Source organism: Pituophis catenifer, unplaced genomic scaffold (genome assembly GCF_029215685.1).
Source record: "Pituophis catenifer annectens isolate HBS135680 unplaced genomic scaffold, rPitCat1.0.hap2 SCAF_16, whole genome shotgun sequence".
NCBI lineage: Eukaryota > Metazoa > Chordata > Lepidosauria > Squamata > Colubridae > Pituophis > Pituophis catenifer.
This window is the reverse complement of record NW_027256896.1, coordinates 10,967,880-11,020,575: the sequence shown is the minus strand read 5'-3', so window position 1 is coordinate 11,020,575 and position 52,696 is coordinate 10,967,880. Positions and strand designations below refer to the sequence as shown.

The 52,696-nt window shown below is 46.5% G+C and overlaps 3 protein-coding genes and 1 non-coding gene across 7 annotated transcripts; 2 read left to right on the top strand and 2 right to left on the bottom strand.

Moving 5' to 3' along the window:
- Positions 1 to 12,509: 12,509 nt before the first annotated feature.
- MCRIP2 (MAPK regulated corepressor interacting protein 2) lies at positions 12,510 to 27,246 on the bottom strand. 3 transcript variants are annotated; one of them, XM_070954931.1, is made up of 5 exons: positions 26,939 to 27,241; positions 26,345 to 26,468; positions 15,901 to 16,028; positions 14,093 to 14,194; positions 12,510 to 12,933 (listed from the first exon to the last, which is right to left on the bottom strand). In XM_070954931.1, the coding sequence occupies exons 1-5, from the start codon at positions 26,991 to 26,993 to the stop codon at positions 12,863 to 12,865; spliced, it is 480 nt and encodes a 159-aa protein (XP_070811032.1). In that variant the 5' UTR covers positions 26,994 to 27,241; the 3' UTR covers positions 12,510 to 12,862. The 3 variants fall into 3 exon arrangements, with proteins under 3 accessions (XP_070811032.1, XP_070811033.1, XP_070811031.1); XM_070954930.1 differs by lacking the exon at positions 12,510 to 12,933 and adding an exon at positions 13,336 to 13,539 and having other exon boundaries at positions 26,939 to 27,246; XM_070954932.1 differs by lacking the exons at positions 12,510 to 12,933; positions 26,345 to 26,468; positions 26,939 to 27,241 and adding exons at positions 13,328 to 13,539; positions 24,074 to 24,203.
- A 5,951-nt stretch (positions 27,247 to 33,197) lies between these two features.
- On the top strand, positions 33,198 to 33,268 carry TRNAG-CCC (transfer RNA glycine (anticodon CCC)). Its single transcript has one exon. It is a non-coding gene; the product is annotated as a tRNA-Gly (tRNA).
- Positions 33,269 to 34,317: 1,049 nt separating this feature from the next.
- METTL26 (methyltransferase like 26) lies at positions 34,318 to 41,875 on the top strand. 2 transcript variants are annotated; one of them, XM_070955100.1, is made up of 6 exons: positions 34,318 to 34,780; positions 36,208 to 36,370; positions 37,904 to 37,963; positions 38,836 to 38,903; positions 39,543 to 39,621; positions 41,000 to 41,875. In XM_070955100.1, exons 1-6 carry the CDS (start codon positions 34,575 to 34,577, stop codon positions 41,045 to 41,047), a joined length of 624 nt encoding a protein of 207 aa, XP_070811201.1. In that variant the 5' UTR covers positions 34,318 to 34,574; the 3' UTR covers positions 41,048 to 41,875. The 2 variants fall into 2 exon arrangements, with proteins under 2 accessions (XP_070811201.1, XP_070811202.1); XM_070955101.1 differs by lacking the exon at positions 37,904 to 37,963.
- Positions 41,876 to 46,383: 4,508 nt separating this feature from the next.
- WFIKKN1 (WAP, follistatin/kazal, immunoglobulin, kunitz and netrin domain containing 1) lies at positions 46,384 to 52,565 on the bottom strand. The gene is made up of 2 exons (XM_070955446.1): positions 52,317 to 52,565; positions 46,384 to 47,877 (listed from the first exon to the last, which is right to left on the bottom strand). The coding sequence occupies exons 1-2, from the start codon at positions 52,563 to 52,565 to the stop codon at positions 46,384 to 46,386; spliced, it is 1,743 nt and encodes a 580-aa protein (XP_070811547.1).
- Between the last annotated feature and the right edge of the window lie 131 nt (positions 52,566 to 52,696).

Sequence of the window (52,696 nt, the reverse complement as noted above, 5' to 3'; positions counted from 1 at the left end):
ATTAGGCTGTGCTGAAGCTGAAAGGAGCTGTTTTTTCTTGCTCTTTGCTTGCAAGGAGGTAAATTGCTGGGAGGCAGAGGCCAAAGGGTGGGGGCCAGTGGGTGGGTGGGGCTACATTCAGTGTATAAGATGCACCTAAATTTTCACCCCCTTTTTGGGGGGGGGGAAAGGTGCATCTTATACTCCAAAAAATATGGTAAATTCTCTTCCAGAAAGAACTTCCTTATGAGGTCAATTTAATAGCTTTAGATTTTTTAAAATGGCAAATTCAAAACCCCTTGTGACGGCTACAAGAAGCAGAGTTTCAAGGCAAGTCCAAAGACCTTTTTAAAATTACGCCAGGGAGCAAATCAGACGGAATTAGTCATGAGTTTATGACACTCTTCTCTGTCACTGGACGCAGTCATGTTTTCCGACGGGATGAAAGGAAATCTGTAGGAATGGAGTTTGGAGCTTCTAATTGTCCTCCTAGGCCTGAACTCCAGTTGTAGAAAGCGATGATAGGAATAGCAACGTGTTTTTTCCTGTTCGACATACAGGACATTGTGAGGGTTTGATCGTTGCACGCTGCTGGCGCCTCAGGTGCATCTAGCAAGATTCAATTTTATGGGTTTATTTATTTAAAAGATTTGTATATCTGCCCATCTTACAACCAACTCTGAGTGGCCTCCAATCAATTGGATTTGGTTACAAGTAAGACAGCAGAGCCTGCTAAGCACCAGCCAAGGCTATTTCAGCAAGTGGTGTAGACTTCTCCTCCTCCTCCTTCTTCTTCTCCCCCTCCTCTTCCTCCTCCTCTTCCTCTTCCTTCTCCTCCTCCAATTAACCAGCGGAACAGCTTGCCTTCAGAAATCATGGGCGTTCCATCACTGGAGGCTTTTAAGAAGAGACTAGACAGTGACTTATCTGAAATAATATAGGTTCTCCTGCTTCAGCAGGGGGATGGACTAGAAGACCTCCAATGTCCCTTCCAGCTATTCTATTCTATTCTATTCTATTCTATTCTATTCTATTCTATTCTATTCTATTCTATTCTATTCTATTCTATTCTACTCTACTCTACTCTACTCTACTCTACTCCTATTCTATTCTATTCTCTATTCTATTCTATTTTATTTTTTCTCTACTCTACTCTACTCTATTCTATTTTTTCTCTTTTCTATTCTATTCTATTCTATTCTATTCTATTCTATTCTATTCTATTCTATTCTATTCTATTCTATTCTACTCTACTCTATTCTATTCTTCTAATTTTCTTCCTCTTCTTTTCCTCCTCCTCTTCCTTCTCCTCCTCTTCCTCCTCCTCCTCCCTCTTCCTCTTCTTCACCTCGCCCTCCTCTTCCTTCTTCTCATCCTTCCTCCTCCCTCCCTCCTCCTCCCTCCCCCCTTCCCCCTCCTTCCTGCATATTTCATCCCAATCAAAGATCCTAATGGCAGTCCTTTCCCATTAATTTTGTGGGTGGGTGGGGAGGAGAGAGAATCAATTCTACCACAGGGGTTGAGATGGATCACTTCTTACCGGTCTCTGTGTGGGTAGATTTGGCTGTTTCAAGGAATTGGTAAGGCACCATGAAACGGTTGGGGGGGTTTTAGGGTGAGGGGGGTTTCCCTTTTTTTTTTCCAAGAGGAAGATATTGGTGGGTAAGGTCCTTTCTCCCTTGTGAAGGAAAGGCCCTCTTTCTTTGATTCCTGACTCTCCTGCAGTCCAGTTTTTCAAGAATGATCCATTTTCAGACACACTTTCACTTTCGTCCATTTTCAGAGTTTGCGCAGCTCAAGGCACTGGTTTCCACTTTGGCTGCATACACAACAGGAGGCACTGTTGAGTTGTCCAAGAGAGGCTGAGCCAGACAATTCCTTTGATCTTCCCCATCTTTGCAAGTGGCATGGAATAATTCCTCTTCATAGAAAGAACTTTGGTTTCCTTCCCCCACCCCATTCCCTTCAGGATCTCTCCAGTTGTCTCTGCTCTTGGGAACAAAAACCCCAAATACCTCAAGGCATCAGTGGCTTTGAAAAGAGGATTAGGGGACTGGAGGCTAAAACTTATGAAGAACGGTTGCAGGATTTGGGAATGTCTAGTTTAATGAAAAGAAGGATTAAGGGAGACATGATAGCAGCGCTCCAATATCTCGGGGGCTGCCACAGAGAAGAGGGAGTCAAGCTATTCTCCAAAGCACCTGAAGGCAGGACAAGAAGCAATGGGTGGAAACTAAGCAAGGAGAGAAGCAACTTAGAACTAAGGAGGAATTTCCTGAGAGTTAGAACAATGAATCAGTGGAACAGTTTGCCTCCAGAAGTTGTGAATGCTCCAACACTGGAAGTTTTTAAGAAGATGTTGGATAACCATTTGTCTGAAGTGGTGTAGGGTTTCCTGCCTAAGCAGGGGGTTGGACTAGAAGACCTCCAAGGTCCCTTCCAACTCTGTTTCTATTCAATTCAATTCTTATTCTGTTTCTATTCTATTATTCTATTCTATTTTCTATTCAATTCTATTCTTATTCTATTATTCTATTATTCTATTATTCTATTATTCTATTATTCTATTATTCTATTATTCTATTATTCTATTCTATTCTATTCTATTCTATTCTATTCTATTCTATTCTATTCTATTCTATTCTATTCTATTCTATTCTATTCTATTCTATTCTATTGTTAGTAAGGGTTCTTCAGCTAAAAGGATAGTACCAGCCAGCAAATTTCTCTACAGGTAGTCCTCAACTTACAAAAATCCGTTTAGTGACTGTTCAAAGTTACAGCAGCATTGAAAAAACTGGTGTATGACCATTTTTCACACTTACGACCTTTGCAGCACCTCCTGGTCATGTGATCAAAATTCAGACACCTGGCAACTGGTTCATATTTATGACGGACACAGTGTCTCCCGGGGGGGGCGACCTTCTGACGAGCAAAGTCAACAGGGAAGCCAGATTCATTGAACTACCGGGTTAAACAACCGAAGTGACTCATTTAACAACTGTGGCAAGAAAGGTTGTAAAATAGGGCATGTTTAACTTAACAACGTCCTCGCTTAATTTCAACAGAAATTTTGGGCATACTTGTGGTTGTTAAGTCGAGGACTACCTGTTTCTGGAGCTTCTCTTTACCTACTTCTATCCCCCACATGTATATTTTTTAGTACCCTGTTTTCCCCTAAAATAAGACATCCCCTGATAATAAGCCCAATCAGGCTTTTGAGTGCATGGCAATAAGGCCAAGCGCTTATTTCAGGGTTCCAAAAAATATAAGACAGGGTCTTATTTTTGGGAAAACATGGTATCTATCTATCTATCTATCTATCATCTATCTATCTATCTATCTATCTATCTATCTATCTATCTATCTATCCATCCATCCTGTTTTCCCCTAAAATAAGACATCCCCTGACAATAAGCCCAATCGGGCTTTTGAGCGCATGCCAATAAGCCCGAGCACTTATTTCAGGGTTCAAAAAAATATAAGACAGGGTCTTATTTTCTGGGAAACTATCTGTCTGTCTGTCTGTCTGTCTGTCTGTCTGTCTGTCTATCTACAGTATCTATCTACCCTGTTTCCCCCAAAATAAGACATACCCTGATAATAAGCCCAATCAGGCTTTTGAGCGCATGCCAATTCCAAAAAATATAAGACAGGGTCTTATTTTCTGGGAAACACTCTATCATCTATCTATCTATCTATCTATCTATCTATCTATCTATCTATCATCTATCTATCTATCTGAGTATCTATCTATCTACAGTATCTATCTATCCTGTTTCCCCCAAAATAAGACATCCCCTGATAATAAGTCCAATCGGGCTTTTGAGCACATGGCAATAAGGCCAAGCGCTTATTTCAGGGTTCAAAAAAATATAAGACAGGATCTTATTTTCGGGGAAACTCGATACTCATCTCAATGTGCAATTTTTTTTTTTTTAAAAAAAGATGTTTTCCCAATAGAGGGAACGAGATTAAAATGCATCACCAGAATAATTTCTGCACGCGGTGTTAAAGGATGAATTATTGGGATATTGGGGGGCGGGGGGGGAAATTAAGCAGAGACATACAGGACCCCTACTTGGCTATATATACTCCAGGATCCCTGCCACGATTTAGCCACCATGGACCATTTTCGTTCCACTCTCTGTGTCTAGCCACCTTTTGTAAGGTTTCAGTTTTCCCCCCCAAAAGCTTGTTGCGAAATGTTCTTCTTAAGTTATCCATACCTGTTTTTCGGTCACGGCTGATTGGCTAGTTGGTACTTTGGCTCACACTACAGTTCCCTTCCTCTTGCACAAGTCCCTGCATTTTTTGCACAGTGTATGTGTGCGTGTGTGCGTGTTGGGCCTGTGCGTGCATGTTGGTGTGAATCCAGTTGGCCCTCTGATTTCTCAGGTCTCGTCTTCGCATCCTTCCCAAGACGCTAGGCCTCAAGTGATTTTTATCTGAGAAAAGAGTGCGGGGTGGGGGGAGAAATCCAAGGGTTGGAAGATTATTTTAGGGTTTCTTTTGTTTTTGTTTTTTCCCCTCTCCTGCTCTTGGCTGTGTGAAATATATTGTGATGAACTTGCCACGGATGAAGCCACAAAGATGTCCATAAGCTATGATGGTTTCTAATGTGTGTGTCATTTTTTTATATATATATATATGTTCGCGGTTTTTCTCTTCCGTATTTTGGCTTCAGTTTAGAATTGGGTTGGGCACTTTCTGTGTCTGCATGCCAAAAGGGAGTACTCTCTAAAAAAAAGAAAAGGAAGGTAGATCAAAAGTAGACAAGGGGTGAGCTCATTTCTCAGAGGTGTACGTCTGCTCACTCCATTGCTCTTCTGTACCGAAATAAGCCGCAGTGGTGACATTTCCCCGTCTCAAAACAAGAAAATAAACTGGATTTTCAGACAGAGGCTCCCGAGTGTTTCTTATACACAATGCACCTTTTACCCTTATATTACAGAAAGTCCTTGACTTACAGCAGTTCGTTTAGAGACCGTCCAGAGTTACAGCAGCACTGAAAAATACAGTAGTGGCCAAAATTGTGGAAACCTTTTTGGGAAAAGTATATTTTTGAGGTTTGATGGCTAATAACACCAGGTTTTTTTGGGAGTTTCAAAATAATCCTATTCCACTGCTGGAATGGCCTGGGAATAGCCCAGACCTTAACCCAATTGAAAATCTATGGAGCAGACTAAAGAAACTTGTTAGTCAGAAGCGACCCAGCAATAAAACCCAGTTAATAGAAGCAATCCTTCAATCTTGGTTTCACATTAGAACAGCTGCAGAACTAAAAAACTTGGTTCACTCCCTGGGAAGACGTGGTAAGGCCGTAATTCATGCTAAAGGTTCCCCAACTAAGGATTAACTGATATGGGGATCATTTTTGTATATCTCGTTTTTTCTACGTGTTTCACTTTTCTTCTTTCTACTGTAACTGCTATTCTAATAGCAAATCCTTCCTAAAAGTTATTGCATTACATTCTTGATTAAATGATCTTTCCATTCATATATAATTTTATGGCACTACTCCAGAAAAAAATTGGCGTTATTAGCTAGTTTTAGAAAATACACTTTTCCCAAAAGGTTTTCACACTTTGGGCCACTCCTGTATGATTTACGACCCTTTTTCACACTTGTGATCTTCGCAGCATCTGCCATGGTCACGTTTACAAAATTTGGACGCTTGGCAACTGGTTCCTATTTATGACAGTCGCAATGGCCCTATTTATGACAGTCGCAATGTTCCTATTTATGACAGTTGCAATCCCCTTTTGCAACCTTCTGATGAGCAAAGTCTATGAGGAAGCCAGGTTCACTTAACCATGTTACCAAGTTAATGGCAGATGTTCTTTTAACAACTGTACAGCTGGCTTACAGCTGTAAGGCGGGACTAGAACTCACTGTCTCCTGGTGATTGGCCCAAAGTCACCCAGCTGGCTTTCATGCTAAGGCGGGACTAGGACTCACCGTCCCCTGTTGATTGGTCCAAAGTCACCCAGCTGGCTTTCATGCTAAGGCGGGACTAGGACTCACCGTCCCCTGTTGATTGGCCCAAAGTCACCCAGCTGGTTTTCATGCTAAGGCGGGACTAGGACTCACCATCCCCTGTTGATTGGCCCAAAGTCACCCAGCTGGCTTTCATGCTAAGGCGGGACTAGGACTCACCGTCCCCTGTTGATTGGCCCAAAGTCACCCAGCTGGCTTTCATGCTAAGGCGGGACTAGAACTCACCGTCTCCTGGTGATTGGCCCAAAGTCACCCAGCTGGCTTTCATGCTAAGGCGGGACTAGAACTCACCGTCTCCTGGTGATTGGCCCAAAGTCACCCAGCTGGCTTTCATGCTAAGGCGGGACTAGGACTCACCGTCTCCTGTTGATTGGCCCAAAGTAACCCACAAGCTTTCATGCCTAAGGCGGGACTAGAACTCACCATCTCCTATTTTTTAGTCTAGTGCCTTTTCCACTAGGTCAAACTGGCTCTCTTATTGCCCAACCATGCTATTTACTTAAAAACCGGTAAAGGGCATCAAGGAAAATCAAACTTTCACCATCACGTAATTGGTTACGTGATTAGAGCAGTGATTAAAGTTGGTTACTTTACTTTACACGTAACCAATCACGTAATTGGTTACGTGATTAAAACAGGACTTGGAGCTGTCCAAGTCCTGCTTTAAGGTGACTGGAGTTTCCCTTTTAATTAAAACAGCTTAATTCCTGGCCAGACGGTCAACTAGATTGAACCTTCAACTTAAACCACAGAGAATTCAAGTCACTGAAAAATCTGTTATTTCACCCTTTTATGGATCATAGTCCAGTCCATCCCGGGGTGAAATCCAGCAGGTTCTGACAGGTTCTGGAAAACCGGTAGCGGAAATTTTGAGTAGTTCGGAGAACCGGCAAATACCACCTCTGGCTGGCCCCAGAGTAGGGTGGGAATGGGGATTTTGCAGTATCCTTTCCCTGGAGTGGGGTGGGAATGGGGATTTTGCAGTATCCTTCCCCTGCCATGCCCACCAAGCCACGCCAAGCCACGCCCACAGAACCAGTAGGTAAAAAATTTGGATTTCACCACTGAGTCCCTCAGTTAGCTATTGACTACATGCAGATGGATGAAGATGATTAGTGAAACATTTGAGCGATAATTTTCTTTCTTTAAGATGTTAGAAAGTTCTTTATATTTTTTCTGCAGATAACCAAGAGGGTTATCCATGGAATACGTTTGCACCATATGCTTCAATCTGGTGACTGAATTATTCCATTTTTCTGGGATCCTGCAACACCTTTTAATAAAATAAAGAGGCTTATTAAGCTGCCCAAAAACCTCTAATCAAGGTTAAAAATAACCAAGCTTATCAGGTCGTGGAAATGCCTCTATAAAACCTTCAATTGACCCACTTAAATAGGATGCCTGATTCCGATTCGGCCTAAGTGAGGGGAAATTCTACATCCTTTTTCGGAAGTTCCTGTATTTATATTTTGCATTTTAGGGAGTTCTGTCCAAATATTTTTTATCTTCCAGAATCTTAAAAGAAGAAAGGCCACATCACACTATTAACGGCCTTTTCTACGTCTAAGAAAGTCAGCTTCTTTTTCATTATGTTGCTCCACATGTTCCAAAATGCCCAAAGCACATCTTAACATTCTCCTTTTAATTGATTTTTTTTAGGTGAAATCCCCATACATCCTCATGAATAAACCTCTGCAAAATTATTTTCAGTCTATCAACTGAGATGCAAGCAGTCCTTGACCTACAACAATTTGTTTAGTGACTGTTCAAAGTTACGATGGCACTGAAAAAGGTGACTTAACAATCATTTTTCACACTTAATGACCGTTGTGGCATCCCTATGTTCACGTGATCAAAAATTTCAGATGTGTGACCCATATTTATGACAATTGCAGTTATCCTGGAATCCCTTTTTGTGACCTGACAAAGTCCATAGGGAGGCCAGATTCACTTAACAAGTGTGTGACTAATGTAACACTTGCTGTGATTCACTTAACAACTGGTTTTAGGCATCGCACTCATATTCCAACTTGCAAACTGTAACCAATCACTCAGCATGGGTGAACTTGGCACTCGTGGGCCATCCAAGAAACCACGTTCAAGCAAACCATCCTTTACCACCATGTGCCAAACTAGCCGAATGCAAAATACAGGTAGTCTTTTTGACTTACGACCACGACTGAATGTTCTGCCCCAGCTACGGACCCCAAAGAACGCATCACACACAAAGTCCGTACAAACCTTAGTTTACTAATTACGGACTACTAATGAGCTTTCTTAGTAGTTGTTCGAACACAAGAACAGTTTAAATCAGTCTTTTCTGAACAAGGGCTGTTCATTTAATTTCATTAACAGCCAACAAGAATCCAAAGAGTAATAACTCAATTCTGAGGCACGGTCTTTCAGATAACCGTAATCTTACTGTGGTTGGCAGAATGCCCAGAAGCAATTTGCAGGAAAACTGACAAGAGAGAAACAAGAGCCGAATCAAACGTTCCTGGAATCAAGACACGAAGGAATATGAACGAAGTTGTTTCCTGCAAATTGCATCAATGAGCCTCTCACTGTTCTGCCCCAACTACAGACCCCAAAGAACGCAGCACACACAAAGTCCGTTCAAACCTTGGTTTACTAAATAAATCAGTCTTTTACAACACCGGCTGTTAATTAACTGCATTAACAGCCGCCAAGAATTCAAAGAATAATAACTAAAAGCTTACTGTGGTTGGCAGAATGCCCAGAAGCAATTCGCAGAAAGCTGATAAGATAAGCAAGACAAGACACGAAGGTATGTGAACGAAGTTGTTCCCTGCAAATTGCTTCAGTTGGCATTCCTCCTTAAGTAGGCTAGGGGAGTGGCCAATTAGCCCCAAGCCTTACTCTCGAGGAGACCTCCTCCTGAGGAGCCACTTCTGCCTTTTGGCAGCTCTGCGCACCCGTGCATTGAGAAGAGGCTCCTCCTCTTTGTCCTCTTCACTTAAAGGAGCTTCTGGAGGTTCTGAAGGCCTGGCTGAATCCCCGCCTCTGGCACCACATCTTCTCCAGCTTCCTCATTGTCCGACTCTAGTGCCAGCTGCACAGGCTGCTGGCGCAGCACCACACCAGCCTCCTCGCTGTCTGAATCAGCTACTAGCTGCACAGGCTGCGTACGGGCCACAACACCCATGGGTTTTACTACCGGTTCTATAGAACTGGTGCGAACCGGGGGCAACCCACCACTGGCGCAGAAGCTTCTGCACATGCACAGAGGGTATTTGATGACATCTGGCCAGGTGGGCGGAGCCTCCCGCCGCCACTGCTACCGATAGCAACCTACCACTGGTGCCCTTGTAACTTCGAATGGTCACTCAATGAACTGTTGTATGTCAAGGACTTTCTGTATCCACTTATGGACAAACTGGATCTTCAATCCAGTTTTCGTGACCAAAATTTACAGGCGGAAATTCAAATCCTGTGGCCGGGGGTAGGGGAGGGGGACACAATTTCTTTGTTTTAAGGCAGGGTAGCACAACAGTTCTAAAGAGCATATATTTGAGAAGGAAGGACCCCCTCACTCTCTCTCTCTCTCTCCCTCTCCCTCACTCTCTCTCTCTCCTTCTCTCCCTCTCTCCCCCTCCCTCCCTCCCTCTTTCCCTCTCTCTCTCCCCCTCCCTCCCTCTCTCCCTCCCCCCCTCTCTCTCTCCCTCTCCCTCACTCTCTCTCCTTCTCTCCCTCTCTCCCCCTCCCTCCCTCTTTCCCTCTCTCTCTCCCCCTCCCTCCCTCTCTCCTTCTCTCCCTCTCCCCCTCCCCCTCTCTCTCCCTCTCCCTCACTCTCTCTCTCTCTCCCTCTCCCTCACTCTCTCTCTCTCCTTCTCTCCCTCTCTCCCCCTCCCTCCCTCCCTCTTTCCCTCTCTCTCTCCCCCTCCCTCCCTCCCCCCCCTCTCTCTCCCTCTCCCACTCTCTCTCTCCTTCTCTCCCTCTCTCCCCCTCCCTCTTTCCCTCTCTCTCTCTCCTTCCCTCCCTCTCTCTCTCCTCTCCCTCTCTCCCTCCCCCTCCCTCCCTCCCTCTCTCTCTCTCTCTTTCCCTCTCTCTCTCTCTCTCCCCCCCATGCATTTGCTGAAGGCATGTTTGGAACCGTGGGCTCCAAAAGGGTTCAAAACCCCCAAGGAGGCTTGCTCCCAAGCCAACAGCTGATCTACTTTTCTCATTTAAATTTTTGACACCTCATGGTTTGGATACCCACACCCCTACCTTTGCCCTACAAGTGTGCGAGCCCAGCCCTCGACGGGTTGTTTTAATTTCAGGTGAGGATTTTGCAAGACGAATGACACAATGCTTCCCAACAGTTTTTGGCTGGGCCCGCTCTGCTCTGCAAACTCTTCGCCCAACCAAGAACCCCCCCCCCAAAAAAAAACCCTCTTAAATTTTTGCATGCAAGAATTGGTGGAGTTGCTAAGAGCAACTGGAGGATTGGACAAAAGGACACCCGCTGTGTTCTCACAATCCCGCAAACTCATCAACCCCCCCCCCACTTCTGGGCTAACCCTAAGCTGAACTCAACAACATTGGTTTATATTAATATTACATTAAGCCCAGGGATGGGCTTCAATAATTTTAACAAGGGGTTCCCTGCCCGGTTGCTGGGTGGGTGAGCATGGCCACGGGTGGGTGTGGCCTAGTCGGCCTCCTGCATCATGGCGGAGGGGGGCAATTTTTGCCCTCCTCAGCTCCGGAGGTTTTCCTCGAGCCTCTGGGAGGGCGAAAACGGCCTCCCCAGGCTCCGGAGGCCCTCTGGAGGCCTTCCCGAACTTCTGGTAGGCCCGTTTTTCACCTTCCCCGAACTTCCGGTAGGCCCGGTTGCTGGGTGAGCGTGGCCATGGGTGGGTGTGGCCTAGTCGGCCTCCTGCACCATGGCGGAGGGGGGCAATTTTTGCCCTCCCCAGCTCTGGAGGTTTTCCTCGAGCCTCTGGGAGGGTGAAAACAGCCTCCCCAGGCTCCGGAGGCCCTCTGAAGGCCCTCTTGAGGTCTTCCCGAACTTCTGATAGGCCTGTTTTTCACCCTTCCCAAACTTCCGGTAAGCCCGTTTTTCACCCTCCCCAAGCCTCCGCGCATGCCCTGCACTTATCTGCATCCAAAACGGGCCGCGTGGGGACTCCTGGGAGGAGCGGGGCAGAGTGGGATTTGGGGGGTTCTCCGAACTGCACAGAATCTTAGCTAGAGGTCTTTCCGAACCCCCAGCAGCCCACCCCTGATTAAGCTATAATATAATTTGCAACGCCTGTTGCTTGTTCACCCAGGTTTAGGGGTTCTGGTGTCATCTGAGTCAAGGCATGGGAACCAAACTCGGCTACTTCCTTGCAAAAATTCAAAGCACCAGAGACCGAAGACAGTTCCCGAGCTTACATTGGCCTAAACGTTGACAAGGTGTGAACCAGAATATTACGATAAATCCCAATATGGGTTTGCCAAACCTGTTGTGGCTTGTTCATCCAGGTTTGTGGGGGGGGAGGGGCTCCTGAGCTTGGGGAGGCAAGGCACAGGGACCAAACTCAAGCTTCCTCTTTGCAACAAGAATTCAAAGTGATGGAGGACTGAAGGCACAGTGGCGCAGTGGTTAAAGTGCAGTATTGCAGGCAAACACTGCCCGCAGCCTGGAGTTCGATCGTGACCGGCTCAAGGTTGACTCAGCCTTCCATCCTTCTGAGGTTGGTGAAACGAGGACCCAGATTGTTCGGGGCGATCGGCTGACATTGTAAACAGCCCAGGGAGCACTGTAAAAGCATTACGGGACAGTATATAAAGTCTAAATGCTACGGTGGCATGCTAGAGTGCCTCACAAATCAGAAGGCTGTGAGTTCAATCCTAGGTAGAGGCAGGTATTTCTCTCTCTGGGCATGATGAGAATATATCTGCTGAATATAACTCCGCATTGGCGACAGGAAGGGCATCCGGCCAGTAAACACTCAGCTCCATTCAGCTGCCCAGACTCCACCCCGCAAAGGATTATGGGGTCATTAAAAGATGATGATGATATAAAGCAGTGATGGCTAACTTTTTCTGGACTGAGTAGCCAAAGCGTGTGCACACATGCGTGTACGGCTCCCTGCATGCACCCTGCCCCCCATGCATGCACGAGCACCATGTGCCCCACCCCCACTTATGCACGCACGCCCCCCCCGCACACGCCACGCCCTTTGGGTGGCAGACACCCAAAGACCAGCTGACTTGGTGGGAGGCGTGCACGCATGCACAGCAGAGCTGAACTGGGGCACCATCAGAGTGGGCACTGCGTGCCACCTCTGGCACGCATGCCATAGGTTCATCACCACGGATATAAAGTCTACATGCTGTTGCTATTTCCTGAGCCTATTTTCACCTAAACATTGACAAAGCTTGGTCTTTGGAGGTTTCCCCAGTGCCTCAATCTTGGCAGCTCTGAATAACCGCAGCCGGACTTCCCTCCCTGCCTCTCCTTGGCATTTCGCTTCCGAGAGAAACGTCCTTGTGGGGGGGGGGAGGAAGGCCAATCCCCCATCACAAACTCCTTTCAAGCAAGCTGCATTTGTACCACTGGCAGGATCAGCGTGTTTATTGTGAACACAGTCTAGGCGCCGGGACCCAAAGGGACTCGGTGCTGGGTGCCAGGCCCAAGGGAGGAGAAGAATGCCCCCCTCGTGCCCCCCTCCCTGGGCACCCCAGCATTCCCACAATGTATGATCTGCAGGCTTCTTCCGGGCAGTGGAACGTCTCAGCATTTCCAAGGCCAGCTGAGCAGCCAACATCTCTCCCCGCCGGCCCCCTCCCCCAGTATTTGTCCAGTTCTCGCTGTACTCCGAGGCGCCTGCGTTTTCTTAAAAGAGTGAAATTGAAAATTTCTCTTGTCAAGCAGCCCCTCCTGCCTTCCTTAAGAGCCATTCTTGATTTCAGCCAGAAACTGTTGAGCCCACCAGTCTTCGAGATCAATGGGAACAAAATCTGAAAGAGGGAAGTTAGATTAGATTAGAATTCTTTATTAGCCAAGTGTGATTGGATACACAAGGAATTTGTCTTCGGTGCATAAGCTCTCAGTGTACATGAAAAGACAAGATGCATTCATCAAGAATCATAGATTAGAATTAGAATTAGAATTAGAATTAGAATTAGAATTAGAATTAGAATTAGAATTAGAATAGAATAGAATAGAATAGAATAGAATAGAATAGAATAGAATAGAATAGAATAGAATAGAATAGAATAGAATAGAATTCTTTATGGGCCAAGTGTGATTGGACACACAAGGAATTTGTCTTCGGTGCATAAGCTCTCAATGTACATAAAAAGACAAGATGCATTCATCAAGAATCATAAGGTACAACACTTAATGATAGTCATAGGGTACATGATTTAGGGTATATAAGTCTAAGTGCTCTTGCTGATTCGCTGTGGTGGCAGAGAGGTTAGAATGCAGTACTGCAGGCTAATTGTGCCAACTGCCAGCAGTTCGAGTCTCACCGGCTCAAGGTTGACCCATCCATCCATCCTTTGGAGGTCGGTAAAATGAGGACTCAGATTGTTGGGGGCAAGAGGCTGACTCTGAAAGGGCTGTAAAGCACCGTGAAGAAGTGGTGAAATCCTACCAGTTCACACCAGTTCGGGGGAATCAGTAGTGATAAAAGCTACCGGTTGGTCCGAACCAGTATTTCCAACGATCAGCTGTGCCGCATGATTTAAAATTGCTAGAAAGCAGGAAATCTTACTTTCTAGTGAATCTAAATCATGCAGCACAGCTGTTCCCCCCGCCCCTCGCTGTTCGACTTACCTTCCCAAGCCTCCTTTTTCCGTGCAAAGTGCACGTTTAGCGAGTACTGCACATGCGTGCGTGCGCAGTGTGCATTTGGCATGCACTGTGCATGCGCGTGCAGTGTGCGTTTGGCACGCACTGAGCATGCAGCGAACCGGTGGAAGATTTCACCACTGCCAATAAGCGGTATATAAGTCTAAGGGTTATTGCTACTGCTATTTCTCCTATGTTGTCGAACACTATTTCTCAACCTTAGCAACTTTAATGCGGGTGGACTTCAGCTCCCAGAATTCCCCAGCCAGCTTGCTTGTACTTGGATTTGGGGAGAAGCAAAAGGGTCGTTTCCTTACTCACCTTTCAGCTCTGGACTGGGTGTTTTCTCTGTGTATTGGATTGGGCCAGATCCACCATCTCCCTGCTCTTGACTGTGGAGCTGCTCTTCCACTTGTTGCCATGCTAAAAGCAGGAAGAAAAGAACATACAGAATATACAACCTAAGAGCCTGTAGTACAGCGGACTAAAGCACTGTTATTAACATCTGCTGCTTGCAATTACTGCAAGTTCAAATCTCCCCAGGCTCAAGGTTGACTCAGCCTTCCATCCTTTCAAAGGTAGGTGAAATGAGGACCCAGATTGTGGGGGCAATAAGCTGACTTTGTATAAATATACAAACGTATGAAGGCTATTTGCTTAACGCATTGTAAGCCGCCCTGAGTCTCCGGAGAAGGGCGGCATATAAATTAAAGCAAAAAAAATAAAATAAAAATACAACCGTTCATTTAGTGACCATTCAAAGTTACGACGACACAGAAAAAGGTGACTTATGACTGTTTTTCATGCTTATGAATGTTGCAGCATCCCCCCGTGGTCCCGTAATCAAAATTCAGGTGGTTGGCAACTGACTCGTAGTTATGACAGTTGCAGTGTCCTGGGGAGTGGGGGTGGGGTGTGTCACTTGATTCCCCTTTAGCGACCTTCCGACAAAGTCAGCGGGGGAAGCCACATTCACTTAACCACCGGATTACTTACTTACCGACTGCAAGGATTCACTTAGCAACCGTGGCAAGAAAGCTCGCAAAATGGGGCCACTCAATTGTCATGCTTAGCAGCGGGAATTTTGGACTCAGTTGTGGTCCTAAGTCAAGGACCCTCCCCCATAAGGTTTGAAATGGCCCCCAAATTGAGGGATGGTCTCCCTCTATAAGAACGTAAGCCAAAAAAAAGTGCTAACAGCCTCCTGATTTTGTTGCCCTACAGTTGTCTAGGTTTAATTTGTGTCCTTGACAAGAACAACACAACAGCAAACAAGATGTTGGATAACCATGTGTCTGAAGTGGTGTAGGGTTTCTTGCCTAAGCAGGGGGTTGGACTAGACCTGTGATGGCGAACTTATGGCACACGTAGCCATATCAGTGGGCATGTGATCTCAGCTCCGGCGCGCGCCCACCAGAAGTAGGGAAACAGGTTGTTTCCTGCCTCTGGAGGGCCTTGGGGGGAGGGTGGGGAAGGCCTGTTTTTCTCTCTCACCTGACTCCAGAATCTTCCTAGGAGTCTGGGGAGGGCGAAAACAGCCTTCCCCACCCCCCTGGAGGCCCTCTAGAGGCCAGAAACCGCCCATTTGCCAACTTCCGGTGGGACCGGAAGGCCCGTTTTTTGCTGTCCCCAGCCTTCAGAGCCTCTTTAGGAGTCTGGGGAGGGCGAAAATGGCCTCCCACCCCCACCCCGGAGGTCCTCCGGACGCCAGAAACGGCCCATTTGCCAACTTCCCACCGGAAGCCTATCGGGCCATCGCGTGCCAGGAGCGGGAGGGGGGGGTCGCGCGTATGCACGGGGGCGGAGTGCATAGAATTATGGGTGTGGGCACATGCATGTGCAATCGCCCCCACGATTCTGCCTCCTGGCACGCGATGGCAAAAAGGTTACCCATCACCGGACTAGAAGACCTCCAAGGTCCTTTCCAACTCTGTTATTCTATATTCTAAGGCACTGGGGCTCCATTGGTGTTTTGACTTCCTCCTAGAACAGCATTTTTTGGACTTCAACTCCCAGATTTCTTCAGCCCACATGCTGGGAGTTGGGGAATTCTGGGAATTGAAGTCCACACTTCTTTGATTGGCCACGCCTGAAGCCTCCTGTCAAGAGTCAGCCAGAAGCTAACTTACCTTCGTACACAAACCGGACATTTTCTTCGTGAGCTACGGTATAGTTTTCCTCTATGGTTGTGGGGGGTGAGATCATCAACGGGGGTCTCTTTCCATTGACCCTGTTGAACACAAGCTTGGGAAGGGGGCTGCAAAGAGAAAAGAGAAGAGAAGAGGATTTTATTTGGGGTCCGTTAGGAATATGGGTACTCCTGGACTTACGACCTGTGGTTTAAGGGCTGTTCAGAGTTTGCAAAATTCACATGACCACCATATATGAATATATATATCTATATATCTATATCTATCTATCATCTATCTATCTATCTATCTATCATCTATCTATCTATCTATCTATCTATCTATCTATCTATATCTATCTATCTATCTATCTATATCTATCTATCTATCTATCTATCTATCTATCTATCTATCTGCTTTTATCATCTATCTTCTCTTATCTATATCTATCTATCTATCTATCTATCTATCTATCTATCTATCTATAACTATCTAATAAAACCACTTTTTTCAGAGTAGTACCATAAAATTATAGATCAATGGAAAGATCATTTAATCAAGAATGTTGTGCAATCACTTTTAGGAAGGATTTGCTATTAGTATAGCAGTTATAGTATAAAGAAGAAAAGTGAAACACGTAGAAAAACCAAGATCTGGAAAAATTATCACCATAGAAAAAATGAGATATGCAAAAATTATCACCGTGTCAGTTATTCCTTAGTTGGGTAACCTTTAACATGAATTATGGCCTTACAAGGTCTTCCCATGGAGTGAGCCAAGTCTTTTAGTTCTGCAGCTGTTATCATGTGAAACCAAGATTGCTTCTATTAACTGGGTTTTATTGCTGGGTGGCTTCTGACTAACCAGTTTCTTTAATCGGCTCCATAGATTTTCAATTGGGTTAAGGTCTGGGCTATTCCCAGGCCATTCCAGCAGTGGAATAGGATTATCTTGAAACTCCAAAAAAAAGTGGTGCTATTAGCCATCAAACCTCAAAAATACACTTTTCCCAAAAGGTTTCCACAATTTTGGCCACTACTGTATATACAATGCTCAAAATAATAAAGGGAACACAAGCAGAAGACATCCGAGATCTGAATGAATGAAATAGCCTTATTAAATACTTTGTTTGTTACATACAGTAGTTTTGTGTTCCCTTTAGTTGTTTGAGCAGTGTATAAACTACTGTATGTAAAGAACAAAGTATTTAATAAGGCTATTTCATTCATTCAGATCTCAGATGTCTTCTGCTTGTGTTCTCTTTATTTTTTTGAGCAGTATATATAAAGAAAGAAGGGTTCACCACCCATCATCCAAGCTAATACTTGCGCTGGCTCGTCCCAGGGATTTAACAGTCCATTTTTAATCTTTCCTAATCCTGAGTTAGATTAGTGAAAGAGCCACAATCTTTGGCACAGGATGGTTAAAAGATTGCATCAGCCTTCAAAGGAGACGGATCGGAGCCCTAATAAAAGGGAGAGTCCCTGGGTTTAAACATCAAAAGAATCACACATCAGATCAGAGGCTCCATGCTTCCTGCTCGCTCCTCTACCAGAACCATTTTTGAATTGGCACGGAATTTGTAGAAAATCAATTTGGAATTGAATTTCCAGACCCGATCTGAATTGGAATTCCTAACGAAGCTGTGTGTGTGAATCCAGACTGAAAGCACTTGTGAGAAAAAATGTAGAGAAGAGCAACCAGGATGATGAGGGGACTTGGAGGCTAAAATATACAAAGAATGATTGCAGGAACTGGCATGGTTAGTCTAGTGAAGAGAAGGACCAGGGGAGGCAGGATAGCAGTCTTCCAATATTTGAGGGGCTGCCACAGAGAGGAAGGGGTCAACCTATGCTCCAAAGCACCTGAAAGCCAGACAAGGAATAATGGATGGAAACTGATCAAGGAGAGATTCAACCTGGAAATAAGGAGAAATTTTCTCACAGTGAGAGCAATCAACCCATGGAACAGAAGTTGCCTTCGGAAGTTGTGGGAGCTTCATCAATGGAAGCTTTCAAGAAGAGACGCGACTGCTATCAGTCAGAAATGGTGTAGGGCTTCATCACTTGAGACTTTCAAGAAAAGATTGGACTGCTGTTTGTCGGAAATGGTGTAGGTTCTCCTGCTTAGGTGGGGTGGGTGGGTGGGGTTGGACTAGATGACCTACAAGGTCCCTTCCAACTCGGTTAATCTAATCTAATTCTTGCTTCCTTTTGCAAAATTTGTGAAATCCAAACGCTCAGGTTTGCAGTTCAGGTCAATCCAATAGGTTATTTTCTACTCCACGTACAGGTCCTCGACCACAATCGAGCCCAAAATTTCTGTCGCTAAGCGAGACATTTGTTCAATGAGTTTGCCCCACTTTTGCGACCTTTCTTGCTGCGGTCGTTAAGTGAATCACTGCAGCTCTTAAGTTAGTAGCATGGTTGTGATTTAAATCCGGCTTCCCAATTAACTTTGCTTGTCAGAAGATTGCAAAAGGGGATTATGCCACCCCGGGACACTGCAACCGTTATAAATATGGGTCAGTTGCCAAACATCCATGACCGTGGGGATGCTGCAATGGCCATTAAGTGTGAAAAAACACAGGAATAAGCCACTTGTCTCAGGGCCGTCATAACTTTGAACTGTCTCTGAACAAAGTGTTGTAAGTTGAGGACTCCCTTGCATTGGTGCAAACGAGAACTTCCACGAGCAAGCCTAAGATTTCAGCCTGCATTGGCAATTCCTCAAACGTGAGCGCTTCCAGTTTTGAACCGTCATTAAGCAAGCAGCTGTAAGTCGAGGACTATCTGTACTTGAATGAAGAGGCAAGGATAATTCTACTCCTCTTACTACTAATAATATTTCTCCTTTTGTTCAAGAATATGCAAGTCACTATCTCGGTTGCGATTCTGGACTTTGTCCCAGTTTCTAAGTTCTCTGGGGCAGGAGTCCAATGGCATATGACCCAGATCCTTCCACCTGATCGCACTTCCACAACATCAAGCAAATCACATGTTGTTTACTCTTCCTTCCCAAACCTCCTCCTCCTCCTGTGTCCCATCCAGGCCCTCTCCCAAATTCTCATTGCAACTGGACACGCATTTTTTTCAAGGTCAGTAGAACAAACAGTCATTGTAAAACAAAAACAAAAATAGCCAGCACCAAAGCTGAAAGAGACACACAACAGTGGGAAATTTGACAGCGCAAAATCTGATCGAAGGGGATCGATACGCACCCACAGTAGAGGCCAAAATTGTGGAAATCTTTCGGAAAAAGTGTATTTTCTAAAAGTAGCTAATAAAACCACTTTTTTGGGGGGGGGAGTAGTACCATAAAATTATATATCAATGGAAAGATAATTTAATCAAGAATGTAATGCAATACCTTTTAGGAAGGATTTGCTATTAGAATAGCAGTTACAGTAGAAAGAAGAAACAGGATGAAAAAAACAAGATGTACAAAAATGATCACCATAGAAAAAAACAAGGTATACAAAAATGATCACCATTTCAATTAATCCTCCGTTGGGTAACCTTTAGCATGAATGACGGCCTTACAACGTCTTCCCATGGAGTGAACCAAGTCTTTGAGTTCTGCAGCTGTTATCATGTGAAACCAAGATTGAAAGATTGCTTCTATTAACTGGGTTTTATTGCTGGATCTGAGTAACAAGTTTCTTGAGTCGGTTCCATAGATTTTCAATTGGGTTAAGATCTGGGCTATTCCCAGGCCATTCCAGCAGTGGAATAGGATTATCTTGAAACTCCCAAAGAAAGTGGTGTTATGAGCCATCAAACCTCAAAAATACACTTTTCCCAAAAGGTTTCCACAATTTTGGCCACTACTATTTGTTGACATTCGTCCGACCTTAGTCTGGTGCCTTCCCAGCCCAAATTATATATTTTATTAAATACACTTTGAGATAAATGCCTTTTTGGGGAGGTGAGGGGAGAAAAAGCTTCAGAGAATGAATTGCACCGTTTTCCGTCCCCTTTCCATGCCTAAACATTGCAATGACTAGATATCATTTTCCCCCCCGCTCCACTCCATGAGGTCTAGAATTTTGTGCAAAAATAGAAAGAGGAAACTTTGCAAACTACCACCTGACCTATGTATATAATACAATGGTACCATAGTCTTAACTTTGCATTAAACTGTGATTGCTTAAAGATTTTACACAAAAGCACTAAGACAGGGGTCGGCAACCTTAAACACTCAGAGAGCCATTTGGACTCATTTCCCACAGAAAAGAAAACACCGGGAGCCACAAAACCCTTCCCGTGCCTGACTATTTCCTGAGTGGCCACAAAACTAGCATATGTAGTTGAATTAAACGTTCTGTTTTCTTCTGAAACTTTTCTTTTCTTGGATTGATCCATGGTTGGCCTACCCGGGGTCGAAAAGCTCAATAAATCACATGCCGGAGGGTATGGCACATTGGCAGTTGTGACACATATTTTGAGCGACAGAAGCCGCAGTAGAGGGATGAAAGAGCCACATGCGGCTTCAGAGCCACAGGTTGCTGACTCCTGCACTAAGACATATCATGGATTAATGGCTCACAGTTGGCTAGGCATATACAACATAAATTATATCTTAGTTTTGTTGCACCTAATTTAGCCCACAGGATTTCTATATAGTCCAGCATATTCTCACCAATGTAGACACCCAAAGAAAACTATGATTCCCTTAACCATGATCAAGCCTATCCTTCAAATGCACCTAAATGAATGTATCAGAGGTGGGTTTCAGCAGGTTCTGACCAATTCTGGAGAACCGGTAGCGGACATTTTGAGTCATTCAGAGAACCGGTAGTAAAAATTCTGACTGGCGCCGCCCCCATCTGTTCTCTGCCTCCCTAGTCCCAGCTGATCGGGGGGAAATGGGGATTTTGCAGTATCCTTCCCCTGGAGTGGGGAGGGAATGGAGATTTTACAGTACCCCTGGGTTAGTTCACGCTTCCGCGAACTCTTCCTAGCCAGAAAATGGGTTAATTTCGTTACATCATTTAACGTGTGTTGTGCAAACGCTGCTATAAAGTAAGGAGAGATTTTTATGAAGCACTTTTTGGACTCTTGCTACATAAGTAAATATCCAAGGCAATAAATTATATAGACCCAAAGGAAGATAACTTTGTCAATGGGACTGTTGAGTATCTTCCAAGTGGGTGGAATCCTTCACGGTCTTGCACAAGTCGTTTATTTGAGCAAAGCTGGTCATAGCGCTCAACAAGGTATTTGTTGAACAATCAGTTCGTTCTCACAGGGAGGGACTACTCAGGGTACCGTCAGTCAAATTATGCCGACTGGCGATTCCCAGAGAAGGGGGAGGGCCTTCTCTGTGAGGGCTCCAGCCCTTTGGAATGAACTGCCCCCGGAGATACGGAATATCCCTGATCTCCGTGCTTTCCGCCGTGCCCTCAAAACCCTGATGTTCCTACAAGCGGGGCTAAACATATGAACATGTGAATGTTTTTAAAATGTTATCTAATTTTAGGTTCTATTTAATTGGGCCAAACTATGTTATAATCCAAGACCTCAGTGCCTTCCGCCGTTCCCTTAAAACCTTCCTTTCCCAGCAAGCCGGGCTGGCCTAATTTTTTAAGTGTTTTTAAGTGTTTTGTTTATTGTTTTTAATTAATAGGGCCAAATTTATATATATACATTTTAACTGTATTTTAATATTTGTACTTGATGTTTTTACTTGGCTGTTCACCGCCCTGAGTCCTCAGGGAGAAGGGCGGTATACAAATTCAAAATAAAATAAAATAAAAAATAAATAAAATAATAATAATTTTAATTAACAATTTTATGTTGTTTGTGTATCTATATTTTTCTTGACTCTACACCGCCTTGAGTCCTATGGGTGAAAGGCGGTATAGAAATATAATAAATAAATAAATAAATAAATATATAATTTTCAAGCAGGTCAGCTATGGTGAGTTCTAGTCCTTTGGCATGAAACCAGCTAAGGCAGGGATGGCTAACCTTTTCACCATCGCGTGCCAAGAGCGGTGGGGTGGGAAGGATGGCACAGTGGGCACAGTAGGCCCGTTTTTCTCTGCCCCCCCAGCCTCCAGAGCCTTTCTAGGAGCTTGGGGAGGGTGAAAAACGGCCTTCCCCACCTCCCCGGAGGCCCTCTGGAGGCTGGAAACGGCCTGTTTCCCTACTTCCAGTGGGCCCAGAAGGCCGGAAAATCAGCTGGCCGGGAGCTGAGCTTGTAAGCCCACCGATATGGCTCTACGTGCCACCTGTGGCACGCGTGCCATAGGTTCACCATCCCGGAGCTAAGGTGACTTTGAGCCAGCCGCTTTCTCTCAGCCCTAGGAAGAAAGCAATGGCAAACCGCTTCTGAAAAAAATGTGGCCAAGAAAATTGCAGGGACTTGTCCAGGTAGTGCCAGAGAATGAAACACAATGGAATGGAAAAAATAATAATAATAAAAACTTACAATGGCTGGATTTGTCCTTAGTAAACTGGTATCCAACCAGCCAGAAACTAAACAAACCACGGCCTGGGATTTAAGCTATGTGTAACACAAAGTAATAATTTGTTTTGCAACGCAAACGGTTTTTCTAAACGCTGGGAAGTATTGTCTGCTCTCTCAGAGCCCTTTGAGGTGCGGGGAAAGGATTTTAACGCAACTCAATTTACGAGCACAATCGAGCCCAAAATTTAGGTTGCTAAGTGAGGCGTTTGATCGGTGAGTTTTGCCCCGTTTTACGACGTTCCTCGCCACGTTTGTTAAGCGAATCGCTGCAGCTGTTAACTTCACAACTTCACAGTTTTTGTTTTTGTTTTTTTAATTTGATTTATATGCCGCCCTTCTCTGGAGACTCAGGGCGGCTTACAGTGCGTTAAGCAATAGCCTTCATACTTTTGTATATTTTTATACAAAGTCAGCTTATTGCCCCCACAAACTGGGTCCTCATTTTACCTACCTTAGAAAGGATGGAAGGCTGAGTCAACCTTGAGCCTGGGGAGAATTGAACTCACAGTAATTGCAGGCAGCTGGATGTTAATAACAGGGTGCTTTAGACCATTGTACTACCAAGGCTCTTGGTTGTGAAGTGAATCTGGTTTCCCCGTTGACTTTGAGGTCAGGAGGTCACAAAAGGGGATTCCCCAGGACACCGCAACTGTCAGACATGTGAGTCAACTGTCAAGCATCCGAATGTAAATCACGCGAACCATGAGGGATGTTGCAACGGTCATAAAGCGTGAAAAAAGGTCGTACGTCACTACTTTCAGTGCCACAGTAACTTCGGTCACTAAACGAACTGCCGTAATTCGAGGAGTACCTGGGCAGTGTTACAATTGTGTAATCAAAACGAATGCCGTTGTGTAATGAAAACGGCCGTATCAGGTGAACTGAAGGGTGGATCCATTTCTCACCACAAACAAATCTTATACCTGTGGGATTTTTTTTTAGCCACGAAAGCGTTTAAACAATTTTAACAATTACGCTATAATTTTCACACACATACACACACCCCGATTACCCAAAGCACAACCGTTGTGTTCATCGAACCGACAATGCCCAAATAAACGAGCAATTAATATTATGGTGTCATCTACTTCAGGGGTTTTCAAACATTTTTCAGGCTGCAGAACCCGTTTAAAAATGGAAATAAACAGGCGGAAGTTTCCTAGATTAAGAGGTGAAGCTCGAAGCTTGCACAGATAATCCTCAATTCACAATCCTTCGTTTAGCGACAGTTCAAAGTTACAAAGGCACGGAAAAAAGTGACTTGCAACCAGTCCTTGCACCCGGTTGATGGATTGCTCCCGGTTTGGACCGGTTCGATAGAACCAGTAGTAAAACTGGCGGGAGGTTCCGCCCACCGACCCCGACGTCATCAGGGAGCTTCTGTGCATGCGTGCACAGCCCAGTTGTAAACTGGTAGTAAAGGTGAGTAGAACCCATCCCTGCCTTGCACCTATGACTGTTGTAGCGTCCTCACAGTCCTGTGTTTCAAAATTCGGGTGTTTGGCAATTGGCATATTATTCACAATGGTTGCAGCATCGCGGGGTCACTCGTGACCTTCTCAGCTCGTTTCCCACAAGCAAATGGGGGGAAACTGGGTTTGCTTTGCAACTGTGTGATTCACTTAACAACTGGAGAGGTTTTGTTAATAACTGTGGCCAAAAAAAAAAAAAAAGAGTTGCAAAATGCGGTATTACTCACTGAACAACTTGCCTTGCTCGGCAATGGAAATTCTGGTCCCAAATTGTCATAATTCGAGGAATATTTGTACAAAACGGGCTACGTTTGAGTGAAGGTTTTTTTTTCATCCTTCGTCCTTCCGAGCCTCGCCAGTTCCAACACTATTTCCTAAACTCTATCCTGCTTTTCCCAAAGGTGTTTTTTTTTTCAGGAGGCAATTGGAGTTTCTTGTTTTTTCTTTTGAAGACGTTTCGCTTCTCATCCAAGAAGCTTCTTCAGCTCTGACTGGATGGTGGGGAATGGAAGGATTGATATTCCTTGCAGACAGCTGGTCATCTGCATCCTTTTAGAGGGTGGTTGAGGCTACTTGGAGATTTCTCTGTGTCCTCAGGGTCACCTGAGTGGTGCAAATGGTTCCTGCAGTCTGCAATTTTTCCTCTGGAAATCCATTCCTCCTCCCATGCCATTCCAAGGGGGCTCATCCCAAATTGTACAGCTATCTCCATAGACTTTTATCTATCCTGCTTAGTACAACAGGCTGAATGGTAAAGGTTGCATTTCTACTATAGGCTGAATTATAAACCACAGGTCGATCTCAGTTCACAGCGGTTTCATTTAGTGACTGTTCAAAGTTACGACGGCACTGGGGAAAAAATGACTTATGACCGTTTTCCATTGTTACGACCTTTGCAGCATCCACATAATGATGTGATCAAAATTCAGAGGCTTGGCAACGGGTTCGTATGTATGACTATTGCTAGAGCCCACGATGATTTTGGCGACCGTCTGACAAGCAAAGTCAATGGGGAAACCAGATCCACTGAACGACAGGGTTACTCATTTAACGACTGCAGTGATTCACTCAACAGCTGTGGCAAGGAAGATCGTAAAACAGGGCACAACTCCCTTCACAAATGCCTCCCTTAACTACAGCAATTTTGGGGGCTCCGTTGTGGGTCGTAAGTCGAGGACTACCTGTAATTCAACTCCAGTTTAGCGCATCCTGTGAATCCAAGCAGATAGCAGGTAAACCCAAAAGCGGATACACATTTGAACAAAAGACCTCTGCAATCAACCATCCAACTCATAATCTAGTGGACTTCAACTCCCAGAATTCCCCAGCCGGTATCTCAAACACATCTTAAAAGCTGTCAAGGTGTCTAGATGTTGACAGAGGAATTCTGGGAGTTGAAGTCCGCCTCTCTTCATCTTAATTTTGAGCACATCCTTTTGTCTCCATCTGGGAGGGTTTCCAAGCCAAGAAGAGCAAAGGCAGAGTGAGTGTGCCCCAGGAAGGTTGGGGGGTACCCAAAGGAATGCAAAAGAGCCCCAGCTGCCTAGGGCTCAGCACCTCCTCCTCCTCCTCCCCACCCAAGGAAGGCGGGCATTCAACAGGTGTAGCAGCCACCTTCATACTCCTGCACCACCACCACCCCCAATCCTCCCAAGCCACCCCCACCTCCCTTCTCCTCTGCCTTGGCCTTCTCTAGGGAAGAGTATCCTTCAACCTTGGCCACTTTAAGGCTTGTGGACTTCAACTCCCAGAATTCCTCAGCCAAAGCTTTGGGAGCTTTGCTCCCAAAGCTTTGGCTGAGGAATTCTGGGAGTTGAAGTCCACAAGTCTTAAAAGTTTGCTAAGGTTGGAGACCCTCTCCCCCTGGCTCTAGTCCTAGGGCAAAGGCTGCCTCCTGGGCACACAAGCCCCTCCCTCCTCCCCCCCCACACTCCGGTCCCGTGACGTCCTTTGACGTCACCTGCCTACTCCCCCTTCCCTCCCCCCCCCAAAGGAGATTCCCCTCCCTCCAGGCTCGCACGTGCCGCCTCCCCAGCCGGGGTTGTCCTTGCAAAGCCCACGTGGCTCGGAGAGGGGGGGGAGGCAACAGAGGGCAGCCAGAGGGGGGTGGGGGGGAGGGTAAAACCCCCCCTTCTCCTTCTCCCCACCCCCACTCACCCCCCTACCCCCCTCCTCCCCTTGGTTGGGAGCCATGCGGCCACAAGGGCAGCTGCCAAACCTTCCGACAAGGTCACCTCCACTTCCCTTCCGGGGAGGCTGCCAGTCAGTCTGCAGGAGAGACCCCCGTGCAGGCCGGGCCAGCCTGAGCGACACCTCTGTGCTCGATCGCTTCCCCCCCATAATCTGGAGCCAAGGGGGACCCAGCGCGGCGGTGCCAGCCCCGGGGGAACCACGCGGCAAGGTCAACCGGGCACCGGGGACGTCCTCTCCTCTCTCTCTCTCTCCGCCGCGGTTTTGGGGTTGCATCGGGGGAAAAACCCCCCAACCCCCTTCCTCACCTTGCCAGGGGCCACGAGCTGAGCTCCGCCGCCGGTAGCTGCTGGGGCTGCGGTTGCTGCTGCTGGGATTGCGGCCGCCGGCATTTCAGATCGACCAGTTTGCTCTCCACCTGCTGCGTGGGACCTGCGTGTGGTGGGCAAGAGAGGCGCACGCGATCCGTATATATACACACACATACACACCTGGGCCTGCGGAACGGCCCGACACTTGATTCAGCCCGTCCGGGGTTGGAGGAGAAGAGGGGTGGGGGTTGGTGGGGGTGGGTGGGTTGCAGTTCCAAGGAGAGGGAGGGGAGAGGTGGGCGCCTCTCTTTTGCCGAAGGAGCAAAGGGCAGGATGTCCTGAGTCTTCGGAGAGGGGCGGCATATAAATTTAATTAATTAAATTAAATTAAATTAAATAAGAGGCAGAGGGGAGGGAGGGATTTCCCAGGTATGGAGGGGAGGATCGCGAGTCCCCGATCTTCTTCTTCCACCCGGGTTGGCTGGGGAAGATGGGCATTGTCGTCCAGATCAGGGGTGGAAGGGGAAGGGAGGGGGAGGAAACCCACGACCCCTCCATCCACCCACCCACCCACCTTTCCAAAAGCCTTACCTGTCCTCCTCTGCGTGGCTAGCTTGCTCGGGCCCTTGGTGATGGTGTACATCATCGGAGCAGGCAGGCAGGCAGGCGCGCACTCAAGCCTTCCCGATCCTAAGGAAGCTGGGGATCCTCCAGCTCCCTGCTGGGCATTTCCCGGGAGCCGGGTTCGAAAGAGGCTCCTCCCGTTGGGGAGGGCCGCCCCGCCTCTCGGCCGGAGTCCCCCACCGCTCGGCCAGGACCAAGATAAGAGACGGCCGGAGACTCTCTTCTCTTCTCCCCGTCCGCCGGCCCGGGGGTTTAACTTGGCCGGTCCAAGGCGCGAGTCCCCTTTAAGGCCGCCCAGCGCAGGGCCAGCCAGCCCGGACCTGCCTCCAGCACGCCCCCCCTCCCCTCCCCTCCCCTCCCCTCTCGTGGCTGCGCTTTAAAGGCGCCGCGCGCTTTTGGCCGGCTTTGCGTTGCGCAAGGGAGGCGCCGAGTGGGAGCTTGACAGTAACAGAGAGTCGGGAGGGATCTTGGAGGTCATCTAGTCCAACCCCCTGCTCAGGCAGGAAGACCTGCCCTAAGGGATTCGAACCGCTGACCTTGCGGATCGACAAGGTCAATGTCATAGCCGCTGAGCCACCTTGACGTTCCCACGTGGGCCAGTGGCCAGATAAGAGGGGCAGGTTCCCCTGGAGTCACCTTGCAAGGAGAAAAGGTGCGCTTAGGTTGTTGGGGGGGTTCATTGGGGGTTAAGAGTAACAGATTCACAGAGTCGGAAAGGGACCTTGGAGGTCATCTAGTCCAACCCCCTGCTCAGGCAGGAAGACCTGCCCTAGGGATTCGAACCGCCGACCTTGCGGATCGACAAGCTCAATGTCATAGCCGCTGAGCCACCGGTGACGTTCCCACGTGTGCCAGTGTGAATTTGATTAATTCAATTTATATGCCGCCCCTCTCCGAAGACTCAGGGAGATAAGAGGGGCAGGTGTGCAGCCCTGCCCATTGCAAGTTCCCCTGGTGTCACCTTGCAAGGAGAAAGGGTGCACCTAGGTTGTTGGAGGTTCAATTGGAGTTAAGAGTAACATTCACAGAGTCGGAAGGGACCTTGGAGGTCATCTAGTCCAACCCGCTGCTCACGCTGGAAGACCTGCACTAGGGATTCGAACCGCCGACCACTGAGCCACCAGAGATGTTCCCACGTGTGCCAGTGGCGAGATAATTTAATTAATGTAATTTAATTAATTAAATTTATATGCCACCCCTCTCCGAAGACTCAGGGAGATAAGAGGGGCAGGTGTGCAGCCCTGCCTGTTGCAAGTTCCCCTGGTGTCACCTTGCAAGGAGAAAAGGTGCGCCTAGGTTGTTGGGGGTTCAGTTGGGGTTAAGAGTAACAGATTCACAGAGTCGGAAGGGACCTTGGAGGCCATCTAGTCCAGCCCCCAACCCTAATAGGAGACCCTAGACCAGTGATGGCTAACCTTTTTGCCGTCATGTGCCAAAAGTGGGGGGGGAGCGCAGGGGGAGCGTGCGTGCATGCCAATACCCACAATTCAATGCGCCCCACCCCACCCTACACATGCACCCGCTATCCACCCCGTGCTCCCCCTGTTTTTGGCACACGATGGCCTGGTAGACCTGTCTTTCACCCTCCCCAGGCTCCAGAGACTATCTAGGAGTGAAAACAGCTTTCTCCATCCTGCTGGAGGCCCTCTAGAGGCCAGAAATGGCCAGTTTGGCAACTTCCGGTGTGCCTGGAAGGCCCGAAAATCAGTTGGCCTGTGCACTCATGTGAGCTGCAGCTGAGCTAGGGCAATTCTCGCGTGCCCACCGGTGGCACACGTGCCATAGGTTGGCCATCACGGCCCTGATGGCAGATGGGCATGGACCAGTCTCTTCTTGAAAGCCTCCAGGGATGAAGCTCCCACAACTTCTGAAGGCAATTTCTGTTCCACGGGTTGATTGTTCTCACGGTCAGAAAATTTCTCCCAGAACTGAAAAGTTTCACGGGTGGCTCCCCAAAATGGCTGCCCAGTAGAGGTGGGATCAGCCACAGGGGCCAATCTGAGGGTTCTTACGGGGCCCACCATCTTCAAATCCCTTCGTTTTTCCTCCGATTCCTGTCCTCTCGTATCAGCACAAACTCCTGACTCAAGAGGCTAGCTCTTTCCTTGCGGGGATCGCTCCTGCTCCCTCTTCCCCCACCCCAATGGTGGAGGATCAAAAACCCGTATTCCGCTTGCCATCTAACCGACACGTGCAAACTCACCCCCTGTCTCTTCGAAGTCCCGGGGTTGCATTCAGACGAGCTGGCCACTGAATTCTAGGCAGCCCCGTGCAAATGTTACCACCGTCATTAACTTTATTGATGAGTGTCCTTGGCCCACATCAAAGTGGCAGAGTTCCAGAAACAAATGATTACTAACATTGGATAAAAGCAATTTAAAAAATGGAATGGGAATAAAAAAATACAATTTAAAATGAACTGAAAATAAAATGCAGTCTAAAATGAATTGGGAATAAAATGCAATAATTTAAGATTGAGATAAAATAGGATGCAATGACACAAATGTCATACTTGGGGTATCGTTTCTGGGTGGCAGAGGAGGCCAAAGTAACACTGCATAGAGACCAGTTGGTTGGCCATTATGAATAGCTTGCTGGATGAGATGGGCACCCAACTGAGTATGACTTGGCTACCCATTTCTGCAGTGGTTTGCCAACCTCGGCAACTTTAAGAAGGGCGGACTTCAACTCCCAGAATTCCCCAGCCGACTTTAGGTTGTATGGATTTTTGAAGTCCAACACCTCTTCAAATGGTCAAGATTGAGAAATAGTCCTCCACTGGTTGCAAAGTACATGGAACAAAACGAAAAGATATAACATGGCAACAACCTTACATATAAAGGTAAAGGTTCCCCTCGCACATATGTGCTAGTCGTTCCCAACTCTAGGAGGCAATGCTCATTTCCATTTCTAAGCCGAAGAGCCAGTGCTGTCCAAAGATGTCTCCATGGTCATGTGGCCGGCATGACTAAACGCCAAAGGCGCACGGAACGCTGTTACCTTCCCACCAAAGGTGGTCCCTATTTTTCTACTTGCATTTTTTACGTGCTTTCGAACTGCTAGGTTGGCAGAAGCTGGGACAAGGAACGGGAGCTCACCCCGTTATGCGGCACTAGGGATTCGAACTGCTGAACTGCCGACCTTTCCATCGACATGCTCAGTCCCTGAGCCACTAAGCACCACGTCCCGGCCCACCTTTATTATTTTTATAAACTAATAATATAAAACTAATATTATATATATAAATATAAATATAAATATAATATTAGTTTTATACACTGCTCAAAAAAATAAAGGGAACACAAGCAGAAGACATCCGAGATCTGAATGAATGAAACAGCCTTATTAAATACTTTGTTTGTTACATACAGTAGTTTTGTATTCCCTTTAGTTGTTTGAGCAGTGTATAAACTACTGTATATAACGAACGAAGTATTTAATAAGGCTGTTTCATTCATTCATTTGAGCAGTATATTATTAGTTTATAAAAATAATAAAGGTGGGATAAAATCTAAATAACAATAAAAAAAACAAATTTGGAGAAAAGTTTAAATTTCTCCTCTCTCTCTCTCAGTGCCCCCTCCTTCTAGGAAAGCAGCGGTTTTCTTCATTTTGCAGAAGCAAATAAGGTCATGGTTTGCAAAGGAACTTTTAATTGTTTTGATCACTGATCTTTCATCTAGGTGGTAGACCAAGACGTTTTAAAGTTTGAGGCTGAAAGCAAGGCCCGTTCTTCCCCATGCTTTCTTTTGAAAACCCAAGTAGCCAACGGGTTTGTTTGTTTTTTTAAAAAAGATTTGATTAAAGGTTTTACAAAGAAGATTAAAATATACACACAAACTACAAAAAGCAGGACAGAAAAAAAGGGAGGGAGGGAGGGAGGGAAGGGAAGGAAAGGAAGGAAGGAAGGGAAGGAAGGAAGGAAGGAAGGAAGGAAGGAAGGAAGGAAGGAAGGAAGGAAGGAAGGAAGGAAGGAAGCTGTCCTTGGTGATTAATACCTTTGCACATCCAGTTTCTAAGCAATAATACCGCTTTTACAAGCAGTACAATATAAGGTTTTACAAAGAAGATTAAAATATACACACAAACTACAAAAATCAGGCAAGAAAAAAAGGAAGGGAGGAGGGAGGGAGGGAGGGAGGGAAAGGAAGGAAGGAAGAAAGGAAGGAAAGAAAGAGAAAGAAAGAAAGAAAGAAAGAAAGAAAGAAAGAAAGAAAGAAAAAGAAAGAAGAAAGAAAGAAAGAAAGAAAGAAAGAAAGAAAGAAAGAAAGAAAGAAAGAAAGAAAGAAAGAAAGAAAGAAGTCCTTGGTGATTAATACCATTGCACCTCCAGTTTCTAAGCAATGATACTGTAGGGATTTGATTTCACTCCTGCATTTACTGTGGGGAATAAATAACACAAACCAACTTAGCTTAAAAAGTGTTGAAAGAATTCTTCGGTTGATAAAACGCATGAAAACCTTTTGAGGGCCAAGGTAACATTGTAACTCCAGATCCAAAACTGTAGCACAGTCACAACTCAGGAGTTACATTCCTTAACAATAAATAAATAAATGATAAGATACGTGTTTGAAAATGTTTCCTGTAGCGTTTCGTCCTTAAAATACACCCTCCTCCGGGTGTGCAAAGTCCATGCCCTGCTGCAAACCGATCTTGCTTAAGTTAAGGATTGACCTACAAATGGATTTAATGTCTGGGTCATAGGTGAGAAGAATGTGCTGGAAGATTATCTCGGGAAACGGACAGGCTCCGCTCGAATCTGCGCCTCTTCCTTCTGCTTTGCAGCACGAGAAGAGGGATCCAAAAGAGATCACACAAACTTGTCTTTTTTATTATTATTATTATTGTTACAGATGGTCCTTGACTTTACAACAGCAGTTGGGGGCAGAATGGCAACGGTTCCCCATCTCCAGCCAGCATGCTTAGCCACTGCAATTAATAGAATAGAATAGAATAGAATAGAATAGAATAGAATAGAATAGAATAGAATAGAATAGAATAGAATAGAATAGAATAGAATAGAATAAGGGATAGGATAGAATAGAATTAAGGATAGGATAGGATAGGATAGAATTAAGAATAGGATAGGATAGGATAGGATAGGATAGGATAGGATAGGATAGGATAGGATAGAATAGAATAGAATAGAATAGAATAGAATAGAATAGAATAGAATAGAATAGAATAAGGGATAGGATAGGATAGAATAGAATTAAGAATAGAATAGGATAGGATAGGATAGGATAGGATAGGATAGGATAGGATAGGATAGGATAGAATAGAATAGAATAGAATAGAATAGAATAGAATAGAATAGAATAGAATAGAAGTAAGAATAGATAGAATAGGATAGGATAGGATAGAATAGAGTAGAATAAGGGATAGAATAGAATAAGGGATAGGATAGAATAGAATTAAGAATAGGATAGGATAGGATAGGATAGGATAGGATAGGATAAGGGATAGAATAGAATAGAAATAAGAATAGATAGGATAGGATAGGATAGAATTAAGAATAGGATAGGATAGGATAGGATAGGATAGGATAAGGGATAGAATAGAATAAGGGATAGGATAGAATAGAATTAAGGATAGGATAGGATAGGATAGGATAGGATAGGATAGGATAGGATAGGATAAGGGATAGGATAGAATAGAATTAAGAATAGAATAGAATAGAATAGAATAGAATAGAATAGAATAGAATAGAATAGAATAGAACAGAACAGAAAATAGAAAATAGAAAATAGAAAATAGAAAATAGAAAATAGAAAATAGAAAATAGGAGAGGAGAAGAGAAGAGAAGAGAAGAGAAGAGAAGAGAAGAGAAGAGAAGAGAAGAGAAGAGAAGAGAAGAGAAGAGAAGAGAAGAGAAGAGAAGAGAAGAGAAGAGAAGAAAAGGAAGGGACCTTGGAGGTCTTCTAGTCCAGTCCCCCCAAACAGGAGAACCTATATTATTTCAGACAAGTAGTATCTGTCTACAAGTGGTAGACAATTCTGTTCCCAACTGTCCGCTGGGGGATTCTGGGAGTCCCCTCCTCTTCAAGAGGTTAGGGATTAAATAATACAACGTTACCCGACGTCCTTTGATGCTTGGCAAGAATTCCTCCCTGCCTTTTTCAAGCTGCAGGGCATCGCGGCTGCTTTCTGTTTGAATGGCTGCACGAGGGAAGGAAAGGCCACCCGCGAATTTCAAAAGGATTTGAACTAACCTGCTTTGCCAGTTGCGCCGCTGGTGTAGTGGTATCATGCAAGATTCCCATTCTTGCGACCCGGGTTCGATTCCCGGGCGGCGCACAAACTCCTTTTTTTTTTTTTTTTTTAAATTAACCTTTTGCAAAATCTTCCTTCTTCGCACAGCGCCATGCACTACCACATTTCCCCTCTTCCGCGTTCCCACGCGTTTCCTTTCCTCCCGGGGCTCCCTTCCCTTTGCAAAAGCGTGCAAATTTCATGCCGGTTAACCTTTGTGCTCCGGCACCCCGCTTTTTTTAAAAAAACAACAACAATTTTTTTTAAATTTAAAAAAAAGTTGTTTTAATTATTTTTTTTTTAAAAAAGATGTTTTTTGCAAGAAAAAGGACCTTCCTGCAGACTTCAGAAAGAGCGCTTCCGTTGGAACAAGCCTCCCGCTGCGGCCAAAGAAAGCCAGACCCTCCTGAGGACTAGCGCCTTGGCTTCCGAGTCCCACGCACGCTCCCATTGCTGCAGCCTGGTTTAGCACGTTGTTGTTGTTTTTTTAAAGATAAAACTTGGTGGTTTTTTTTTCTTTAGATAAAACTTCGTATTTTTTTATAAAGATAAAACCTGGTATTTTTTTTTTAAAGATAAAACCTGGTATTTTTTTTTTAAAAAAGGTAAAACCTGGTTGTTTTTTTTTAAAGATAAAACTTGATATATTTTTTTAAAGAAAAAAACTTGGTATTTTTTTAAAAAAAGATAAAACTTGGTATTTTTTTTTTAAAGAAAAAACTTGGTATTTTTTTTTTTAAAGATAAAACTTGGTTGTTTTTTTTTCAAAGATAAAACTTGGTATTTTTTTTTAAAGAAAAAACTTGGTATTTTTTTTTTTAAAGATAAAACTTGGTTGTTTTTTTTTCAAAGATAAAACTTGGTATTTTTTTTTAAAGAAAAAAACTTGGTATTGGGAAAGTTAGTCCCCATGGCAAAGACAAGGGCGCCATCGGGGGGTGGGGGAATCTGGCATTTCTTCCACTCTCCCCCCTCCCGCCCAGGAAAAACTTCAAAGGCAAGAACACGCCCCTCCAAATCCAGCCAATAACAAGCCAGGGGTGGGGCCTCGACCCCCGCTGCCTTCTGGGAAATGCAGTCTTTCCTGCCTTGCCATTCCGTCCGTTGCAAGGCAAAGGATAAAGGATAAAGGTAGGCAGGAGAAGAGCTGCTGGTCCCTTGAGCATCCTTCGCCCCTCCAGCCAGGCTGCTGGCTCCGGCTTCTTCAGCCTTCCTCCTGCGCGCATCCTTCGCCTCCTGCGCCCGATCCCGGTTGGCTTGGAGCAGCTGGCTCCCCAAACGCAGAGCGGTGGTCGTGGGAATAGCGGGAGCCGGCTGCGACCCCGCCGGTTCAAGAGCTCCGCTAGCCAAGATGATGAACCGAGGCTTCGGCTCGGCGGCCGATCGCAACAAGGAGCCCATCCTGGCCGTCCTGCGGGGTTACGTGGGAAGCAGCCGGCCCCGCGTGGAGGCCCTGGAGGTGGCCTCGGGCTGCGGGCTCCACGCGGCGCATTTCGCCCAAGCGCTGCCCAACGTGGAGTGGCAGCCTTCCGACGTGGATCCCCAAGCCCTGGCCAGGTGAGGAAGGAAGGAGGACTTGGGTTGGGGAGGGGAGGGGAGGGGAGGGGAAGGGGTTAGGTGGGTGGCCGAAGCCCCCCTCCCCTCTCTCTCTGCTTCCCCTGCCTTGCTTTCCATGCTGGTGGGCTCTCTTCCCACTTGAAGACCACAAGCCAATGGCTTGGCCTCTCGGAAGGCACCCCTTTTTCCCCCCCCCCCCCGTACACAGGCTCCTCTCTTCTTCCTTTCTCTTCTCTTCCTTTTTCTCTTCCTCCTCTCCTCTCCCCTTCCCTTCGCTTTCCTTCCCTTCCCTTCCCTTCCCTTCCCTTCCCTTAGGGAGGGTTCCTCAGCCCATCTCTCAAGGGTTTTTTCACACACAGTTACAAAAGGCCAACCAATAAAATGGTATAGGCAGCACATTCTTTCCTTCCCTTCCCTTCCCTTCCCTCCCCTCCCCTCCCCCAAATTTGGGTGAGGGGAGGGAGAATAGCACTGGCACTTAGACTTATATTTTTTTAATTTATTTTTAAATATTTTATTAAATTTCTATACCGCCCTTCTCCCGAAGGACTCAGGGCGGTGAACAGCCAGAAGATAAAACACAGAGGTACAAAAATTTAAAATAGATTAAAAACGAATTAAATAATTTGGCTGAATTTAAAATACCCCATAATAATATTCCGCTTCACAGTGCTTTACAGCCTTCTCTAAGCGGTTTACAGAGTCGGCACATCGCCCCCCCCAACAATCTGGGTCCTCATTTTACCCACCTCGGAAGGATGGAAGGCTGAGTCAACCATGAGCTGGTCAGGATTGAATTGCTGGCAGTGGGCAGAGGGAAAGAAGGAAGGACAATAGAAATAGCACTTAGACTTATATACCGCTTCACAGTGCTTTACAGCCCTCTCTAAGCAGTTTACAGAGTCAGCCCTATTGCCCCCAATAATCTGGGTCCTCATTTTACCCACCTCGGAAGGATGGAAGGCTGAGTCAACCTTGAGCCGGTCAGGATCGAACTGCTGGCAGTGGGCAGAGTTTGCCTGCAATGCTTCATTTAACCGCTGCGCCACCACAGCTAATCAGCAAGAGCACTTAAATTTATATGCCGCTTCACGGTGCTTTACAGCCTTCTTCTAAGCAGTTTACGGACTCAGCCTCTTGCCCCCAACAATCTGGGTCCTCATTTTACCCACCTCGGAAGGATGGAAGGCTGAGTCTAACCTTGAGCCTGGTGAGATTCGAACTGCCAAATTGCAGGCAGCCGGTTGTCTGCAGAAATAGCCTGCAGTTATAGCGTTTTTGATGACGTCTGGGTGGGTGGGCGGAGCCTCCCATCACCGCTGCTACCCGTTTTCCCGAACCGGAGCAAACCGATAGCAACCCACCACTGCTTCCAACTCTGTTATGCTATTCTATGGTGGTCAACAGATCCTCCTTTGTCTTCATAGCATCTCGTCGTTTATCCAAACTCTCCACCTCTCAAATGTCAAACCGCCCATCTACCTGGACTCCTCTCAGAGCTGGGAGACCTGGGGAGGTCTGCGTCCAAATTCTTTGGATCTCATCGTCAACATCAACATGATTCACATCTCAGAAATGAAGTGCACCCAGGTGAGGAGGCCTGACTTTCAAAGATTGCTTAGCCGTAAATTCCCTTTTGGCTCGCTCTGGGATTGATGCTGGACTTCAGCTGGTTTCGCTTTGGGGATCTCCAGATTAGGTGACTGCAATGTAGAATGGCAAACCCCCCACCCCCAGAAATCTGGTAGCACTTTTTTTCCGACGAGCAAATTCCATTCAAAGGGAGTTGCTTTCACAAGCTGTGGTTTGCCTCATCAGGGGTTAAGAAAAAAAGGGGGTACCAGACCTGTGAGTTTTTGCCACATAGACTAATGTGGCTCTCTTCTTACATTTTAATGGGGGTTCGCAGGGGTTCGGGAGAACCTCTAGTTAAGATTCTGTGCAGTTCGGAGAACCCCCAAATCTCACTCCTGGCTGGCCCCTCCCAGGAGTCCCCATGTGGCCCGTTTTGGATGCAGGTAAGTGCAGGGTGCACGCAGAGACTCGGGGAGAGTGAAAAACTGGCCTACCGGAAGTTTGGCGTTTCCGGCCTCCAGAGGGCCTCTGGAGCCTGGGGAGGCCGTTTTTGCTCTCCTGGAGACTCGAGGAAAGCCTCTGGAGCCCGGGGAGGGCAAAAAGCCCACCCCACCCCACCCCGCCGTGGTGCAGGAGGCCAACTAGGCCACAGCCACCATGGCCAGGGCCACCCAGCAGCTGGGTAGAGAACCCCTTCCTAAAATTTTTGAAGCCCACCCCTGTGTACACTGAAGCTTTGTTTTAACCAAGTTAATTGTAAGGGAAATTTGGTGTCCCAGTTAAGGCGCCAGGTTAGAAACTGGGAGATGGTGAGTTGAAGTCCCATCTTAGGCACAAAAATCGGCTGGGTGACCTTGCCTCACCCCTCTGCTCTAAGGAATCACTAGGAGACAGTGAGTTCTAGTTTCATGTTAGATCTGAAAGCCAGCTGGGTAATTTTAGACCCATCACCAGGAGACAGTGATTTCTAGTCCCACCTTAGGCATGAAAGCCAACTGGGTGATTTGGGCCAATCACCAGGAGACAATGAGTTCTAGTTCCATGCTAAATCTGAAAGCCAGCTGGGTGACTTTGGACCAATCATCAGCAATCATCAGTTCACCTAGAAAGCGGATGGTGAATTCTAGTGCTCGCCTTTGGCATGAAAGCCAACTGGGCGATTTGGGCCAATCACTAGGAGACTGAATTCTAGTTCTGCCTTAGACATGAAAGAAGGCTGGGTGACTTTGGGCCAATTACCAGGAGATTGTGAGTTCTAATCCCGCTTTAGGCACGAAAATCAGATGGGTGACCTTGCCTCACCCCTCTGCTCTAAGGAAGGAGGCAACGGCAAACTTAATGACCACAGCAAAAAAAAAAAAAAAAAGATTGTAAAATTGAGCACAGCAACCACCAAGTTCCGGTCCCAATTGTGGTCATAAGTCAAAGACTACCTGCATGAAGTGTTTTGCTTTGAAGAATGTTGTATTTATTTCGTGATCCTAGTAGACGTTCTTTCCAGGACTGATGGCTTCTCCTTTCTTCCTCTCATGGCTTTTCTTTGTCCAGGGCTTGTTCCAGGGAGCCGGGAAACTACTCAAACCCAAAGCAGTGATGATCACCTACGGAGTAAGTGTTTACTCCGGGATGCTGTAAGTTTAGTCAAAAAGCTGTTCTGGCCTAGGCTTCCCCAACAGCACGAAGCCGAGTCCTCATCCCGATAAACCCCTTTTATTTAATTTAGAGTGAATTCCTCTCCAGCAAAGTCTTTTCTCTCTCACCGTCTTTCAAGATAGTTTACAATTACTGACCTTTATCAGGCTTGGAGAGTGGCCAGGCTGATATCTTTCAGACGCTGCAATACTTGGCAAGAATGCAGGAATGAACTAATTGTCTCCTGCAAACTCCACTCCCCTTTCGCTCCTCTTTTATTCCCTCTGGGAGGGGCCCTTCATCGTCCACCTGTGGCTTTACTCCTGAGTCGACCCTTGTTCCTTAACTGTTCCCTTCGCCTGGCAACTCTGCACATGCGCACACTGGGAACAGGCTCCAGCTGTTCGTCTGCCTCACTGATGTCTGACTCCGAAGGCAGCTGACAACTGTCAGACGGCCCTGGCTCCCTCTCTGCCTCCAATGCAGAGCCCTCATCCGAGCCTTCCCCAGACTGCAGGACTGGCCCAGGTTCCTCCCCATCCTCCTCACTGTCTCAATCTGCTGCCAGATCCGTTGGCGGGCCACAACAAAAGCAGAGGGAGATTAGCTACTCCGGATCTACACAAGGTCAATGCCAGGAGAAATAACCTGGTTTTGGAGTTTGGCATTCTGCCTTGCCATTAATTAATTAATTAATTTAAATTAATTTCCTTGCTTCTATTTTTTCTTCAGAGACTCTGGAGGGCACGGATGTTCTCAGTAGGGGAGAGACTCCCCACTTTGCTGGAGGATGGATGGATGACTTTATCTAACAATTTGTGTTGTTGTTTTGCTTCCGTGCTTGACAGCCCTACGCGGTGAATGGTTCCATCACTCCACAGAGCAACGTGGATTTTGATTACAGGTTAAGGCGGAGGTGAGCAACGCAAAGCTTGCCCAGGGGGGTGGGGTGGGAGGAGTAGAAGTGAGGGTGTGTCGGGGAGGGGGGAAAGTAAAAAAAAGTTAGAATGGCAGTACAACTACGCAGAAATTGTTTTTAGGTTGCAGAATTATTATTTTTAATACAAGGCTAAAGATGTTCCTTTCGTCCTTCCTTCCTTCCTTCCTTCCTTCCTTCCTTCCTTCCTTCCTTCCTTCCTCTCCTCTCCTCTCCTCTCCTCTCCTCTCCTCCTTCTCCTCTTTCCATTTTCCTTCCTTCCTTCCTCTGCTTCCTTCACCTTCTCCTCTTTCTCCTCTCCATTTTCCTTCCTCTGCTTCCTTCTCCTTTTTCTCCTCCTTCTTCTCTTTCCATTTTCCTTCTTTCCTTCCTTCCTTCCTCCCTTCCTTCCTCCCTCCCTCCCTTCCCCTTCTCTTCTCTTTCTCCTCCTTCTCTTCTTTCCATTTTCCTTCCTTCCTCTGCTTCCTTCTCCTTTTTCTTTCCATTTTCCTTCCTTCCTTCCTTCCTTCCTTCCTTCCTTCCTTCCTTCCTTCCTTCCTTCCTTCCTTCCTTCCTTCTTCTTCTTCTCCTTCTCTTTTTGTTTTCCTTCCTTCCTCCCTCCCTCTCTCCCTCTACCAGCAATCCAGCTTGGGGACTCAGGGACACAGCTGTCCTGCAACAGCTTGCTGAGGCCAACGGGATGCAGCTGGAAAACATGGTAGGCTGAATTGGGAAAGGTATCCCATTCTGTTTACAACTGGGAAAGGAACGCTTTTAACTTTGGCCACAGTTTTAGTTTCAGCTTCAGGTTTTCTGTTTTAAGTCTTAGTTTTGCTTCGGTTTTAATTTTGCTTCAGTTTTACAATTTACAGTTTTAGTTTTTGTCTTAGCTCAAGTTTTACAGTTTTAGTTTTACAATGTTAGCTTTCATCTGGAGAGGGGAATATCCCAAAGTCAAGATGGCAGCCGTGTCCCTGTGATTGACATCTCCATGCCGCTGCCCTCTTGATTATTTTGATCAATCCCTGCAAACATCCCTGCCTGAATGACCCCCCCCCCACCCCCCCACCCCCCCATGCAGCCCAATTTCGAGCAACAATTTCACCTGGCAATAGATGCGCCTCCTCCAGTTTGCTATTTTGAGTTCGCTTTTGCTTAAAAATAAGCCGAGCTTCTCGCTCATACGCTGACCAATCCTTTGGCCGGCTAAATTTTTTAGACGTCAGCTCCTTCTGCTGATCTCGGGGGTCCCCTAGTGCAGCAGTCACCAACTGGTGGTCCGCGAGAAAATTTTGGTGGTCCACAGAAAAATTATTTGCTTTTTTTATATTGCACTAAATCAGGGGTCGGATACATGCAATGAAAGTGTGCGTTGCTGCAGAGAGTCTCCCCCTTCGGGGTCTTTTTGTGTGGGTCGGAGGGGGACAGAAATTCTGACTCGGGGTCTGCTTCAGCCTCCTGGTGCAGGGCTTTGGGCGAAGGCTGGAGGGAAGTGCCACTGGTGGCGAAGAGCCGGAGGCCCTCGTTCCAGTGGGACTGCATCATGGCCTGGAACTGGCTGACAATCTCAGCCTGCTGAGCCTCCAGGCGCCGGTACCTGGCCTTGTACTCCCGCAGGTCTTCCCTCTGCTTGGAAAGCTTAAGCTCCTAGTCCTTAGTGAGGTGCTTCTGCTAAGCCTCCTTCTCGGTCAGATCCAATTTGAACTGAGCTCTTTTGCCAACTCTTTCTCATGGTGGCTGCTTAGCGCCAACAACTGTTGGGTCCCTAAGGAGCCCGGGCGAGGAGGCGAGGAGTAGCTGGGAGGGGAGGGGCGAGTAGAGGCTGGCAAGCAACGTGAGTGACATTGAGCTGGCCATGCCCACCCAGTCACATGACCACCTAGCCACGCCCACCCAGCCGGTCATTAGGCAGATCGTATTAGTGGTCCGCGGGATTTAAAATTATAAATTTAGTGGTCCCTGAGGTCCGAAAGGTTGGTGACCCTTGTTCTAGTGCCTCCTGGTTCCTCACCCTGAGGATGGGGTCTCTTGAAGCCTGGCATCTATTGCAAATTTTATTGCCCAGAATAACCACAAAAAATGGTTTCTGCTTCCAGGTCGACATGCCGGCAAACAATAAGTGCCTCATTTTCCGCAAACACTAAGTCGCCGGACTGCTGTCTCCAACGAGGGAACTTCATGGACCACTTCAAGATGTGGCGGATGTCTTCTTCTCATTCTGCAGGATTCCTTCCGCTTCTCTTCCTGCTGAGCTCTGCTTCTTGACGCATCCATGAGGAAGTCCTTATGAGGCGGTGGGACAAGTGCCATAATTAATTCATAGCTGTAAACTTTGCGGAAGAAACTGTGGTCCAGCAGAGATGGTCGGTCATGTTGCTCTTGACTTCTTTTGGTGGAGAGATAGGGTGTTCATGCCCCTTTGGAGTTGAGGGCTAGATGCTTGCATCTTTGGACAAAGGAAAGATCGGGGACCACTGTTGTCCATGCAATGGCTTGACCAGTGTGGTCGTGTACTTATCTGCCTTGGACATAATGCTTCAGAATTAGTTTTGACTTCCCAGGTTGTGGCACTCGCATCACAAAATTTAGAGGCACCCCCTTCAGCCTCGAGAAACAGGGTATGTTCCCAGGGTACATTAAACAAACTCAGTTAACAGGACCCTCTCCCTAATTAAACCTTTGGCTGCCAGCTGCGTGGTGGCTTGGTGGTCCTCCATAACAACCACCGGTTTGGTTGGATTCGGAACGCTGCTCCTATAACCAAGGTTTGAAATCCTGGGGTTTCAAATTCAGGATGCCTTAAACGTCTGCGGGTTTTGATTTGGAAAATATGGGAAGCCACAAATCCAGGGGTGAAATGCTCCCGGTTCGGACTGTATCGCCTGATCCGGTAGCAATGGCGGGTGGTTCGGAGAACCGGTAGCAAAAGTCCCTGCGCCCCCTCCACCATGCCCAGCTGAGCCGTGCAAACATCAGAGGCTTTTTTTTTAGTTTTAAAAGCATTTTTTCTACAACCTCTTCGGCCGAAGAGGTTGCAGAAAAAAAAATGCTTTTAAAAGCCTCTGCCAATCAGCTGGGATCGTCAGAGGCTTTTCAAAGCATTTTTTTACCACCTCTTCGGCTGAAGAGGTTGTAGGAAAAAATGGTTTTAAAAGTAAAAAAAAAAAAAAGCCTCTGATGAGGTGGGCGGGGTAAGTGAGCGGTGACCGAGCTGGGGACCAGTTCGGGGGCGTGGCCAGCCAATGTTATTACCGGTTCTCAGAACTACTACAAATTTTTACTATCGGTTCTTGCAAACCGGTGCGAACCGGGAGCAACCCATCACTGCCCTTGTCCTCCTGCCATGAAATTTTGGTAGGGGTCTTTCCCCCCCCACATACACACACTTCTTCCTTAATTACAAAGATGATATTACATCAGGCCAACACTTAATTAAACCTCAGAACTAGTGAACCAGAAGTGGTATTAAGCCGGTCCAATAGTGGAAATCGTGGGTGGGCCCGCACCTCAGCTCTATGCCATCCTATTTAAGCATGTTTTTGAGGCTGGGAGCATGCATGGAAGGCTGGAGCGTGCGCAGACCGGGCGCATCCGTGCATGAAGCAAGTGTGTGCGCTGCAAACTGGTAGTAACATAATGTGAAACCCTCCACTGGGTGAACCTCGATATTTCATGCTGTTGGTACAATTTAAAACAATGTCCATCTTGGTTACCTTTGAGGAGATGAGGATGTCAAGATTCCCCCATGCTTAAATCTTTAAAACCATGAGCCTGATGTTGAACCAGCGCATGGCGCATTAGATGAATCGCAATGCTCTCACATTCCTTTAATGCAAACATCCAGCTTGCAAGTTTGGGCAGCCTGGAGGTTTGAGCATCCTCCTGCATGAACATTTCCTTTCCTGTTAGAACACCCGCGAGAAAGACAGGGCTGGTTTCGACCAACCGTCTGTCTAGATGTGTTGGAGTGCAGTTGATTTCCAGATTTTTGTCTTGTAATCCAGTAGATCTGGATGGCTGGGTTTTTTTTTTTTTTAAATCTTGCCCCAGTTTTCTGCAGGGATGAGAAATTGGTTGGTTTGCTTTCGAACGTGGCGAATTGCACACCGCTTCACGTGTGAAGAGGGATAACTTCCAAACTTTTTTTGCTCGCATAACCAGAGGTGGAATTCAGCTGGTTAGGCTGAATTCCGACAATCAGCTGGCACCACCCACCCACCTCTGCCCCAGTGGTGAAATCCAAATTTTTTTACTACCGGTTCTGTGGACGTGGCTTGGTGGGTGTGGCTTGGTGGGCTTGGCAGGGGAAGGATACTGCAAAATCTCCCATTTCCACCCCACTCCAAGGGAAGGATATTGCAAAATCTCTATTCCCTCCCCACTCCTGGGGGAAGGATACTGCAAAATCCCCATTCCCTCCCCACTCTGGGGCCAGCCAGGGTATTTGCTGGTTCTCCAAACTGCTCAAAATTTCTGCTACCGGTTCTCCAGAACCTGTCAGAACCTGCTGGATTTCACCCCTGCTCCACCCTATCTTGTCCTTCCTGCTTTCTAGCTCATCTCAATTGCGCGGCACAGCTGATTCCACTCCTCTCTTCTACTTACCATTGCTGACTTGGAAGGTAAGCAGCTGAGCTTCTAAATGCTCCTTTTCAGCGCGAAGTGCACGCTCACTGAACAGGTTGTTAAACCAGCAGCATTCCACCACTGCACATAACTAAGTGCTTGGGTTTATTGTTTACAATCCAGTGCTATTCACATGTCCCTAGGCAGATTAGAGTTACTTTAAAGATGATAAATGATTTTTAATTTTTTTTTTCTTGCACCCTCCTTTCAATTTTTTGTTTCTTTAAAAAAAAAGAGAGATTATGATTTTTTTTCTATGTCCAGGGGAAGAAAATTAAATTTGTATGTAGAATACTATCTCCCTCTAGTGGCGATGTGTGGCATGTAGAATACTATCTCCCTCTAGTGGTGATGTGTGGCATATCCATATTTCTTATTTGGAGGATGTGAAAATGCTCAAAAAAAGAGCCTTGGCTAAGAATCAAGGTAACACAGCAGCTTACATAATTTGTGTTGCATTTGGGTGCAAATAAATACGTTTTGGCATTACTTACACAAATATCGCTTGGTTTTTATCTAGTTCGCTATCTACAAGGGAGCCATTCAGAAAGGTAAATCTGATAGTGTGTCACCAGGGGGCAGTATTAGATCACATTTGTCTGGACTCAGAAGCTAAGCAGGGCCAGTCCTGGTTACAACTTGGATGGGCCTCCTCCAAAGGACTGTAGGGAAACAGTCAAACGGCCTGCAAAATGTGAAGGAAAAACACTTCCCCCCACCCTCAATTTACATAGTCCTCAATTTATAATCTGTCACTTAGCAACCTTTCAGAGTTATGTCAGATCCCCCCCTCCTCCAAAGTTACTTATGACCTGTTCTGAAGTTCCAGTGGCCCCACACACACACACACACACACACACACACACACACACACACACCCCTTGCGGTATATGACAAAATTTTAGGTGCTCAGCAACCAGCCCCGTTTATGGTCATTTGCAGCATTTTATAATCACATGACCATGATTTATTTTATTTCCCCCCCCCCAGAAATTGGCAATTGCTAGGAAGCTAGTCCTCAAGAAACAGTGATCGTTTGTCGAAAGAAAGAATTTGCCATCCCGAAAGGATTTAAAAAAAAAAAAAAGCTTCTATTGACCTGCACTGTAAGATTTAGAACAAAACATGGTTGGTTGGTTGGTTTAATTAGTCTTCATTTCACAAAAGATTGGAGCAGCTGAGAAGGATGTACAGCAGTGGGACCTAGTGGCGTGATGGCGAACCTATGGCACGCGTGCCACAGGTGGCACGTGGAGCCATATTGGTGGGCACGCGAGCGTTGCCCTAGCTCAGCTCCAGCATGCATGCACACGCTGGCCAGCTGATTTTGGGGCCTTCTGGGCCCACCGGAATTCGGAAAACGGGCTGTTTCCAGCCTCCAGAGGGACTCCAGTGGGGTGGGGAAGGCTGTTTTTGCCCTCCCCAGGCGCATAGAAAGCCTCTGGAGACTGGGCAGGGCAAAAAACAGGCCTACCGTGCCCACTGTGCAATCACATGCCAAAAGCGGAGAGAGCATGGGGGGGCGCATGCACAGGAGGGCAGGGCACATAGAATTATGGGTGTGGGCACGTCCGCGCGCAACTATCCTGCACTCCCCCAGCTTTTGGCACGCGATGGCAAAAAGGTTAGTCATCACTGACCTAGTGGTTGCAGATAAATGACAGCTCACACAAAATCGGACGGTAGACCATTAACAAGCGTTCGCCAGCCCTCGTCGTAGTTAAGAGTTCGGATTGTGGCAGAAAAAATATTTTAAAAATAAATAGAGCCGGCCTGGACCTGAAGATGGGAAATGTAGATTTCCCTTTTACTGACTGTTTTCACCCAGCACATTAAACTAGGTCACTTAAGAAGCCTAGTACAGTTAGTCCTCGGCTTACAACAGTTCATTTAGTGACCGAAGTTATCATGGCACTGAAAAGAAGTCACTTGGGACTGTTTTTCACACTTAACGACCGTCGCAAGTCTCCCTGGGGTCACGTGATCAAAATTTGGACACTCGGCAACTGGGTCATATTTGAGAGGGTCGCGGTGTCATGTGATCACCGGGGAGGGGGGGATCACGTCAGTGGTGAAATCCAAATTTTTTTTACTACCGGTTCTGTTGGCGTGGCTTGGTGGGCGTGGTGTGGCTTGGTGGGCGTGGCAGGGGAAGGATACTGCAAAATCTCCGTTCCCATCCCACTCCATTCCCACCCCACTCCAGGGGAAGGATACTGCAAAATCCCCATTCCCTCCCCACTCTGGGGCCAGCCAGAGGTGGTATTTGCCAGTTCTCCGAATTACTCAAAATTTCCGCTACCGGTTCTCCTGAACCTGTCAGAACCTGCTGGATTTCACCTCTGGGTCACATGATCCCCCTTTTGTGACTTTCAGATGAGCCAAGTCAATAGGGAAAACCAGATTCACTTAACAACCGTGTTGCTAACGCAACAACTGCAGTGATTCAGCTTAAGAAATGTGGCAAGAGAGGTCGTAAAATGGAGGGCAAAACTCATTTAACAACTGTTTTGCTTAGCAATGTAAATTTTGGGCTCAGTTGTGGTCGTAAGCCGAGGACTACCTGTAGATGTATTCCATACGCTTGAGTGGGAATTAGTCGCTTTGGGTTGTGTGAACCCAACCTGTTTGGTAGGTTGGTTGGTTGATCCAAAAACTCAGAAAACCAGTTAGTTCCGTGACCGGGTTCAGCAAGTTGTGTGAACACAATTCTTCTGTGGATTGAAAGGGGCAGTAGCTCATCTGTTCATCTTCCCACCCAGTCCTTGGTTTCTATAACAATATAAGGATGGCTGCGCCTTTGAGAAGGGTGGTCTCTCTTGCCTGTTCTACTTTCCCTCCCCTCAAGCCCACCTTAGTCCTGAAACCGGTTGAACAATTCGCAGGTTTTCTTCTCCAGAAGCTCATAAATCTTCTTGACCCGCTTGTCGTTGGCAGTCCGGACATAGCTGTTGGGATCCAGGACAGCCATGCCGTCGTGAACTTCCCCCATGATGATGAGAGGCCCATCCTCCGCGGTCATATTGGGACAGGGGCAGTTCCAGTCCATGTCCGTCAAGGTGACTTCCAGATACTTGATGTTGAAGAACTTGAGGCCCATCTTCTCGTCCTTGAGGACGTCGTCCAGCGCAAAACGGGCAATCCCAGAGTCTTGATCCTCGAGGATCTCCATCAGTCGCCCCACGATGGCGAAATCACTGCGGCAGAGGCTCAACACCATCTTGCTCTTCAGGCGACACGCTTTGCACAGCAAGGTCTTGGGGAAGGGACAGGCGTCCTCGCAGCTCTCCTTGCTGTCAAAGTTGTTCTCGTTGCCCTCGCAACCGCCGTAGATGAAGGAATGGCACTGCTTCATCAGGTGGTTGTAGGCCCAGCGAGGTTCCCAGTTCTTACAGGGCCCTTGCACCATGGGGAGGGTACACAGGTTGACCGTGTTGCTGACACAAGCCAGTTGACACTCCTCATAAGTGTCGAAGTGGTTCTGGTTCGCCCCGCAACCGCCATAACGAAAAGTAACACAGGAGTCCTTTTTGGAGTCAAAATGCCAACGGGTTTGGTAGGTCTCACAATCCTGGGTATCGGGTTCCCTCAAGCACTCGTTGGGCGGGAGCTTCAACGTACTGGAAACTCTCGGTTCTCCTCTGGAGTGTTCCTTCTTGACGACCGAGAGTGGGAAGTCCGCTCGCAGGAGACCGGCAGAATTCCTGGCTGTACATGTGTAGATACCAGCATCTTCTGGCTGAGCGTTGTAGATGACCAACTGGCCAATGTTGGTCACCACCATGTTGCCGTACATCTGGTCAGGCCGCATGATGAAGTTCTCCTGATGGTCGCTCTGCTTCTCCCAGGTGATGTCGGGACGAGGACGCCCGCTCACGTCACAGTGGAAGCTCACGGTGCCGCCCACGTAGACGAGCTGGTGGAAAGGGTTGTTGTAGAGAGCCGGCGGGATAGGCAGCTCCGGAGATGCCCCAGGGGTGGGGTGAGTAGTGGTCTCCACTGGCACCGGGCTAGTATTGGGCCAGGTAAAGATGTACTTGCACGGCACCACTGCCAGGCTGATGCCCCGGATACAGGCTTCGGCATCCATGTAACACTTGTTGTAGTAGGTGAGTCCATCAGAGGCGCAGGTGAAGTTGGGGTCCTTCTCACACCTGTCCTTGCACTTACAGACCGGTTGCCCGTCCCAAATATCACAGTCCGAGCCCTGCTGGGTGCAGACGAAGCTCTCGCAGGTGGCTTCCTGCATCTGTTCCAACGAAGAGATGCTCCCGTCGGCATAACGGGCAGCCACGCAACTCCGCAAGCCGCAAACGTTGGTGCAGCATTTCTCAAAGCCTTCGCAGTCCTGTCAAGGAAACAAAAGACAGGGTGTTCAAATCCACAGGCACTTCTTCTTTGGGAGATTTATTGCACAGGTAGAACACATCTTCTCCCAAGTCTAACAAGAGTCTACCTCCCGAACGCCATCACTCTGCTAACAAATAATTCCCTCAACACTATCAAACTATTCACTAAGTCTGCATTACTATTAATCATCTCATCGTTCCTATCACCCATCTCCTCCCACTTACGACTGTATGACTGTAACTTTGTTGCTTGTATCCTTACAATTTATATTAATTGTTTCCTAGTATGATTCGATTACTTATTTGTACCCTATGACTATCATTAATTGTTGTACCTTACCATTCTTGATGAATGTATCTTGTCTTTTTATGTACACTGAGAGCATTTGCACCAAAGACAAATTTCTCATGTGTCCAATCACACTTGGTCAATAAAGAATTGTATTGTATTGTATTGTATTGTATTGTATTGTATTGTATTGTAGTATTTGTATTTGTATTGTATTTGTATTGTATTGTATTGTATTGTATTGTATTGTATTGTATTGTATTGTATTGTATTGTATTGTATTGTATTGTATTGTATTGTATTGTATTGTATTGTATTGTAGTATTTGTATTTGTATTTGTATTTGTATTTGTATTTGTATTGTATTGTATTGTATTGTATTGTATTGTATTGTATTGTATTGTATTGTATTGTATTGTATTGTATTGTATTGGTATTGGTATTGGTATTGGTATTGTATTGTATTGTATTGTATTGTATTGTATTGTATTGTATTGTATTGTATTGTAGTATTTGTATTTGTATTGTATTGTATTGTATTGTATTGTATTGTATTGTATTGTATTGTATTGTATTGTATTGTAGTATTTGTATTTGTATTTGTATTTGTATTTGTATTTGTATTGTATTGTATTGTATTGTATTGTATTGTATTGTATTGTATTGTATTGTATTGTAGTATTTGTATTTGTATTTGTATTTGTATTTGTATTTGTATTTGTATTGTATTGTATTGTATTGTATTGTATTGTAGTATTTGTATTTGTATTTGTATTTGTATTTGTATTGTATTGTATTGTATTGTATTGTATTGTATTGTATTGTAGTATTTGTATTTGTATTTGTATTTGTATTTGTATTTGTATTGTATTGTATTGTATTGTATTGTATTGTAGTATTTGTATTTGTATTTGTATTTGTATTTGTATTTGTATTTGTATTGTATTGTATTGTATTGTATTGTATTGTATTGTATTGTATTGTATTGTATTGTATTGTATTGTATTGTATTGTATTGTATTGTTGTATTGTTCTGTTCTTTATCTACTCTACTCCACTCCACTCCACTTCACTCCACTCCACTCCACTCTATTGTAATGGTTGGTGCAAGCCCATTGTGCTAATCTGTAACTGACCGGGTTTACAGGATTGCATTATGCCAGTTTGCACAGCATTCTGGATGTTTCGGACAAGGCAATAAACAGCAGCGAGTTTTGACTTAGCCTATTGTACCAATAGAAGGTATGAATGTCTATAAATGTCTATATGTATGAATGTATATACAAATAAGAGCTAACCCCACTCCCTTCTAGCACGGAAGGTGTTACCTAGTTTGGTAATGAAATGTCTGGAAGAAAACCTTAACCACCTCCTCCTCCTCTCTTCCTCCTCTTCTCCACAAAACCCACATTCCTTTTGGCACTGATGATGTTACCTAGTTTGGTAATGAAATGTCTACAGAAGAACCACCAAGCTCAGAGAGCACCAAGGACCCCATAGTCTTCTTCTTCCTCCTCCTCCTCCTCCTCCTCCTCCTCCTCCTTCTCCTCCTCCTCCTCCTCCTCCCTCTCCACAAATCTGGCTCCCTTCTAACACTGATGATGTTACCTACTTTGGTAATGAAATATTTGCAAGAAAACCACCAAACTCAGAGAGCACCAAGGATTCTACTTTAGCAATGTTGTTGTAAACCCAGCCATTACTTAACTTCACTTGTTGCTCTAAATCTGTGTCTTGCTGAATTCACCACCCTTGACTGGGTTCACATTACACCGCCTTAAAAATTTATTTTCAAATCACATCAGGGCGGATTTGACCACACTGGCTGGCTGGCCGGCTGGCCGGCTGGCTGGGGAATTCCGGGAGTTGAAGTCCACAAGTCTTCCAAGTCACCAAAGTTGGACACTCCTTGCTCTAGGGACAGAGGTGGGTTTCAGCAGGTTCTAACCAGTTCTGGAGAACCGGTAGCATAAATTTTGAGTAGTTCGGAGAACCGGTAGTAAAAATTCTGACTGGCCCTGCCCCCATCTATTCTCTGCCTCCCGAGTCCCAGTTGATCGGGAGGAAAGGGGGATTTTGCAGTATCCTTCCCCCGGAGTGGGGTGGGAATGGAGATTTTACAGTATCCTTCCCCTGGAGTGGGCTGGGAATGGAGATTTTACACTATCCTTCCCCTGGATTGGGGTGGGAATGGAGATTTTACAGTATCCTTCCCCTGCCACGCCCACCAAACCACGCCCACCAAGCCATGCCACGCCCACCAAGCCGCACCCACAGAACCGGGAGTAAAAATTTTTGAAACCCACCACTGTCAAGGGGCAATTCTACATCTTCCTCAAGCAAATGCCCGGATTGATAAGAAAAAAAAACCCCAGCTCGTTTACAACCAGACGTCTGGTCTCCTCCTCAACACACCGCTGACAAAGATTCATTTTTTGTCTTCTTCTTCAGCAGCTGCTGTTCATTACAAGGACCCTCCTCACCTCCTGCCCTCCAGCACGGACCACGCTCGCTTTTGCTCTTCCTTTAATTCCTCCCACCCACCCCCGTCAACTCCACCACCTAAACATTCTGGCAAGTGGTTTTTGCGCCAGAATTTTTCATCCTGTGAAGTCGGGGAGGGGTGTGTGATTTCACCCCTCCCTCGATTTGTCGAGCTTGCTTGTAATCGGGTAGTTTTTGGGAGAAGGAATGTGGGAAGAAAGATGGGGCCGTAGACGGAAAGAAGGCATCTCTTGGGAGTTGACATCTGGTGACCCCCACAGCCGTCTCCGTTGGTAAACCTATCAAAGGGTTTTGCCCCTGCTTTTTTCCCATTTTTCCTCCCTCCCCCCACTTCCCATGGGTGCCAGCCAACCCTCAGGTGGGCAGTTTCAAAAACTGAGCGGTATTTAAAAACTGAAGGGGAAAAAAAAATGCCTTCTTTTGTTTACAGATTAAGTGCAAATCTTTCGGTGCCCACCATAACCAGAGGTGGTAGCGGAACTTTTGAGTAGTTCGGAGAACCGGTAGTAAAAATTCTGACAGGCCCCGTCCCCATCTATTCTCTGCCTCCCAAGTCCCAGCTGAGTGGGAGGAAATGGGGATTTTGCAGTATCTTTCCCCTGGAGTGGGATGGGAATGGGGATTTTGCAGTATCCTTCCCCTGGAGTGGGGTGGGAATGGAGATTTTACAGTATCCTTCCCCTGGAGTGGGGTGGGAATGGAGATTTTACAGTATCCTTCCCCTGGAGTGGGATGGGAATGGGGATTTTGCAGTATCCTTCCCCTGGAGTGGGATGGGAATGGGGATTTTGCAGTATCCTTCCCCTGGAGTGGAGTGGGAATGGAGATTTTACACTATCCTTCCCCTGCCATGCCCACCAAGCCATGCCACGCCCACCAAGCCACACCCACAGAACCGGTAGTAAAAAAATTTTGAAACCCACCACTGACCATAACCTTCTAAGAACTCGGATAAGGTAGCCTGTCTCTGATACAAGGTTAGTAGAGAGTTTATGAAGGCTACTGATTTGATATAATCAGGTCTGATTCACTCCAGGGTCTCGATTCAGTCCTGGGAGCAGAAGATTTGCCTGAATGGCTAATAGGAGGACCCAAAACGACCTTACTCAAGGTTTACACCCACACCCCTTGTTCTTAAAATGAGGCTGCGGACACTTTGGAGGAATCTCGGGGTTGGGACACATGCCTCTTCCTCCTTCATCTTTGGTCAGGAAAGAGGAAAAAGCGAATCGGAGCTACAGAGTCCTGGGGGGGGGGGTTCCAGTGAACCACAGCAGGCAGTTGTGGGGAGTGGGGGAATCGACCCAGGATCTCCTCAAAATTCATTTCTGGGATCTGTTAAGGAGCCTCTTGAGCTAGAGGCGCGCGAGGGCTCAGCTGTCCACCTGATGCACAGCGAGAAACTTCCAATCCCCCCAAAGAGGTCCATTGTGGGGAGAACCTTTTCACTAACCTTCTGGGTGGGAAGCTGCCCTGCTCACCCAAGTACCCCATCCTCTTATCTTTACACACACCCCGCCCCTCCATCCTTGTTTTAGTCCCCCCTCCTTCCCCCCCCCTGCCCCCCAAGAACGACCCAGGTTTCCTGCTCCACCCAGGCTGAAGATGCACCTGGGGAGCAGCGTCCGTTCGGCGAAGTCTCACCTGATCGGTTTGGCACTCCCGCTCGCAGGTGCTCTGAGCGTCCACCCAGAGGTTGGGGTTCAGTTGGTTGGGACACATCCCCAAGTGGTTGGTTCTGATTGGCTGGAGGCTGGCCCCTTCTGCCAGGACAGAGAGCAGAGAGAGGAGAAGTGAAGGCAGCATGGAGTCCAGAGGCAGCCTTGATCTTCCAAGCTTTCTCAGGCAGCCTCTTGCCTTCGGTCGCTTCTCGGTAGGAGCCCAGAAAAGCATCGGTCTGAGGCAGGCTCCTGTAACCTATCTGCGTGTCTCTCCCTCACCCTACCCAGGAACAGTCTTCCACTCTGCCCTGTGTGATAGACAAAACAATCACATTTGCAAAGAGAGGAAGGGGGGGGAGAGAG

What these genes read in the sequence shown, in the direction of transcription:
- WFIKKN1 (XM_070955446.1), bottom strand. Translation starts at nt 52,565, where the DNA reads ATGCTTTTCTGGGCTCCTACCGAGAAGCGACCGAAGGCAAGAGGCTGC. An exon ending in GGGAGTGCCAAACCGATCAG is followed by an intron (nt 47,878 to 52,316) that starts GTGAGACTTCGC and finishes TTTCCTTGACAG; the next exon opens with GACTGCGAAGGCTTTGAGAA.
- METTL26 (XM_070955100.1), top strand. Translation starts at nt 34,575, where the DNA reads ATGATGAACCGAGGCTTCGGCTCGGCGGCCGATCGCAACAAGGAGCCC. An exon ending in GATTACAGGTTAAGGCGGAG is followed by an intron (nt 38,904 to 39,542) that starts GTGAGCAACGCA and finishes TCCCTCTACCAG; the next exon opens with CAATCCAGCTTGGGGACTCA. An exon ending in GGATGCAGCTGGAAAACATG is followed by an intron (nt 39,622 to 40,999) that starts GTAGGCTGAATT and finishes TTCTGCTTCCAG; the next exon opens with GTCGACATGCCGGCAAACAA.
- MCRIP2 (XM_070954930.1), bottom strand. Translation starts at nt 26,993, where the DNA reads ATGATGTACACCATCACCAAGGGCCCGAGCAAGCTAGCCACGCAGAGG. An exon ending in AGCTCGTGGCCCCTGGCAAG is followed by an intron (nt 16,029 to 26,344) that starts GTGAGGAAGGGG and finishes TTCTCTTTGCAG; the next exon opens with CCCCCTTCCCAAGCTTGTGT. An exon ending in ACCCAGTCCAGAGCTGAAAG is followed by an intron (nt 13,540 to 14,092) that starts GTGAGTAAGGAA and finishes GGTGCTTTACAG; the next exon opens with CCCTTTCAGAGTCAGCCTCT.